At 32.1% G+C, this 72,089-nt stretch overlaps 6 protein-coding genes across 11 annotated transcripts in view; 4 read left to right on the top strand and 2 right to left on the bottom strand.

Annotated features, from left to right (window-relative positions):
* The window catches only part of LOC133693518 (auxin transporter-like protein 3), a 2,887-nt gene extending 2,323 nt beyond the window's left edge, over positions 1-564 (top strand). The window contains exon 8 of the mRNA XM_062114742.1: positions 111-564. Coding sequence (XP_061970726.1) covers positions 111-305 — 195 coding nt within the window. The 3' untranslated portion in view covers positions 306-564. The remainder of the gene's footprint in view (positions 1-110) is intronic.
* A 24,718-nt stretch (positions 565-25,282) lies between these two features.
* On the bottom strand, positions 25,283-28,163 carry LOC133695242 (glycine-rich protein 2-like). 3 transcript variants are annotated; one of them, XM_062117140.1, is made up of 2 exons: positions 27,243-28,163; positions 25,283-25,952 (listed from the first exon to the last, which is right to left on the bottom strand). In XM_062117140.1, exon 1 carries the CDS (start codon positions 27,901-27,903, stop codon positions 27,325-27,327), a length of 579 nt encoding a protein of 192 aa, XP_061973124.1. In that variant the 5' UTR covers positions 27,904-28,163; the 3' UTR covers positions 25,283-25,952; positions 27,243-27,324. The 3 variants fall into 3 exon arrangements, with proteins under 3 accessions (XP_061973124.1, XP_061973126.1, XP_061973125.1); XM_062117142.1 differs by having other exon boundaries at positions 25,283-25,620; XM_062117141.1 differs by having other exon boundaries at positions 25,283-25,620; positions 25,720-28,162.
* A 1,963-nt stretch (positions 28,164-30,126) lies between these two features.
* LOC133694201 (uncharacterized) lies at positions 30,127-32,031 on the top strand. The gene is made up of 2 exons (XM_062115664.1): positions 30,127-30,496; positions 31,565-32,031. Exons 1-2 carry the CDS (start codon positions 30,358-30,360, stop codon positions 31,822-31,824), a joined length of 399 nt encoding a protein of 132 aa, XP_061971648.1. The 5' UTR covers positions 30,127-30,357; the 3' UTR covers positions 31,825-32,031.
* Positions 32,032-37,977: 5,946 nt separating this feature from the next.
* LOC133694590 (fluoride export protein 1-like) lies at positions 37,978-43,246 on the top strand. Of its 3 annotated transcripts, XM_062116157.1 has the most exons (7): positions 37,978-39,278; positions 39,348-39,442; positions 39,629-39,712; positions 41,021-41,119; positions 41,790-41,982; positions 42,155-42,561; positions 42,840-43,246. In XM_062116157.1, exons 1-7 carry the CDS (start codon positions 39,032-39,034, stop codon positions 43,056-43,058), a joined length of 1,344 nt encoding a protein of 447 aa, XP_061972141.1. In that variant the 5' UTR covers positions 37,978-39,031; the 3' UTR covers positions 43,059-43,246. The 3 variants fall into 3 exon arrangements, with proteins under 3 accessions (XP_061972141.1, XP_061972142.1, XP_061972140.1); XM_062116156.1 differs by having other exon boundaries at positions 37,979-39,442; XM_062116158.1 differs by lacking the exon at positions 41,021-41,119 and having other exon boundaries at positions 37,978-39,442.
* A 4,030-nt stretch (positions 43,247-47,276) lies between these two features.
* LOC133693833 (uncharacterized) lies at positions 47,277-49,181 on the bottom strand. The gene is made up of 4 exons (XM_062115165.1): positions 49,034-49,181; positions 47,851-47,954; positions 47,603-47,747; positions 47,277-47,515 (listed from the first exon to the last, which is right to left on the bottom strand). The coding sequence occupies exons 1-4, from the start codon at positions 49,050-49,052 to the stop codon at positions 47,481-47,483; spliced, it is 303 nt and encodes a 100-aa protein (XP_061971149.1). The 5' UTR covers positions 49,053-49,181; the 3' UTR covers positions 47,277-47,480.
* Positions 49,182-61,053: 11,872 nt separating this feature from the next.
* Positions 61,054-66,579, top strand: LOC133693200 (DIS3-like exonuclease 2). Of its 2 annotated transcripts, XR_009842094.1 has the most exons (8): positions 61,054-61,523; positions 61,974-62,329; positions 62,433-62,486; positions 62,579-62,647; positions 62,845-65,076; positions 65,348-65,419; positions 65,503-65,958; positions 66,114-66,579. XR_009842094.1 is itself a non-coding variant. In XM_062114375.1 (7 exons), the coding sequence occupies exons 1-7, from the start codon at positions 61,424-61,426 to the stop codon at positions 65,884-65,886; spliced, it is 3,267 nt and encodes a 1,088-aa protein (XP_061970359.1). In that variant the 5' UTR covers positions 61,055-61,423; the 3' UTR covers positions 65,887-66,579. The 2 variants fall into 2 exon arrangements, 1 of the variants encoding a protein (XP_061970359.1); XM_062114375.1 differs by having other exon boundaries at positions 61,055-61,523; positions 65,503-66,579.
* Positions 66,580-72,089: the final 5,510 nt, after the last annotated feature.

Genomic DNA, 72,089 nt, shown 5'->3' with positions numbered 1-72,089 from the left:
GTTAGACATCTTAAAAATCTCTCAATTCATTCACATTAATACGCAGTGCATTTTTATTCTCATTAGAGAAATCAAGTTACTGATAATTTTTTTGTTTGGTTTTTCCACAGAATGCTGTGGAGAGACCACCGCCATTTCTTGGAGGGTGGGTGGGCTCGTATTGCGTGAACTTTTTTGTGGTGGTATGGGTTTTTGTCGTGGGATTTGGATTTGGAGGATGGGCAAGCATGCTCAACTTTATACGTCAGATTGATTCATTTGGTCTCTTCACCAAGTGCTACCAGTGTCCTCCTCACAAGGCTTGATTATTAGATTCCCCTACTTTCAGAAAAGAAAGTTGACGAAATATTAAGATACTTACGCAAGTGTGTAAAGAGAGATTGGCATTTGCAACTCCCCCCCCCCCCCCCCCCTCTCCCTTTCTTTGTAAGGGCTATATATGGTTGTTGGTTCTTGAAAAGGTGTGATGGCAATCATGGCCACCCCCCTCATACAGATGTAACTTGTGTGTTATGAATCTTTGCCTTTTTTATGAATGCAAACTCCCTTGGTTTTTGTGGGATACACACTATCTCTATTTCTATACATGTTAGTTAGTTATCATTTGAAAATTAGTTAAATCTGAGTGCATTATTACAAGAAGCAGAACTAATTTAGGTTTGAGAATATTCCAAGTAAAAAGCTACCAGATTGAGTTTTGCTGGTGACATTTTACATGTTCTGAGTTAAAACTTGAAGTTACTGATTTCCTCCTAAGGTCGAGTTAATTAACATATAACTACATATATTACTACTAGAAAGTTGTTGGCAAATTGCAACTAATCTGCATAAAATATTCCGTTGGTATTGACCAATGATAATAGCAATGTGTAATTTTTATTCTGAAATTACCAATAGAATTCCTGATGGATTTAATAATAAAATAAAAATAATAAATTAAAGAATCAATAAATATTATATCAGCAATATAACACATTACTAATTATATTCCAATGAAATGGTCGATGTAATCATTACATTGCCATTTTCCATTCAAATTTCGTTGTTAACTTTAAAAGTGTTATAATCAACAACAACCCCTCTTTTCTTTTTCTTCTTTTTTTATTTCATAGCAGAAACAACAACCCATCATCATCTTATTTTATCACAAATCTGGCTCTTATCCTCACAAATACAGCTAACCTAACACTCAATAGTGTTAACATCCCTATTTTGGTTAAATTGTTTTCTGAAGATTCGCTCCACCAAGTAAGCAAACCTACCCTTTTTTTTCATACAACCCATTTATGTTTTATGTTAATTTATTGATTTGTTTGTAGTATTTGTATTTTTTATATATATTTAAGTGTTTTACAACTTTTTCGTAGAGAATCTTGTTGTATTAATGTATGATTTGCATGTTAAGGTTTGTCTAGAATTTAGGAGAAATTGAATTTGTTTGTAATATGATGAAATTGAGTTTAATTTTGTAACTTAGGTGTCTTATAATGAAAGAAATGATGAGTTATTTAATGAATATTAATCACATTTTGTTAATTTTATTGTTAAGTTGAAAATTTAAAAAAATTTGGAGAAAAATGATTTTTTTTTGGAATTTATAATAATTAAAAGGTATTAATTTAATTATATTGAATAATTTTAAATTGAACAAATAATAGATTATTAGTTAGACCCCAATTATTTGTTGTTAATATGATTTTTTAGTTTATATTTTCATGCAACATTGATTTTGTGTAAAAATGATACATAGTTGTTGAATTGTGAATTTATTTGTAACAAAAAATTTGGTTTTGAATTGATGGTTACATTATTAATAAATATTGTCATCAATATTCTATATAGGCTTTATAAGTAATGGATTGTTTTTTGATGTATCGAGATTCACCCAAAGAGTTGTAAAAGCAAGATTATCTTCAAGGAGTTGAGGCTTTTATTAATTTTATACTTTTTAATTCGAAGAATATAGTGGAGGATAAAGTAGATGTCTATGTGTGAAGTATAAAAATCAAAAGGTTCCACCGAAAAGATATAATGATGATGCATTTTTGTTTAAAAAAATATTTGTAGAAAATACTTGTATTGGTGTGTGCATATAAAGAATCTTATGACTATGTTAAAAAGAATGGTTGGCTCGACTTTTAGTTCTTGCAACATTCATGAGTTTGTGGATAATAATAGTAATCCATATATGAGTATAGTGATGAATGCAATGAGAATAAATCAGGGTTTTTTAGGTGAAGGTTTATGTAGCATCTCTTTAGATGAAGAACGTATGTAAATACAACTAGGTTTTTTAAACTTTTAAAAGATCTTAATGAACCATTATGGGATATATGCATAACTCACAACAAATTTTTTACTATTACACAAGTGTTTACCATCAAATCAAATTATGGATCGAGTAAGGACAATTATGATAACATCATTGAATGAGAAAAAAAATATGTTATTTGAAAGAGAACTTCTATGCTATAAAATCCACAATGAGACTTTATGGTCTAAGATATCAAAAAATAAATATGTGTCTAAACTTTTGCATTTTGTACTATGGTGAATATATAAATTTTATTGAGTGTAAAACCTGTCAGCATGTTCAATAGAAATCAATACTGATAGAGGAAGGATTTTTGTCGCATATAAAAAACTGAGATACTTTTCAATCACTCCTAAACTGTAAATGTTACTTATGTCTTTAAATACTACCAATCACATGACATAACATCATTTACATGATGAGGTGGATGAAGTCATGGTGTACCTTTTCATTGGTGAAGCCTAAAAGTAGTTTGTTGGGTTGTGTACAAATGGATTCAATCCATTTGGGTCTTTTATTTCATCCTATTCTTGTTGGCCGATAATACTAACAATTTATAACTTGCCTCGGGGATGTGTATAAGGCTGGAATTCATGTTCTTATCTACGATCATACCTTATCGTTATAGTCTAGGTAGGGATATGAATGTTTATCTTCAACCGTTGATTAATGAGTTGAGTCAGTTATGATCATTTAGGGCTTTGACGTATGATGTTGGAAAGAAATACATTTTTTTAAATGAAAACAACTTTAATGTAGACTGCAAATGGAAAATTAGCTTGTCCATATTATATAAAAAATAATAAGGCATTTACCTTAATGAATAATGATAAAACTTCTTTTTTTGATTGCCACCAGAGATTCTTGTCAAGTCATTATTGATACAAAAACAACAAAAAAGACTTATTGAAAGGTAAAATTAAAAGGGATGTTGCACCGTTAGTACTATTAGGTGAAGAATTGTATGATTTAATTCATAGTATGAGGGCATTATGTTTGATTTTAGTTTTGGAAAGCATAATTTTTCTGGTTCTGGTGTGACCTATAATTGGATAAAACAAAGTATTTTTTTAGAAGCTTCCTTATTAAAATATTAATGTAGAAAAGGATATGAGATGCACTAACATAGATTAATAACTTTTTAGAGATATTTGTTCGATCAAGTTGCATACTCAACACATGGAGCAACTTAAAATGAACATCACAGAGATAATTTACAAACTTGAAATGATATTCCCTCTTTCTTTCTTCAACTCAATGGATTATCTATTTATTTATTTAACATACGTGGTAAAAACCAAAGGTCATGTGCAATACAAATATATGTATCTATTCGAGAGGTTAGAGACCACTTACGTGCTAAGTAATTGTCAATTGCCTTTTATAAAACATTTAGTTATTCATCTCTAATTATTTACATACAAATACTTGTTCAACCTTAATTTTTTTTTAAAAAAAAAAGCATGTTGAGACTTTACTTAGCATGTAAGTATTAATAAAGAGATTTCAACTTTTATATGCGAAGTTTATATTAATAAAGAGATTTCAACATTTACCTTATATTATTTTTAGCCTTATTTAAAAATAAGAATCAATTGTATTTCAAGACATGATGATGTTAGTGAACTACCTTTAAGTGAGGATTCATTAATATTTTGCCATCTTGGATGACCATTATTGAAGAATGTAGTTAGGGGATATTTGATAGACATCTAATTCAGATAAGCATTTAATTATGTGATATTTAACTACAATGAATTGAGTTCTTTTGTTCGGTAAGTCAATTTTATAATTATATAATTTTAAATCATTTTATGTTATATTCTCATATAGACTCAATTCAATAACTCTCTTATGGGCAACATCATTAATTATTGTTCTCTCAAAATCCAAATGCTAATGAAACTTAAATTTTTTGATTATAAAATGAATAATTTACCACATGATTTAAAACATGTGTAAATATTTAATAATTCATAACTCTTAAGAATATATTTACTTAGGTTTTTTCTTTTATCGTTAATAGTTGTTAACTTGAACTAGGTTTTCAACACGAGAGGCAATCTGGTAGATTCAAATTCCTATTTTTAAGTCCTGAAAGAAAGCTCTAGTATTATAATAAGTATTTCATTAATAGATTTTTCGTTAATGAATGTCTTTCATACTGAAGAGTATAGAGAGGGTAGAAAGACTTATAATAGTGAGGTCTGTGTAAAGGATTCAACTTTTAATAAGTTTGAAGTTGATTATTATAGCAAGTTATAAAATGTTATTTAATTGTGATATCAAAGTTCGTAAGATATATTGGTTTACCATTATAAGGATTTACTCTAATTTCTTTATCGGTATCATACCAATACCATTTGAAGATTAAGGTACCACACATGCTTTCTTGCCAAAAACATATAGTAATAGTGCCTTGCATGAATTAAATGATTTTGATAGATGAACACAACCTCAATCTCTTAAAACTAATCAAAATAAGATAATTATTTTCAATTTATTAAAGACATTAAAATTATTATTAGCATATGTTTTTCACATCACCAATAAAATAATATGGTATTGATCTAGTATTTGACGACTTGTTTGAATTTTATGCTTTACAAACATGTCTTTATTTAATTTTTTTAGTATTGTTAAATGGTGTAAACATGTTGTGCATGATAAATAGTTGATGATTGTGGTTTCAGTGGTATGCTTGAGGCAACATGTGATGTTGGATTGTATGAGTTGTTGCGTTTGGATTTTTGTTGCTATTTACAAGTAATTTAAAGCATGATGAAATTTTAGGTAGAGTCCCTGTGCAAGAGAAACTCTACCAAAATTTTATTACTTTAATAAAAATAAATATCTCATATGATGGATATCCATGATTTATACTCTTGTTGAATTGGTTAGTTATATTCTCAAGATGGTAGAAAAGCTTCCAAGTTTAAAAAGAGTGCTACTACTTCATCAGACATTAGTGTCAGTAAAGCTACTGTGTATTTAGGTGTCGATCATAAAGAGATTTAGGTGTCGATCATAAAGAGAAATCTATTAAGCCTGTTATCGATTAAGGCTCATCCAATACAAATCATAGAGCTAGAATCTCATCTTTCAAAGACTTTATGTATGTCAAGATTATTATTGAATGGAAGGCTGACCTCAACATGTAAGTCATTTTTTTCTTGTTATTAAAGATTGTATTAAGTTATTTAATTTTGTTCATTAATGAAAATAAAAATAAAAATATCTTTAATGAAATGATTTTCAGGTTTACAAATAGTGAAACTTATTGAATGATTAAATTGACAATGAGATATACGATGAAAGAACCATTGTTTCAATAGAGTCAACTCCATGATCATATTGAATGGATGGGTATGGTTAAGAAAATTTTAAGTTAGAAGATAAATAATTCATACTTTTAGTTAATATATAGTTTTGTAAATCTTAAAACTAATTAGTTTACAAAATTGATAATAAAGAAAAATTTTACTGGGATGCAAAAAAGGAGGGGGTGGCTAGGAAAGTGTGAAAAAATCACAGTGCGATTCGGTAAGTTGTAACTTGTCAAATTTATACTTTATTTGAATTGAAATCTTTCAATTTATCAACAACTGAGCCAAAATGTTTGTTGTAAGTAATTTTTGAAAAATTATAATAGGCTTGACCTTTTTCTTATTGGATTTTTGACTTGGATTATGGAATTTTAATTTTTTTATAAAGAAGCATATAACACTGACATACGTATGAAACATAAATAGGACACTTCAACCTATCTGAAATAAGATCCTTAGTTTTGGTTAGAGGTTGGAGCTACTGGTGAACCCGATAAGAATCCAGTTTACGATATGTTTATGATTACAACCCGAGACATGAGGGTGGATTGTAGTTTTATTTTATTTTATTTTAGGCACCCTATAATTTGGTCCCAGCCAGCCATCATCGATCGTTCAAGAGATGGTATGAGAATAAGTAAATGAATGATTGTTTGTTATGAAGGCTGATATGGAGGTAAAATAAAAAGAACAAAGTAGGAAAAAAGGGAAGCAAATATAGGCATACCTTTCAACATATTATCCTTCCACTCTTGGACCTCTCGGTTTATGATTTTTTATCCCTTTCCCCTTCTATCTCCAACTCCATTTTGTTAGGACCTTTTTTTTTATTGTAATTAAGATATTTGTATTAATTATTAAATTAATATTATAAAACTTTATTGTTCAAATTTGTTGTTGTGATTTTAGATTTTTTTTTAAAAAAATGCAATTAAGGTTATAATAAATGAACGCGAAAAAAAGTTCTTTGAAGTATCCATTGAATTACCGACAAATATAAAAGGTTTTTGAAAGTACCTTTCCATGTTTACCACCTGTTAACATATGATCTTATAACACTTTACAAAAACTAATCACTAACCAAATAAATAAAGAATGCAGAAAACTTAAATGCACAAGGTATTTGGTTATGAAGGAAAAACCTTTTGTAGAACTCTTCACAAGATTAAAAAAACCCTCCCGGGTAGATAATTTTTTCACTAGTTTAAAAGATTACGAAAGGAGTATCTTTGAACACAACCCTTTGTGTCTATACTACCTTACTTGATGAGTAGTAAATCATATTATGTCTCTTACCATAATAGCTTCGCAGTACATCTGACAATCTTTAAACCGTTATCATCCTAATTGGAACTTCCAGTTTGTAACAGTTCACACAGGAACTCTTTCTAGGAGTCTGCAAGCTCTCTAACTCTTCAAGGACCGATTCTCCTCGAGAATTTCCTACACACTCCTCGTGTGCCAAGAGTATATGTTGCGGAACTTTGTACAAACTCCTTAGCTAGTTGGAACACTTGCTTCAATATAATTAATGCTTTTAGGTTTTAAAACTCTCCTATAAAGCACGCATTTCTTTAGACTTAACATTCCTTATGTACATGTCTTATATGATAAGGATAAGGATAATCTTTAAGTTTTCTAGTCTTTCATGTTGGTAATAGACTACTCATGTGTTTTACAAAAACACTGATAAAGTTATCTTCAAATAACCTTTTTTACTCTATCTGAATTTATCTCTTAAATAATTTAAACTAATAAGATAATTACGGAGAAGATAATACTAACTAATTTAGATAAACTTCTATCCTAAATAAATTATCTTTTTACCAACCATAAAAAGATCTTCACTAATCTAAGTCAACAAAATAACATTTATAATTTTGTTGGTGAGTCTGTTAGAAATGCCCAAACTAATTTCATTAGAGAGTCACAAAATAGTTTTTTCAGTTTCTGGACTTGCTGATAGAATCCTTAATAGATATTATATTAGTAATTTCATCGGTGATGTCGTTAGTGATATTCAGCTCATGGCCGATGATATCACGGACATAATAATCTGTCAGTTTAATAATTACAGATGATTTTTTTAAAGGATATAAAAGCATGTCGTTATTTTTTGACGCGAAAAGCTCATTAGCAATCCTTTTAGTATAATAAATTACCGATAAAATTATCAATGGACATGAAATCCTCGACAAGAATTTCAATTAGTAATTTTATTGATAATTAAAATACCGATAAATGTCAAGTATAAATGCAGTTAGAATATTCTGTAGACGTTTAAGAACTTTCAAGTTGTGATTATTCTCATCGACTCAAGTGCTAACGAAAGCTATGATAGGTAGTACACTATCAATTGAGATAAATATACCCCCCACTAACTGTACCAAAATATCAAAAGAAATGGCGCGTGTGCTAATCTTCCAAGCATTTATATATCCAAGTCATTTTCAAAGGATGGTTAGGGTGAGATGTTGACAAAGATTTGGTCCACAAAGACCAAATGAAAAGTGCCATGGAGAATGGCTAGTGATGTGAAGGCGTTACTTAGCAAGATCACAAGATCACTCTTGCACAAATTGCATGCTTGGTTAGGTCGATTTCTTTTCTGCAGTAGAAGTAGCAGTCGTCTGTTTAGTGAAAAAGCTTGATGTGCTATTGGATGATCCTTGAATTGTCAAGAGCACCGTATGGTGAGGACCATTACAAGGTGTTGTGGTACAATAGACAGCTGCAAGCATCGGCCTCAAAGTCTGGAATTAATGACTATGTTCATGGACCCAACTGTGCATGGAAGGGCTTAATTTCATTACGTGCTTAATCAATTCAGTCATTCGATGTACCCTACACATTCCTACGGTGCTTTCACACAGCTAAACTTGGAAGTATGCATAATCTGATGTGGTCTGTTTGTACACTTCCTCGAGGACAAATGAAATGAACAAAACGATTTGGAAATTCATCAACCACTTAGTGATTGTTTGGAGTAGCTGAATGGAACACAAATTATTGGCAACAGCAAGAAAGCGAGGGAGACTGAAAACACAAGCAAGTAGCGCCATGTGATTGTGTGGATTTCTGGGCGATGCCGCTGCCCAAGTGAAGGCCTTGCTGTTTTGTGGGTCACATGTATCGTGAAAAGAGTTCAGGCCTGTGGACTTAGTGGGCTTACAACGACCATCAAGGCTAAAGTGACTTTGAATCTGACAAATAGAAGACGGTCACGACATGGAGAAAAAAGCTCCAAAAAGCAATCAATATTGATAACTACTCGACATCTACTAAAGCCATGCAACTCAAAAGCAAATGTCCCACTTCCCAGACCTAACCCAAAACCAATCCGTGGAAAATCAGCTACTTCTGCAAAAGTGATGGTATGGTGAGAGAAAGTGAAAGAGGGAGTGCCGCACTGCACTGCACCAATAAGAAAGCAAATAATTGGATATGGGAACTGTCATTCGATCGAAAATGCACTCAAAACTACCAGTTGGAGAGGTTAGTTCCTGACCAAAAGATATATCTGGTCAGATCATCAAGTGGCAAGTGAGGGGTGGGGTTATTATACATGATCAGTGCTTAAGGGGGGATCTTCAAATTTTATTAAGAACTTTCCAAGACAAGGACTGTCTGGTCACTGTCATGGAATGTTTGAATTATTTTTCTTCTTTTTTTCTTTCTCCAAGATCATTGAATCTGGCTATCTACAAAGAACTGCTTTTGACCAGCAACTGGGACTTTCCTAGATCAGCGGGGACCCTAATCTTCATGGGGTGGTCCCGGAGATCAGTGCTCCTTTTCTTTTTTCTTTTTCCCTTCAAAATTCAAATCAATGGGAGGCAACCGTAGCTTCTATGTACAAATCTGAAGCACTATCTTATAAAGAAACATCGCAACACGTTTTAGTTAATCTTTAATTGCTTTGCATTGATATGTTTTACTAGTAAATTCAGAAAAATATAAGATTAGGCCACTGCAATATAAATATACAAATCACGTTTTCTGTGATTTTGAAGTAAAAGAAGACAGAAGCTCTGAGAATCTGAGTTAATTCAATCCACAGGAGAAAGGATAGACGAACCTATCACTGTTATAATGATCAACAATGAAAACATATAAATCCCAACGTTGGATAAGTAGAACTTGCCAGCTTTGACAAGCTTAATGCGATGATTGTTACGTGAAGCAGAGATGAACAGAGAAAACAACATCATCTACAAAACAGCAACAATACAGCCATAGCCATAGGGACCTTAATTAATATCAAGTATATATAAATTAACCTTTTTTGTATGCATGCGTATTGTAAGGTTGCGGAACAAGAATCAAATCTCGATCAGGGCTCGTCCAAATCAAGTCTATATGTACTCTAACAGTGTAGATAAGGTGCACGTGTGTGGGTCCTCATAGTCACTTCAAACAGTCTGGCACACCTCATGTGTTGTGAATCGACTTGTATCGCCTTGGAGTTGGACTCTTTTGATTGTCACGAACACACAGCCACATTGCTACAAGTATATCACTTCGCCTCTTAAAGTGTTCCTATTTTAAAAATTAAGTGAAATCTAGAACTCAACCTAAAATTATCTAGGCAAGAACACAATATTGGATGCTACAACCGCGGAAAGCATTTTTTTCCATATCAGATCGCTGGCACAAGGATACCCAAGACACCATGAAGGGTGAACTACTTTTATGCCTGTTTTGGGGGATCTTACACAGTGATTTTTTAGCGAGGAGGCTGTAGAATCATTCATTTTGATACTTTTATGTGCCTTTGCGTTGGCATAAATCACTATCTGACCACGTATAAGGAAGTGACCTAACACACAAAATCTCTTTCAAATTCCCTGAAGACTGAAAACAGCAGATCTTCAAAGCCACCAACATGGCATTTCTGCATTCTCTCTGTTTCTCCAATGAAACTCTTGGGGTAAAAGAGATCAGAGAAAAGCTGAGCTAATGGGGTGGCGTTGCTGGTCAAAACCATTGGGGTCCATGGGATTTTCTCTTGATATTTTAAGGCCGCCCACTTCTAAAGCACGACTTGATATGCAATGGTTCTTCAGGAATTGTCCCCGTCAAAACTCTTTTTTTTTTTTCCCACAACGAAAACGGAAAAATCAGGCTTTACTTGAGTAAGTTAAGTAAACTTTTGCAAACTCATGATTTTGCATTGATTTTATAAGTTTTGATAGAGTATAAATATTACCTTAATTAACTCCCCTTTCACCCAAGTTAAACAAAAAAAAACCCTAGCCCACACCTTTCTCTCTCTGAACCAATATCTCTCTCTAATTGAGTTCTCTGAAGCTCACCGACTGATTACCAAGCTTCTTGATCCAAATCCAAGTACTTGAATCACGATACCCAAGGTCACTGACTCAACTTGGTTAGGTCAATAACTCAACTTGGTTCAATAAATCAATGTTGAAGACCATTAACTCGTGATTTTTTAGAAGAGAAAAGAAAAGAAACACTACAACATTTAACAGTTTTATCGACGGATCAAATGTAAGATTGTCACTTCGTCGGTAAATTTTTTACCAACAGAAAGCGTCTATCAGCATAGCGTTCATTGGTAATTCCATATTCTGTCGATAAAAAAAATTCTCGTTGGAAATACCGATAGAAATATTTTGTCGGTAATAATGACATATGAAGTATATATTTTTCAACTCTCGGTGAAATGTTGACGACATGTATTTGTCTGTATAAATGTCGGTGATTATGACATTTGTAGTAAATATTTTTCAACTCTCAGTAAAATACCGACAAAATGTTTCCGTCTGTGAAGACGTCGGTGATTGTGGCATTTCCAGTAAATATTTTTCAACTCTCTGTGAAATACGAACAGAAAAATTCTGTCTGGACATTCGTTGGTGATGTTTTTTTAAATTATTTAGAATAAATAATATAAAATTATATAAATTAATAGTAAAAAAACTAATTATGCAAATAAAATTGTATACAACATCAAAAATATAAAAATACAGTTGAATAATATTCATCCAAATATTCATTACAAATTTAATGTGTTTCCAAAAAAAATTAAATTAGAACAATGACGGAGCTAAAGGAGGAGGAGGAGGTGGTGGAGGCTGGTCGTTTCCGGGACCAAACGGCCAAAAAAAAGCTGCACATGTATCATCCATTTGTGATGTAATTTTCATGATTATTTGGCAGGGTTGTTCATAATTCGCCGAGAGTTGCTCGTATTTTTTGGTGAGATGGGTCGTATGTTGTTGCAAGGCCAAAAACTCCTTCGATTGGGTGCTCGATACTAATTGGGAGCTCTCAATGGTTGAGACACTACGAGCCGCTCGTAAGTTCTCGGTCGTAGGGTTGGAGAGTCCGTACACCCGATTTTTATCGGGTCCACCAGACGATCCTACCTCCATCCACAAATCCGGATCGAAATATGGATGGGTCGAGGGATCGTCATCATATCTCTCCCTCAACTGGCTATTATATGTCTCCTTAAAATGAAAAAAAAATATCATCATATTCAATTTAAGAAAAATAATAACTTACAAAATGAAATGGTTGAATGAACATATCACGAAGTGTTGAGCGCGGTTGTCAACGAACTGTTGCGGCCATATATCCCAGACATCAATATTGAACTGCAATATCCCCAAACTGTGAGCGTCATGTGAACCGCTCAGACATCACGTGCTCAATATATTGTGGCCATATATCCCCCGAGATGTATGGTGGCTTGAAATCCCTCCAAACTGCCACGTCTTTCCAGCCTTGTAGACTGTTATCTCTCGTGTATTTTTTTTGGCTTTTTTGTGCTTCATACCAAAAATCACGCAACCTACTTCCATAGTAACAAATTAGATTTTAAAACATAATTTTTTTAAAAAAAAAATATCGTATTATTTTCGATGTTACCTAGTTGCCGCGTGATTTTCCCACTCGAATTTGTGTTGTGCATAAATAATTTATTCAAAATAATAATTATAATTTATTTATAATAATAATTATAATTTATTAAAAATAAGCTAGAAATTAGAAATTAAAACCAACCTGAAATCTTCGAAACCATGCATCGATATAAGGTCTCCATTCAGGATGTCTGAAAACCTGACTCCATTGAAATAATAGAATATCCATCGATGATTTGAACGCCGATGATATTACTCGGGCAGCCTCAATGTTTGTGAACCTGAAAATAAATTAAATTAATGAAATATTGATTAGTTGTTCATAAATTATGTTATAATTAAAAAAACTAAAACCAAACCGAAACAAACTTTCATTGAAAGGTTGTCCTTTCAATGTGCCTTGTACTTGCGGGTGAATTGATTTCGTTGTGAAGGCACACTGCCTCTACGCTGTGAAACCGCGTTGAAAGAGGTAGCATCTTAAGTCGACACAAGTGTCTCTTCTTGATCGACACCTAAGGACATGTTATCCTCACTGCTAGAAGAACTAGTTGCGACCATATGTGAGCGACGAGCTGTTGATTTCGTTCTACGCATCTATATAATTTTATATAAATAATTACATAATTAAATTTGATTATTAAAAAAAAATCAGCAGCACCTCCCATATACTGGAGACTACCCAAAATTTTTCAAACCTACAAATATTGACAATAGCCACAACCAATTGACCCCATTCAAAAATCTTATATATAACCTAACATCTATACAAAAAACAATTAAAATCAATGGAAATAATTAAACAAATATCATGCAATAATAGAGTAAAATTGAGATAAAATAAATAAATTTATTCATATATATTCAATTACTAATTACAGGGTAAATTCAACAATAAGAATTAAAATTCAACAAAGTATTCAATTATTATGGCAATACAAACAATAAAATATATTGAACAAATTAAAAAAAAAACTACAGACTTTAGGAATGAAAAATGCTTACCTTAATAATGTGTTTATTTCAAGACTTTATCTACATTAAAAAAATACACCAAAACAAAAAACACAACAAAAATAACAATAACTAAAACAAAGAAAAAATATAAAAAATAAAATCATTAAGCAAGTTAAATGGAAATACATACTGTTTAATTTGCTGAAGATTGAACTAGAGATTAAAAGCAAGAAAACAAAAGTTGTGAAGCAAATGAGAGGAAAAAACGAAAACAAGAGAACTCTCAAACGAAGCAAAGGAAAAATGAACTGAATGGGTGATAGGTGGGATTTATATCGCAGTTTTACCGACGAACTATTTAAATAATATTATTTTTAATTATTCCGTCGGTAAATTTTCAAAAGTCCATCAGTAAATTTTGAATTTCGCACTAAAATTTTTAAATGACCCTTCAGGTTTTTCGCAGTCCATTGGTAAGTCTGTCGACCATTACACGCAGTCATAGATGCATTAATACCCGCCCTTTGGAATTCGCACAATTCATCGGTGAGTCTGTCGGTAATTGTGAACTGCAAAGACAAATACCGACAGACTGTCTTTGTCGATATAAATGTCGATGATTATGACATTTGCAATAAATATTTTGCAACTCTCAGTAAAATTCCGACGAACTGTATCCATCTATAGAGACATCGGTGATTGTGGCATTTTCAATAAATATTTTTCAACTTTTTGTAAAATGCCGACGGATACAGTAACTATCGGTATAGATGTCGGTGATTGTGGCATTTCCAGTAAATATTTTGCAACTCTCGATAAAATATCGACGGGCAGTTTCTGTCTGTAGAGACGTCAATGATCATGCATTGTACATGAAAGATTATGTTTGTATTGCCTAGTTATCTTCCTGCAAACACTTAAATTACAAACTGCCCGCACAAAACAATAAAAACAGTTAATAATTATAAAATAAGTATTTCATGTTACAAAACATCATCCATAATATTACATTACAAAAAAATGCTTTACACTTTCCTTAATTCTGATAGTTAGTCAGGATTTTCTTCTTATTCATCGTCAATTGAATCATCATCAGTTCCATCGCAATCTTCAATATGGATATCATCATCATCTTCATCAATATTTGCTTGTCCGTTAAAGCTCAGAACAACATTCAACTCCTCTGGGTCAACATCAACAAGTCAATCAAAGGAGTAACTCGATATGGTTCAACCAACTCTTTAACTTAAAAGACTTCATCTCGCATACATGTGTCTTCGTTCTCATCATGAACAACCTTGACATGACCTTTGGGTTTTCTTTTAAAACGAATAACCAATCAACTCTTGATTGGTCCTTTTTAAATGAAGGGGTGTATATATAATAAACTTGTTGACATTGCTTTGCAAAAATAAAGACATTGTTTACGTTGCAGAGTCTAGCTTTTGAGTTGATTTCGACTAGACCATAGTGAGGATCTACTCTGATTTCTTTGTCAGTGGTGTCATACCAATAGCATTTGAATAAAAACACTATGTTTTTGTTACTGTTTGTGTTAGTATTTGAAATTAAAGTTGGAATTGAAAGTAATAAGACAATACTATTTCAATTACTTTTTGTTGTGTCATCAATCTATCTATGTTTTGAACTATTTGGTGTATTGTTTTGGGGTTGGTCATGTTGTTCTAGGATTAAGGCAACACAAACACCTAAAAGGAGGTGAATTAGGTATGCAAGATAAAACTATAAATTAAAAACTTTTTACCTCATAACATTCAATTCTAAACATTCAACCACATATGGAAGCAATAAACAATATAAATATGATAATTAAATAGTGAGAGTTTGGAGAGATTGCACCAAGATTTATATAAGTTTGGTAAACTGCCACTTCTCTTCTTGAACTTCCATTCAAGAGTTTCACTATCACACACTAGTCTTCTTAATGAGCGAGACCAAACCATTACATGATCTTTTGTGGGTGCAATATCAAACCCAATCCTTTTACGGGTTAGGATCGAACTATTATCCCTAATATTTTTACAGGTTAAAAACTAGAAAACCTTTCACCAATACTTGTTGAAGAATAAGTATTAAACCACTCATAATTTTGACTCAAGAAGACTTTACCAAGTATTTAGAGTGTCACTCACACTTTGCATAATATACTCTTTTAGTAGAGTTAATTGAAATAACAATTCAACTCTTTAGGGGGATTTTATCAATTCACACCTAACCTTGTTTTTAGATGATTACAAGTGAAACAAAGGTATTATATATTGTTTTTGAGAGGGAATATGATTAGATTTTTTTTTCTTAGGAGTTCCACACTTGTTTTTGGCAAGTAAAAGGCTATTTATAAGCTTGTAAAAGAAACTAGCCGTTAGACGCAGTTTTCTGCCCATTGAAAAAATCGGTTAGACTGTTATGAAGAACCTCAAGATTTTTTGGAAGTTTTTCAAAAATGTACTAGCCATTTTGAGAAATGGCTAGACCAATTTAAGAAACAGTTTAATCATTTTGGCTACTACCTTACCGTTTCCAAAACAGTGAGACCGTTTTGGCTATTATCTAGATTTTATTCCATTTTTTATGTTTTGGTCTTTTCTTGATTTTCTTTGGTTTTTATGGGTTTTTTAGGTTGTATGAGTATTATAAGGTGTCGTAAACAAGTCTAGTGTCATTTGGCAAAATCTTGTTACAAATGTTTTATTAGTAAAGTCGATATCGTAATTTCTATATGATTTTTGATCTGGACCTTCGCAAATCCTTTCCTTGCTTGTTTGATGATTTATTGAATGTTGTAAACATGTCTATATCACTGCAAGGGTGTGTGCAACATGTATATATATATACATGGAATATTAACATATCCTTATTTAAATCATTTAAACATGGAATACATTATGATATTAATAATGTGATATGCATATATCAAAACTATATCAAAACAATGTTTTATTATATTCAATGTTTATATTATCATCAAAACATATAATTAATCATTATCATAGCCATAAGGCTAACAAGTCACAAATCAAAACGATTTGTGATTCATTCACCAAAAACTTTAAAGTTGGTAAGAACTTTATATAACTTTTCTTGTTTGTATAAATATACAGTTGGGCGACTCTTCTTTTTTTATTAACTTTTATGTCTCTTTTTTTCCTTTTGACACCCAAAAAAATAAATGACTTGGTGTTTGTAATGTAAAATATGAAAAATTGGTATTTGAACTATATATTTTAAGGTGTTTGAATTTTTATATTGCTTATTTCACTTTTGTCTTAATTGTGTTATACCGTTATTTTCTTGGCTAAAATTGTTTATATATTTAGTTAAAGAATTTCACATATGATTTTATGAGTTTATGATCATATTTTATGATTTAAGTTTACATTGCATGTTCTGTTTCATGTAAAAAAAATGTTTTTGACAACCTTGGTATTACTTATTGGCTGTTAGTCTACAACACCAATTAACCAATGAATCAACCCCCAGGGTTGTGAAACCTTGAGGGAAATAGTACTATGAGAAATAGAAACCCTAATGCCTTACAAGTGTCAAAACCACCATGATAATAAAGGTAAACAAAAAATACAGCAGAGATAAGGAGCAAGGAAAAGAAAAAAAAAGATGTTTAAAAAAAATCTAAAAAATCAACATATTTTTAGAACTAGTAATGTGTTGAGATAATGTAAATAAGCTATTGTACTTGGTGATAGCTAGCTAGAAATCACAAGCACATTTAAAACAAGTCTCATATTAGGTATTGAAGACTCTCTAATGCTTAAGTTAGAAAGACTGTAGGATAAATGAAGCCTTAAAAGTTGTTTAGGTGTTGTAGAAAATGTTGAACAAAACCACACCAACTTGTTAGGAGATAAGGATAGAAAAGGAAAAAATATTATGATACTTGATTTAACATCAATCATTTCGGTTTATAGAGTCTAATTATTGATGGTGCATTGTTGAGAAGAAAAGACTTTGTCATGTTAGTTATTTATTGGGATAAGTATGTCTAGTTATGATAAAAAAAATATAAGCATTAAATGATGAGTACCAATTATATAAAAGGTAGTAAATATTCTTTAGGTTGGGCATATTCCATTCAACCTTGGGTGTTCTTAGGATTAGTGTACTTGGATGCATGACCTTATTAGCTTGGAGGAGTCTCAAACCTATTATGGAGTTTAATGGTTTATAGGCTGGTTGGGTTAATTAGGCTTCTTAAAAGTTGTGCCTTCTTAACTAGGCTCATTGAAAGTCATGTTACCCCACCTAGATCTAATAAAGCTCTTATCTATGCAGTGTAATCGAGCCAAAATATGGTATATGGACTTGGATCTACACCTTAACATATTATCTTTTAGGTTTAGACCATACCTCATGCTTTATTTTCTAGGTATAAACAATGTCTTATGCTCTGTATCTTAGCCTAGTGTTTTAGGCATATATCATGGATCCATCGGTTGCCCTTGAAATCTTTATAGTGTAACCATATAAAGACTTTGTTCATTATTTTTCACATCTAGGTTTATGCGTGATTAGGCTTGTATGTCCAAGATATGATGTTTGTTTCTTTAATTGAGTTGTCATTTTGTTGTTTAAGTGTATTTATAAGTTCATTTATGACCGCGTTTGTGAGGAGTTCAAAAGTCAACATATGAGTGTGTGAAGATGAGCTTAAAGGTTTGGTGATCCTTAGAACTCACGTTGTTAGTTCTAATGTTACCATCTGTCTATGTAATAGGGCACATGAATAATATCTATATATTAATTCAGAGCAATTTTAAAAATTAACTCAACCAAGTCCTTAACATAATATGTATTAGTCTTTTATAGCTCTGATAAATATTCAATATTTAAGAGAGCATCAACTAGAGATATTTTAGAAACAATGCTTTGATGCAATAAGAATCTCATAATTATAACAACTTTATAATTTTCTTTGTAAAGTATTTTTGTCTCGTGAATTTTATCTTTACTATAGATTCATAAATCAAATATTAGATTCATTAATATTATATTATATGATTATTAAAGATACATTAAATCTTTATTAATAATAAATATGTATTTACATGAATATAATAATGTCACGTGTAATCATTGATTGACTACATGGCATATTAAACTAACAATTGCATGATCTCCCTAAGAAGAAACATGTTCAAAAAAGCCAACCCATTAGATCAAGGAACTATAGCCAGCATTTGCCATAAGGAAAATGGCAATATTTATTATTAATGACTGTCATTCAATTGCAACAAACAATCCATTATGAACTTATTAATCTATCATATTGATGATGACTAAGAGGGTGATCATGAAGGTTATGCTTTTAGAATGGATGGAGGATGTAAAAGAAAGAAAAAATGTATAGAAATTTGTTAGTTATAAAGTAGTTATTAATATTTGGTTTATGCTCAAAACTTTTATTAAAAGTTGATATCAAAAAATGAATTTATCAAGATTTATGTAGAATGATGGATGCATTGTTCAAGAAGAAAGTGTATTATGGAAGGATGGAAGGATAATAGAGGTGATTGTGAATATATAGTTAAGCAAAAGAAATGATATGATGTAAAGAAGATTTGTTAGTAATACATCAATCAATATGTGTGTATACGTTTTGTTTTTACAGGCTTTATTTTAAAAATTATGTTTCTAATGTGTTTTTCCAAAATATCAATTATGAAATATAAGTTAATCAAGATTTTTTCACTAATCAAAATGAAACATTTTATATTCAAATGACGTGTCATAAGATAAAAACTAGTTCATTGTCTTGTGCTTTACCGCAGGCCGGGCTAACTTTTTTTAAACCTAAAAAGGAATATTAAGAGTGTGGGGAATTATTTAGAAACATCATTAAACCCATGCAAGCAGGTAACTATTGAAACTTCTCAACTTGGCTCCTTGCCTAACATGAGTTTTCAATTAAACTACATCAGAGTTACCTGATATGAATAAGTTGATTTCATGGGTTCAAAGGTAACCTAATGAATGGTAAAAGTATGACTACGCTTATAAAAAAACTTCAAGATGAAAATATTTTTTAAGTATTGAGACAACGACATATTGAATAACCTCAGTCACGCCGCAACTCAATTCATGAACTCATTTGAGTTTAATAACATGGTTTTTAAAAAAATATTTAATTATATGATAAAAAATAAATGCTCACAATTTGAAGAATCAATCTTAAAATAGATGTTTGTTTGAGACTGTGATAACCCTATACGAAGCTAGAAAAAAAATCACTAGTGAAGTCTACTTCCCAGCCAATCCAACATTGAAAAATGAAATAATAATATAGTTTTTTTAATTATTATTGATATTAATTAAAAGACCAAATTCCCTATAAGATTATGAATAAGCCATTGAAGTCAAGCTTTAAGAGTGGAATTAAAAAAAAAAAAAAACTAGACCTAAGTTAAGTGTTGTTTCGCTTTTAAGGGTATTCTAGTAATTTAACTATGTAAAAAAAATATAAAAACAATAGTAGTAACCTCGATCAACTACGTAATCCCTGGCTTAAAATTGATAAACCAGTGCTAAATATGGTAATTTTCAATCGTGAAATGATAATTAAAAAGAAAAAACTATTACAAATATGCTAAATAAATCCATAAAGATGATCAAAGTGTCAAGCTAAGTGGAAGAATGAGATAAGGAATCTATATATATGTAGGTAAAAAACAATTTGGATTAATGAATCCAATCATAAAATTATGTTAGATAATGAAAATTAGGTAAAAATAATGGATAGATGACATTGATTATGTTTTAGTAAGAGACATGACTATTGAAAGAAAAAAAATCAATAAAATTACCATTGAGAATTAGACTAGCAATATCAAAGTATTTAGGCATAAAACAGTAGAAACAAGTATTGATGGCTAGGTAAATTACATCCAAACAACAAAAAAGAAAGTGAGTAATGGCATTATGGTAAATAAACTAAAACCTCATTCATTTCTTTCTCTTAAGGCCGACAACCAGCATAATAAAGAGAGAGGTTCTTCACATGTTAATTTCTTCTCCAAAACCATATTCATGTCCTTTCAAATGGTGAGATTGAGGGAAAAAATTTTGTGTAATCAATGAAGAAGAAGAAAACACAAAGGAATATAGAGACGATGAGGGATGGTTTTAAGAGTAGAGAGGAAGAGAGAGAAGCTAGAAGTGTGAAGGAAAAAGAAGGAGAAGAATAAGAGTTTGCTAATAAAACCACAAATTGAACTCAAACTTGCTTGTTAAGATGTCCTCTACTATTTATTTCATAGTTCTAATAGTTTTATAAGGAATAAATGAAAAGCCCTCAGATATGTTGATTCTAGGATTCTTGAGAAATGATGGAAAAAAATTGGTGTTTTTAAGTAAATGGGTTAAGTTAGCTTAGGAGAGATGTAAACTAGACATGATTATAAAATAACAAAAAAAAAAAGGAACTTTAGCATTTAAAGCTGGCCAAATTTAGGGGAAGAGGAGGAGTAGAAATTGGTTTAAACTTGTGAAGTTATGTCATGTGTATTAATGAAAAATTATGATATAATGAGTTTTTAGTTAAATGAGTTGGGTATTTGTAACATATGATGGAAGATGATAATTATAAAAGTTAGAAAGAACCTTGCTATATAATTATATTAACAACCAAATAGACATATGGGTTTGATTTTGGAAAAATGAATGAGATATAAAAAAATGAAACAGAATGAAGGAAGAAAATAGAAATTTTGCTAAGGTTAAGGCCGACCACATTTAGGGAGAAAAGGTTCTTTATTGTATATGATTTGACTAATTAAGTTTGTATGTTGTATTATCATTCATGATTAGGAATAATAGTTAAAATAAATTATGAATGTTGGTTGAATGAACAAAAAAAAAAGAGAAGAAAATTTAGTTAGTGTTGCTATTTTTTTGTAATTAGAGAAGTTTGGGAAAAAATTAATGTAAAAAGGCTTGGTATAAAGAAAAATCAATAAATGTGTGGTACCTTATATAAGAACAAGATAATGGCATGGTAAGGATTGTGAAAAATAACTAAAATGAAGTGGCAAAAAAAATGTTAGGTGGGTAAGGTTAATGAGAAAAATTGGTAATTATAAGATGTTAAGAACCAATGAAATTTTAAAGACATGAAATACGGAGTTATATATATATATATATATATATATATATATATATATATATATATATATATATATATATATATATATATTCTTTTATAGAAGCACATTTGTCAAGAGGACTAGATAAGTGCTCGACACCTTGTCCTTTTAAATTTAGTGCAACTTTATTTATAATTTTGAGATTTTTATATCATGTTATAGTCATGAAATGGAATGAGAATGATTGGATTGTGTTTCTGGAATGAAAGAATGAATTATGCCTTCAGGATAAGGAATGATATCAAATGAATTATGCCTTTATGACGGGATATTAGAATTCCAAGAATGGATTGTCTCCGGGGCAGGATAATAGAATTTCAAGAAAGGATTGCTTTTGGAGCAGGATAATATAATTTCAAAAATAAATTTCTTTCAAGGCGGGATAATAGGTGAAATATGAGAATTGTTGTAAGGGTCGCTCTCTTTTTTTTTTTTAATTAATTGATTGTTCGTGTAATGAATGTGAAGAAAATTATATCCATTATGTACAAACTGTTCATAACAAGAAAATACATTATATGAATATCGCATATAGGGCAGGAAAATATTATTAAGTGAAAACTTGCCATCGAGAAGGGAAAATAATATGAAAGGAATATGTTTTTATGACAAGAATATTAATGTGTGAGATTTGAATAGACAATAATGGCAAATTCAATAAGTAAGATTTGAATTAACTGTAACGGAAAAATTAATAAATGAAATTCAAATTGACCGCAACAACGCAACGACAGGATTAATGTATGGAAATTAAATCAACCGTGAAGATGGGATATCTGTGTAAAACTTTATATTGGTTGCAACAACAGGCCTAATATGCAAAATTTTAAATGGATCATAATGGCATGGTTATTATGCTTTGCACTCTGAATTATAAGTATATTAAATTAAGGGAGGAATATGAATGGTGCAAAATAAAAACTATGAATTGTCGAGATGAGTCGATTAGTGTATGAATAATGAATAGTATAAGTTATAAATATGGGGTTAATTAATGAAGGTTGATTAATACAAATTAAGGCCCCAAATATTGAAATGGATCGTTGAATATGGCTGACTTAAATTATGAGTTATGGATATGGAATTTTCGAGGGATATATATTAATTAAATGAGCACTTAAGACTGTTGAAATAGAATCATAAGATGTCAAGATGAAAAAGAGTAAATAAACATAATTGTCGTAAAGCATGTACTATGAGTACCAAAATATATTGATGAATATATATGATGTAGAATATGAGTTTTGAATATGGAAATAAATCAAATGAACTCAAGAATATGACTAAAATATGAGATAAATAAATAATGAGTTTAATGAGTCCAGAAATATAACTAAAGCACAAGTCATAAGCATCTATTTGGATTAATAAATCCAAACTCATTAATAAGTTAAAATACATAGATTGGGTAGTGATATTGATCAATTTTAGTATAAAGTGTGATCATTGGATGAAATAAATTAACATGGTAGTGTATGCTTTGAAAAGTAAGATAAATATTATGAATAAATATGAGAAATTTTTTATTTTAAGTTTCTTAGAATGAAGAATGGTAAGGATATATTATATTTGTAATCTAAACGAGTTAATGTTGATGCAAGTATCAACAAGACTAACATGATGGGATAAGATTTAGGGGTTCCACCAGAGGATATAATGGCAGGAAAAGAAAAAGAAAATTTTATGTAAACAAAGAATAGCGTAAATACACTCATAAAAGGTTGTCCATATTTGAGATTGTCATTATAGTCATAGTTATATTTTGGTAACAATTTTGTACATGTATAGTTTTATATTGATGTGTTTGTTTATACAACTAAGAAAAAGTTATTGAAATAAATAAATGCAAATATACTTCTTGTGTGTGCTATTTATTATGGAATTTTGTAGGTACATTCTTTTTTACACTTTAATAATGATACCAAATGTTTACTTGCTTAGTTTTTTTTGTATTAAATGAACCTTTGTATTAGTTGATGATGTGATGTGGATACAAATTGATTATACCAAAGTATTGCAAAAATCTTTTGGAAGATGGATATTATGTAATTTTAGGGTTGCATCATAAATAAAAAATAATAATAATTTTTGGATAAAGATAAAAAAAATTATCACATTCTTTATGTTCAAGATATTATCAAAATAATAATTGTATAAAAGGTTCGAATGTCACAAACTAAAAAATAGTTAATTCATAGTAATTGAAGAAGGATGCGTGTAAAAGTTTTTGTATGACAAAATAGTAAACTATTTCAATCCATATTAATTGATCCAGACGAATCCTTTAAACCTGAGTTAATATTTCATATTCGCAACCCATGAAATCACAAACTTGGATTCAATTAAGAAATTTAATTCTCAACCAATTTAATGTTAAATAATGAAATTAAAAAAAAATCGCATTTTGAAAAACTAAAGCAAAACAAAAAAAAAGTAATAAAAAGAATAAGCATCAAATATAAAAAAGGAAAAAAAATGGAGGGTTAAATTGAGAAAAAAAATATTAAAAAACTATCTTAAATTAAAAAAAAAACAAAAATCAAAAGAGTAAGGACCAAATTTGACAGATTAATAAATTAAAAGATGATGAAATTAAAAACAAAATCAAATTTTAGAAATTAATTAAAAAACAAATTGGAATAAAAAAAAAGAAGGGATAAAATTAAAAAAAAAAAACAAACAAACAAACTTGAAGGGCTAATCTGCAAATTTAGAGAGCTAGGCATGAGTTTATAGGAGGAAAGAGAAAAGAAGAAAAAAAAAAAAAAGATCGTCAGCACTGCATCAAAGATCCGTTGACCACACGCACCACACAACGAGGAAATGAAAGTTGAGACAATTGAATAACACGGTAAAAGAATGGTTTGGACCACCATCGACAGTTGAACATGCCATTTGAAGGTAGTGAAGCAACTCACGCCTGCAACGCACACATTAATAATTATTTTTATTTTTTATGAATGAAAATACCACATTACCTCTAGTACAAAAAACAATTATTAAAAAAACACCATTGTGAATCAAAAAATAAACCTCTTTAGTCAAGCTTTTAAAATTTTGACATAATGAGTAAGGGGATCATTACACTATAAAAACAAAATTGCGATACCAAAAAGCTCTAAGACCATAATTAAATGTTGTTTTTCTTCCAAGAGAAGTAAAGCGATTTTACTGTAAAAATATGAAAAGATTAAGATGCCCAAGCAATTCTAGAATAAAAAATGAACAAAGCGAAAAAGATATTGTATCCTTAAAGATGGTTCTTCGTGTTATTCTTAGACGTAAAATTACAAATTCATTATTAAATCAAGGCATACATAACATAGGTTTTTTGTTTTTATAACTAGCAAGCCTCCCATACGTATTTCATTTTGTTTTGGATGGATGATATGAAGCTCATAGTCAAAAAAACGATTATACCTACTATCTGATAAACGACTTTCCATTCGTTCTATCGCAATGAATAAGGAATTCTGGCGTGAATTAGCTGTTCGTTGGCATGGTTCTAGTTTTTTGCCTCTTGGTAACTGTTCGTTATTTATTTTTCCATTTATGCCTCAGTTACCTCAATTGCAATTTCTCTATGTATTTACACAGATTAATAAAGAGGCTAAAAAAAGTACCAATTCCTTTTCTTTTCGCATATCAATGCTCTATGGCTACGCGATCCTCCTCAAACATTCTAAAGTTAACTTTGACGTATCCGCTCATTTACATGTAAATTGCATGCTGGATAAGTACATGTGAATCTACAAAGCTCAAATTACTCAAACTAGAGCAAAACAAGTGAAGATAAAAGTATGTAAAACCTTAGCATCTTGAAGACCTTGATATGAGGGAATTCTCTGAATATATGATCTCCAGGTTTTCTATGACAATAGAAAATCAAGTTGCCCCTGGTTAGACATGTAGAAGAACTGAACTGGCAACATGACGTGGCATAACCAGAAAGATTTCTGAAAAATCAACTCAGGACAGGAAGATCAGATACATATCCGTGAGAGCTAGAAGATTCATCACAGAGTAACTTAATCAATGAAAAGCAAGAACCATACAATTATAGCCAACGATCAACAAAAATACCCAGTGAGCCCAAAAGAGCCAAGGAGTTCTTTAATGGAGTGGAGATGACATGCTAGGCATGCTACTAACTTGGGGATTTCTTCAAAGATAACCAACCAGGACAGGCCTGCATGCTAAGTTGCTAACCATTAACCAAGGTTCCTCCCAAGAAAAATTATGGGGAGTGGAAGAAGAGAAATTAGGATCCGCCATACCCGTTACAGATCTATAAAACAACATCAAAACTTTGGAACATGCTGCTCATATGTCAATCCTTGCATGAATCGTCATTTAAAGAAACATCATCCTAGTGTTTCATACAAAGCATAATGCACATTTCATCCAAAGTCCAAACACTCAGATATCATAGAACTTGATATTTGTATATCAATAACACAACAAATCACCAAAAACAAAAAAGAAGGCAAAGAAACATAAGATTAGTAGCATTTTTTTTTTATTTGTCTTGGAGAAGATTTCATTAATAAGACACCAAGTGGCTATATAACTTATAATATAGATCTAACAAGATCATGCTCAATAGAAGAGCTTTCTAAATAATCGCCCAAAATAAAAGAGAAATGGCTTTCACAAATTGGCAGGACTGTTAAGTCCTGCCTTCTTAGAAACCAGCTGCCACTTAGAGAATTTAAAGGAAGTAAACTTTAGAACTTGCATGCAACATTAAATAGCAAGCCATCCTTCGCTGTTTGAGTTATTACTGTTGCAAGATGTTACAGCTCAGAAAGAATACATAAACCCCTTATCATTATGCATTTCTTTTGTAATAATTGCATCAGATCATTCTTTCTTTTTGTTTTCAATAATCAGTCATACAATTTTGTGAAAAGATAAAGACCACAGACAACAAAACTGTGGATATATATCATGGAGCCAAAACAGGAGATGGATAAGGCCACGCACAAGACCCTTCAAGGAGTGGCCGGTCTGGCCCCAAAGGATTCCAATCTTAACAAATACAATTTCAACCTTTCATAGGCTAACAAACTTCAGATAAGATTACAAGAATTCTAGCCATAGATTAAAGGGAATATATATATACACACCCATTCATATGAAATTCTTGGTATTAAGATAAATATTGCTATCTTATCCACATATAAAACTGAATGAAACCGAAAAATGCAAAAAAGCATGCCATCACTTTCAAATAGTGGCTAGCACATTCATGACCCAATCTTGATAATATCTATTCAGCTTTGAAATTAAAGTTTACTTAGACCTGAGCAACATTACCAAATTTACTAATATCATAACAATTTAAGTAAGTGTAGAAAAAATAATTAATCTCATATAAAACAGGTAAAATGTAATCAGTTTCATGTTAAACAATAACCGATGAAAAAGAAAAGGAAGTATATCTTATGCAAACAATCGCCAACAATAACAAATTATAATAAAAAATAAAAAACAATTAGAACAGAAAGCGATTCTGCTCCATCTTCTATGCTGGTTTGCATCCTTAAAAAAAAAAGGAGAGAAGCAATCACCAAACCTTGAAAATGCAACAATCCACAAAAGAATTATTAACAACCACCGCGCTCGTGTCATCATTAACTGAAACCACTCACATTCTCTCACTTGTTATCAGTATTAGGACAGTCTCTCGCAAAATGCCCTTCCTCTCCACAATTGTAGCATCCTCCACCTCTACCTCCACCACCACCACCACCAGCAGAATATCCTCTGCCTCCACCGCCAACATATATCCCACCACCACCGCTACCCTGATAACAATCCCTCGCTAAATGACCGGACCGTCCGCAATTAAAACAAGCACCACCGCCACCACCCCCTCCAGCGCCATATCCTCCGCCTCCATATCCTCCCCCACTTGAACGGCCGCCTCTTCCAAAACCGCCGCCGTCTCGTCCTCTTCCGCCGTAGTACCCCCTCCCGCCACCGCGGCCTCCACGAGGAGGACGGCGAGATCTGGACACGCCTACGACATCAACGGCCTTGCTGCGGCCGTCTTCACTTGAATCAACGGAGAACTCCACAGGCTGTCCGTCGGAGAGGGTACGGAAGCCGTCGGACTGGATCGAGGTCTGGTGGACAAACAGATCCTCGCCGCCGTCATCGGGAGCTATGAAGCCAAAACCTTTCTGTGCACTGAACCACTTGACGGTGCCAGTGGATCTCTTGGTCTCAGCCATTGAAATGAGCTTCTAGAAGAACCTAGAAGGTTCTGGAGTTGGTTTCAGTTTGTCAATGGCTTAACGCAGTGTTTGCGTGAGTGTGGTCTGGCGTGTGTGCCTGGTGTTAATGAGTGTCAGAGTTCAGGGAGGTTTTGAGTTTGTTAGGCGGGGGACCAGTGGATGAGAGATCGGATGGTGTGGAGTGGATTAGATTGGTATCGTACGGTTGTTAAGGATTTAGCGGTTTATCCCATTTATGTTTGACTACTCATATCAGGGTCATTTATTTCTATCCGTTTGTGCCTGTTTCTGTTTGCGTGTAGTGAAACATCAAAAATAGCCCCCAATTATATACAGAGAGTCGATTTTGATTCAAGTATCAATTTTTTTTAATTAAATGTATTGTTTTCCTATGTCTTCTTGTTGTTTTGAAACTAATAGAATTATTTGAAAGTAACATTTGGTATATACATAATTTCACTTTCAAATTCTAAAATATATCATGCAAATGCTTTGTTTAAACCCTCACATAAGCCTTTAAAGGTAGAATGCAACTTATCTCTCTTTTTTTACCCAAACAAGCCTTTAAAAAAGATAAATCTTGCTTAAAATAAGCTCAAATAAAATCAAATAATTCGATGATAAATAGCATGCACTGGATCCTTGGCACATGCTAAACCACGAGCCAGATTATTTTTTTTAAATGTAAGAAAAAAATATGAGGTCATCAAAGACATGTTTTCTAAAACTAAAGCAAAAGAGTAATGAATACAAAACCCGATGTATTTAAATGAAACATTTTTTAGCTATTAAGTTAGTGACATATTAGACGATATATTTTTTAAAAAAATATTAAGATGGCGATATATTATATTGATTTAAACCAACCTCGGCTAACCTGCAAAACTTGCAACTTGAATAATGAGATAATGATAGCCTTATGAAAAGCAAATCGAGGCAAACTATAAAGCCCTTGTTATCGCAAAGAAATATTATTTGGTTGATGTTGCATATCTAAATAGGTATAAATATTTAAATCTATATAAATGTGAAAGATATCACTAGCAATGTTTTCAGCATTGAGAGTAATTAAGAAGTTAGGAAGAAGTATTTAATTGTGCAAACTCATCACTATACAATGTGATAGAACTGAAGTGTGGAAAAGTAGATGGAGATTTTTACAAAATACACTTGTGTATTTGTACAAAATGCAAGTTCAGATTGTAATCACATCAATGACACTACATCACTACATTAGAAAAGAAGTGCAAATAGTATTTGTAGAATTTGATCGTCATCTTAATTTTATTCTCGATGATTTTTTAGCCGGTGTCGTTCCATTATCAAATATCCATGGATACCAAAGACCTTCTCGAATAAATTATATACATAATAGAATTGTAAATAGTTTAATAGGCCAATAAAAATATGAATTTAATAAAGGATTGTTCTTTTTATAATGTATTAATAATTCAATGCAAAATAATATAATTTAAAACTATAAACTTACTTGATATTATTAGTTGTCATTTTATTATCAAAATCACTTTTAAAAACAGTTTTAACTAAATACCTTTGAATTACTTTTTATTCAACAATAATTTCAACTATAGTTTTAACCAGAAATGTATTCTATCCAACTAACTACAACTAATAATGACTTTTCTAAATTTTTTTTTAAAACCATAACAATAAAAACTATCATAATATTAAAATTTAAATATATATTTTCACGTTACAAAAATTCATGCCACAAGTGAATAATTCAATAATGGTTAAAGAGAAAACTATGTTTTTCCCTAAATTTATATATCAATATTTTAAAATATTTTTAGTTTTCAAAAAGTTCGCTAATACTAAGATCGTCTTTTTAGCTATTCCTTTTTAGGTTCTTCATTATTCTTTGGAGATGTCACCACACAATGTAGGAATTGATGTGATAAAATGAGTTTTTTAAATTAAAAAAAAAAAAAGAAGGAAAAAAGAGCTTTGCAAGCTATTTAAATGATTGGGGGAACACATCGGAACCTCTTAAAACCAACCACATAGATTAGAGTATAGAAGTTCAGACTACAAGGATGGAGTTGGAACATTCTTGAATCTACAAGGTTAAAAAGGAAATTTTACCCGTGACTAAACCTTCTCAACGGGAAAGGCGCCAAATCATTGTTTTGGGCCGTGGAGCTAAAAACGACATGTCGTTAGATGGTTCCCTCTAATCTAATGCATCCACTTGGCAAAAACAGAGATGTTCTAGAGACTTCGACTTCTGTCCAGAACCTACCACTCTTTCTAATACCCCTCTCCCACGCCATGTGAATTCCTCATCCAATCTCCATCCCTGAAAAATCGAATCATGTTCTTCTCCCCCTGTCTTGTCTAACATTGTTGTTTGATTTTGTATTTCGGCAAAGAAATAATTAAAAAGAAATCTAGAATCATAGCTGGTGGTGAATCCTGATCGGTGGAGTGATGTCTGCGTACGAGAACGTGATAGGGGGGAGGCTGAAGCTGAAGGGTAAAGCACTGGACGTGAAAGCAGGTGGCATTATCAAGAAGAAGAAGAATCTCCGTTACAAGAAGCATCATTATCAAGATCAATCTGCAGCAGGTTTTTGTTTCATGTCTTCTTCTTCTTTACATTGATATTTGTTGGTAACTATGATGTTTTTCTTTTTTATTGGATACTCTCATGTAGACTATGCACGACGAATGATGAGTTAAATTAGGTGGTCTTTCTAGCAATTGGTAATGTTGGAATTGCGCCGCTATCTCCTAGTTATGAAGGCATTTCTGATTGGTAAAAGGCTTGAAGAAGGGCATTTGTTTTAAGGTGGAATTCGCTGAACTTTTGACTTGAGAAATGCAAGTTTGATTTTCAAAAGTTTAAAGAATAGCGAGTTGAAACAAGAGGATATATTCAAGAGTTGAAGGTGATGTGGGATGACTATTGCTCGATTTCATTGGGCAGCGGGGATTAGTATTCAGAACAACACTGTAGGATTTGAATGTAATGTGGCATGGTGGGAGCACTGATTATTTGACATTTATCTTCTAAACTCTCATGGATAAGATTTTTGGGTGTAAGAACACAGAGGGTTGAGTTCATGTTTGAGATGGACTGAGCCAGCTCCAAAATTGACAGGAGTCGAGGGAATAGCCTTTCGAGACATTCCCCGGTTTGGAGTTGCAGTATTATCTGAGTAATTGCTGGGAAATAATTATAAAAAATCTTTGCTGATCGGAAAATGGTTCAGTCCCGACTACATCTCCAATGTAATTTACAGACTAATTCCTTAGGGCTCATTTAATCTTCATGTGAGTAGATAATGAGATATATGTTTTCCATATTGATGCCCCACTTGCTGATCCATCCAGAGTTCACAATTGGATTTGCTGCCTGGTCTTCATAAAAAATCAGTGATGATAGAGCGAGGATGGAGAAAGAAAGCTAATTGCTTCCATTGCGAGTGCGTGGGAGCTGAGAGAAAGGGAAGCGAAGAGGGAGAGAGAATGGAAGGGGGGGTGTTACTATAGTTTTATGCAGTGACTGTCTATGATGTCATAATGCTTTCTACAGTTTCTTCATTAAATCATTCATTGTTTTCAGTTAATATTTCCTTGATTCATGAATTATTGGTTTTAACTAACAAAATGTCTTCATTTTAGAGGTTGTCAGATGGAAATACAGCATTAGCAACAGATCATGCTGGGGATATGAACGAGACAGACAAATGTGATGAACAAGGGCAGACTGCAAAGTATGATGATCATCTTACACCAGCTGAGAAGCGATATCTCCAGCAGTGGGAGAGAATCGATACCCAAAGGATGGTTAAGATGGCCAGCAAATCTCACCGTGATCGGATTCAGGAGTTCAATCAATATCTGGCTAACCTAAGCGAGCATTATGACATTCCTAAGGTGGGGCCTGGTTAGTTTGTTTCTCCAATTTGTCAGTCAGTTTTATACACTAGTTCAAAGGATTGAGAACAATGAGTTTTAAACGTTTAAAGCCATGCATATTGATTGAAAGCATGACATGTCTAGATTTGTATGTTTTAAGTTCATTGACAGTTTGGTCTCTGTGTATTTAAATTATGAATTCTGCAACTAAGTTTAATGGACAGATTTGATGTCTTACCAGTTGGATCTTTGCCTCTGTAGAACTCCCAAAAATTCTAGTAAACTGTGGATAATATTCCAACTAGTAAAAATAATTGAATGGTTTCCAAATTTCTTATCTATGGTGATTATACATGTAAGGTGTGTCTGGAATGAGACAAGTGATCTGCAGCGGTGATTGGGAATTCAGGCTTTCCGATATTCACTTAACAGGATCTAAGAGGATGTTCTAGTTCATCTAGCATTAGGAATTCTCCTTTTCAGTTATGTATTAATTATGTTTGTGGCTTAGACTTAGAGTATAGTCCCTTTAATGAATTTATCGATATATTTTTACTTCATGGTATGAAGAGATTTTTGCTTCATTTTTGCCCGTGGTACGAGCTTCTAGTCGAACGGCTCGAACCATGTAAATCAGGCTTGGAGTGGAATCACTTCTCTTCCGGTAGCAAACAAAGCCGTCAGCTGCCCAAACAAAGATATTAGATTATAACCGATCCGAGGCTAGAAAGCCCAGTAACATCATTGGAAAGAAGTGGTCTCCTTAACGGCTTTCGACCCCTACCTAGCTTTCCTTGGATCCGATTACCTAAAAATCATTAATTCATAAATTTAGAGAAAAAACTATAAAAAAAAACATTAATTTTTTTTAAAATAAAAAAAAGAGCAAAGGCTAGGTGTTGTTAGGTTTGGTAAGTCAAGCCAGCCTGCATGGTTTATTTTGTCAGGACTCATGCAATTGGATCTTTATTTATTTATTTTTTATCGTTTGCCATAAAGTTTTTTGAAAAAAAATTAAACGACATGTCATCTGATTTATCTAGATATCGGTCATTATGGTTGTCAGAAAATTAAGGTTTAAGTTTTTTTATTTAAAACCTTTTTTCAATCCATTTTTGACCAAAAACTCATATAAAATATCATACAAATCATGATAAACCTATCTATAGCCTTAAAAAAAATCCAAAAAACCACCTCAAAAATCAAAATCAACTCTAATCCAAAAATAATCACAAATTTGTTTTTTCACGAGCTTTAAAGGTAAAAAAAACACTTAATATGAACTCCCTTGTCAATTGAACAATTTGACACAAATATCTTTTGTTTTTGTTGTCTAAATTAGTGTTAGTAATACTTTTTTCTCTCTACTCGGAATTTAGTGATTTCTCTCTCTCCCCCCTCTCTCAACCAATGACCAAAAATAACAAAAATAAATTTTTTATACTAAAATTGAATTGAGAAAATATTAAGGTACTGAAATTATATAATTTACATGATTTTTAAAGTTCAAGGATTAAAGTGTATTTTTTTTGCGAAACTTATGGTATGTCATCTATGTTTAACATCTTTTTCATTTAGATCTCTTATTTCAATCCTATCTTTTCATAAAAAATCAAAATCAAGTGGTCTTTAATTAGAACTAAATCGCAAAAGAAATATTTAAGGATCGAATTGAAAAAACATAAAATTTTATACAGTCCATCCACTGTAATGTGTGAGAGAATAAACAGTGAAGTCTTACACAGTAAAAAACCACAACCACCACCACCACCACCATTATTATTATTATAACAAACATTACTACTACTATTATTTTTATCATCATCATCATTAAATTTTTTTGTATTATAATTATCATCATAAATAATAATATTATTTTCATTACTTTTTTTATTTTCATTACCATTATTACTATTACTATTATTATTTTTATATTACTATCACTATCATAATCCTCATCATCATTATTACTGTCATTATTATTATTATTGAAAAAATAAAAATCATGAACTTGATTTGAAGGGCATAGTTAAAAAATATCAAAACTTTAACAAAAAGACCAAGAAAAACAATAAAAAATCAAAAAAAGATAGACTATATTGAAATCACTATTATTATCATTGAAAAAACCAAAATCATGAACTTAATTTGAAAGCCATGAAAATTTTGTTAAAAGAGCAAAAGGACAAAAAACAAAAATAAAAGCAGAAGGACCGAATTGAAAATCATTATATATACAAATTTGGGTTAAATTGAAAACACATAAAACTTTAACAAAATGAAAAACGATAAAATTTTAAAAATAAAACTAATAGGACTGAATCTGAAATACCAATAACATAATGACCATAATGTATTTATTTAAAGGTAAAAAAAGGGTCACGGTCAATAAACTAGGAATACTTGGACTACATGCGCCACCAAGAATGAAAAAGGAGATGGCGGGAAATCAAACTATACGACAAAATCTTATTTTTTATCATTGAAAGACATCGCACACATCACTCAAAAGACATGACATCTCCCACTCACCGTGCACTCGTCAATAGCATTTCTAATTAAAAATATTATTTTAATAATAAATTACAACACTACCTCATGCAAACCAACAATTAAAAAAAAAACCAAAACACTCTAATACCCCCGACCCCAGTGTATTAAATATCTTGGATTTAATGGTACATTTGTAATTTAACTATATATAAGAAACTAAAAAAATACCTTTATACCCCTATTCAAAAAAATTGATTTTTTTTACTCTTGGAGGTACTTTTATATTTTACTATTCATAAAAAATATTGTATAGACAAAGGTATTCTCACACAAATCAATAATGATGAATGACCCGAATGAAAATACCATAATATCCCTTAATCAAAGACAAGCATATTTTTTTGCCAAGGTCATCGACGTGGAGTACTATTGTAGTGAATAATGAAGTGAGTTTATACCCACAATGATTTTTTAATGCATTTTAATATATTTTTTATACTTACCTAAACGTCCCCAATTTTCCAGAAAAAAAGAAAGACATATCATTCCATGAATTACCTAGGGATTTTTTTCCAAGAATTTCAAGGCAATTAATTAATTCAAACTATAATAATAATATTCAAACATTTAGTTTACCACAAATTCCAAACATTAATAAGTATAGCACTTAACCAGCTTACTTAATTTATACATTTAATATGTTCCAATTCACTCCTAGTTCAAAAGATAATTACATCATCCACACGACATCTCAAAATTTCATTTTCTTGATTGAATAAATTTAGATCATAGGACTCTCAATTTCTTTTTAATTTTTTTTTGTAATTTTCATTGCGTATAAATGTTTTAGAAAACCAATATTATGCAAATGTATAAGATTGTTTGTTGTGTAAAATTGTTTGATCCAGCATCTCTCTTTTACCCTCAGTTATATCCTGATTTTGCAGGGCATGGGGATATTAATATTAGTCTGGGTTGAGAAAACCTTCAAATTTGAAAAACTGAAGATTCTTTTTTTTTAATATATATATATATATATATATATATATATATATATATATATATATATATATATAATACTTTCTCTGTATTACTTACTGCACGCAATAATTCGAGGCCAATTCCAAGGTTTGATTCTCGGGCTGAATTTGAGTGAATTCAGCTCACTGCTTACCATGGGCAAAAGCCATGCTAGAGCCCATCTTGTGCATAGCTGGGGCCTGAACCGAGCCACTTTGTGAAAAAATGATGCATTCAGCTCAACGCAGCGTGCAGATCATCAACATGTTTTTATCAAAATGTGGCTTGACGAGCAAGGTTGTTTGCAAGCGCCACGCTGCAGCCAGTGGTGCCTCTTTCTCTTGCCTGAACTCCGTTCAGAGAATCGTAGGATCAGCTTGGGATTGAGATAAGGACCCAAGAGATGCCATGCCAAGGAAGTTCAATTTTCACTGGCTTAGGTTGCTTGTGGGTCGCTAACCATGCAAGTAGCCATCGACTTTGTTAGTTCACGTCACATGTCTTTTTGATCACGACATGAGGGGTGGAGGTTTTTTTCTTTCTTTTTTTTTTTTTTTTCCGTGTTGGTCCGCTTGGAATATAATTTTAAAGAAGCTAAAGGCGAGTTCGCAAAGAGAGGCAAAATATCACTATATCTACGGTCTGTATTTGTGTTGATCTGTGATGGCTAAAAAATTGTCTACGGATGTTTAACAATATAATTACGCACATCACGTTGATATTCCGGGGATTACAGGCTTTGTGGAATCTCTGGTTTATTTTTGTATTTTAAAAATATTTTTTAAAAAAATTAATTTTTTTATATTTTATATTTTAAATTAATTTATATTTAATTTTTTTATATTTTAATATATTGATATCAAAAATAACTTTTTTAAAAATAAAAAATATGTTATTTTAATATATTTCTAAATAAAAAATACTTTAAAAAATAATGCTACTACACTTTCAAACACTTACTAAAAAAACTGATATAAGCATTTTTTTTCTTTTCAAGGTAATAAATTAAGAATTCTTTTTATCATAGCTACAAAATAATTATTTAAGTTTTGATGTAAGGAGATAACTTTTTACTGTAGTTTTCTGTTTTTAAGCAAGTAAATGCTTTTAAGAGTCCATAATTTGCGAACACAAAAATATAGGAAGAATCTCAAAATTATGAGCATATAATTGCATCATTTCCCCCCTACAGAATGCATTATTAATAATAATAAAAAAGAAATGGAGTTTTTACTGTAATCATCTCACATAATACTATTTATTAAATAATATTTTTTTATTTTTAATTCAATCATTTAACATTAAATTTATTAAAAATTATACTTTATAATTTTTTCAATTTCTTATTTAAGAGGTTATCTTAAATTTATAACCTAAAATGCAGGTTTAATAAGAATTCAGTTATTTTTTCTAATTAACTTTTTTTTTTCAATTTCATCATTTGACTTTTAGTTCATTTGGCATTAGTATTCAATATTTTTTTTTTCTGTTTAGTATGAGGTTATTCACATTTCATAATTGGGATCACAAGTTTGGCGGTTAATCCTAGTTGACTTAAGTCGTTTTTTTTTAATTTTATCTATCAACACTAAGCTGATTGAAAATTGAGCTTTAAAATTTATTTTAATTTACTTTTTATTAGGTTATTATAGTTTCATGATCTAAGTTACAGATTTGATAGGTTAACCGGTTTGACTAGGGTTATCTTTTTTAGTTTTTTTTTTAATTTTTTTTTTCATGTTATATCCTTCAACATTGCATTTATTGGAAATTAATTTTTATAATTTGTTTTGATTTTTTTTCTATTGAGTTATTATGATCTTTAGATTAGGTTAGCTCAAATTAATTGAAATCGATCCAATATGTTATCGTTTTAATGTTTACTAAAAAAATCTTATTTTAAATATTTATTTTGAGTTAAATTATATTTTTAGTGACTATCAAAATTATATTTTGATCTATCAAAGTAATTGAGTCATTTTAAATTAATTCTTACACTATTTAAATTTTTTTATTAAAAAAATATTAGCAATATTTAGTTATTTTTTTATGTTAAAAAAAACTAATCCTACCGAATGATCTAGTATTTCTAAAAAAAGAGAGGAGTAACTTCATTTAATAAATCGGCTCGGAATTCACGTGTCGTATCCTAGAACAATGAGCTCTTGAAAATGTCACTGTTACCATTGCATCAAGAACAACCCGGAAAATAAATAATGAATTGCATGGTGAAAAGAAGGGGGAAAAAACAGGAAGAAAAGTCAGAGATAGTGTGCCCCAAGGCAAGGGACCATTTTCCGAGCCCGTGTTAGCAAGTAATGTAAAAGAGTCGCCGCAGAGGCCTTAAATAAACGAAGGGCTCCAGTTGTTGCACCGCCTAAACCGCCATAGCTATCGTTTTTCTCCTTCTCTTTCGCTATCTTATCTCATCTCATCTCATCTCATTGCCGCAGAGGCCTTAAATAAACGAAGGGCTGATAGTTTGTTTCAACGGCCATCAATGAATTCGCTTTTGATCCAACTCTTACGTGCGTGTTTGAATTAATTCATAGACTTGGTAAAACCAAGAAAGCCCGAAGGACACTTTTACCCTCGTCCCTCCTGAAGCAGCAGCGTTCCCTTTTCTCAGCTCTCACCCGTCTCTGTCTCCACAAGGTGACACTTCTCAACTTTCCCTGTGTTTCTTTTTTGCCTTTTGCTGTTCCATTTGGATTGAAATGAATGGTCTAATAAAGTTAGCTTTCTCTCGTGATTTGATTTCACAATTGCTTTTCTTGGCTGGCTATGCTTAGGTATGGTCGGAGGGCAAGCAGTCATAACTAATCTCTAGTTTACTTTAATGTCAAAAAGGCCCTTGAAAGAAAGCAAGCTGTTCTTTTTGGGGATAAATTATTTGCAAAAACTCATTTACTGTTTAGAACTTAAGCTGAGTCCAATCAGATTGAACAAAGTGGTGGTTAGGTATATATATATATATGTTGATGCTAACAGAAGAACAGCCCACTTAAATTATTGAAGCCCGTGTGGCTGATACTCAAAAAGTCGCAATCCCCTCTCTCTTCTCTTTTGGGATTTGGAAAGTAGCTATAACATTGATAGAAAATAAATTTAGTTTTTTATTTTATTTTATTATTATTATTATGCCGCCATTTGAATATGCCGTAGCTGCGCTTCAAGTTCGTATTTTTTTCTTATAAAAAAGTTCAAGTCAAAGAAGTAACTTGTAAAAAGTTATTTATTTTGCAGCAAAACCAGTGCTTTGCTTCTTCTTTTTTTATGCTTACACGGAACAATTGACTGGATTAATAATGGATCCTGAAAAAATTGTTTAGCCTCTATGGACAATTCAGTCACGGTTCTGTTTTACGGCCGACCTTACTATTTGGACGGAACATGGAAAGCGGTGACCACTTGATGCTAATTTGGATGGTCCACGGTGTGTTCTGAGAAATCACCGAAACTGCTGGCTGCTGGTCGGTCTTGAGATTAGCTTTGCCCCGTTACTAAAACGCAGTATTTCTTATTCTTGTTAATGAACTCCTTTCATCCTCTCTCATTTTCATTTATCTGGAGTTGTTCCAATCATTGCATTTGTTTTTGGATTGACTTGGGAGTTGGATATCAATATATGAAATGAAGAGTTCTATATAATTCACAAGTATAAGGGCTGTGGTTGATTGACTTTTGCTGATTTAATTTATTGAGTACTGTTGTCTGAGTCTGAGTTATGGATCGTGGATCTAATGAGTCTAAACCCAATCTGAGTGAATCATTTCGTCAGACTAGCAACGTAGGCTGTTCAGTGAGAAGACGTTCTTTAAGTTTATCACGCAGCAGATCCTTCCAGGTAGATGATGATATTGAGAGTGAAAACGTGTCAGAGGCAGGTGATATTGGTGACAGGGCTCTTCATAGCAAGAGGCATAATGAAAGAGGTAGCAGCAGCTTATCCATTGACAGCGAGTTAGAAAATGGTACGGTGTTTCCCCTTTCAAATGATAACTTCCTACGATCATATGGGTTGTGGGCTCATGATTCCACAGCTTTGAATACAAGATCTCCAGTGTTACCTTCGCCAGAAGAAATCGTGTCTCCTATCTCAACTGATGCAGTGGTCTGCTCCAGGGAAAAACAAGAAGTGAGAATTCAGTTGATCATTATTATCTATTTCATTATCGCTGATAGTATTTGTTTGGTTTATTGCCTCATGGATAGGGGTTCGTGTCTTTAATGGCTGTTTGTCATATGATATAAGATCAAACTGCTGCGACTTGTCTAAGGCTGTTAATCTGATAATTCATTTGTTTCTTGCTGTTATATCCAGGACAAGGAGAAAGCATTTGTGTTGCCACCAGCACTCGAGTATATCTCATGTCTTGTGTATCTAGCAGTTTTTGGAATTCTTGGGGTAATATGCACAACCTTTTCTTTTTACTTTCTGAATATTTAAAATGGCATTAGTAAATGGTAACCTAACTTCAACGGCTTCTTATTTTTTATTTTCTTCTGTTAAGTTGGATTCTGGTGCTTCTTTTCCATTTATCTTATTCGTCAACTTTGTTGGCTTTGTTGAAGTGGTTTTGTTATGAATACTTAATTTTGCATTACCTGCTAGCATTCTGATGCTGCAGACACCGACCCCATAAAATTTTAAAAGGCAGATAATATTTTTATGGAAGCTAATGAAATGAATTTAATAAATCCATTATTACCATTACTTATAGTTTTCAAGTGCTCAGCATGACCACTTGAAGAGAATAGAATTTGAAATTGAAACCACTTAGCCTCGTGGAAACATTTGTACAGTAAGCTAGATCAAGAAATATGCTCTTCGCTTGACATAAGCCTTGTTGGAAACTGGTGCTCTTTAGTTACCACAACTAGGAGTGGGTGTCTTTCTAGGAGGATGTTTAATCCTAGGAAGTGTTGTCAAAATCTTGCTTTTTAGAAAATAATAAACCCAGACACTGACACAAGATACTAGCTGGATGAAATTCTTCATGCGTCTAAGTACATAGGTCTTGTTAGCAAAAAAATGAAAGAAAGAAAAAGGAACGTGATGAAATGATTTATAAATTACTAGCGAGAAAACTTTACGATACCTTATTATGCTTTTGCTAATTTTCATCCACTCCAAACAATACATTAAGGTCAGATGAAGACTAGTTGAGGCGAGTGATTTGTACATCTTCTGGACATTATTGCTAATCTAACAACAAAGCGTAATCTATTTCTTAAAAAAGGCATCCAGTAGTCCTCTTTTTCCATTGGTTACTAATACAATTGAAAGCAAGGATCCCAGTTCTCTGCTAACATTGAAGGAATTTTAAAATAGAGTCAAAGCTCTACTCTGTTAGTGGAGGTTGCAGAGGAGGTATAAACTGATTTTGGTTGTCCCATACATAATAATGTATTCCTATTTTCAACTTTTAATACACAATGCCATCATCCTGAAATGGGTTTATTAAAGAAACGTTGCACCAGCAGCATAATCTATACGGCAATGTTGGATTAAGTTTTCGTTTCAAATTGATTATCATGTTGATTTTTTTTTATTTGCCCTGTTTTTTTGGTGATTGATGCGTGCATTAAACATTGTGCTTGATAGGAGTGCAAAACCAAAGAGAGCATTTAGACATGGTTGGGAGAGGGGGCACTTTCCGGCGTGCGGGTTAATATGAAAAACTACTAATGTTTGGCACGGCATGATTTGCAGGTCTTAACAAGATATTTATTACAAAAACTCTTTGGCCCTGGTGTTGCTGGTGTGACAAGTGACAACTATCCGCTATATCTTGACCTACCTTCCAACATGGTCTCTCCCCCCCGCTGTCTCACTTACAGATACACACAAATACACAAAGATATTGCATCTCCATTATTTTTATGTTTAAAGTAGAGATCATTCCTAATCCTAAGCCATCTAGCTTGTTTTGCAGTAAGGCGTACGTTCGTTTCATTAAAATTTATGAGGTTTTGATGTGGTTGGATGAAGTAACATAAATATGTCTTGTTAACTTTGTTATGGTATGCAATTCATTAGTCATTACTCATCATGGAACTTGATCAGGATATTGTTATTCTAAATATGACTCTTATGGTATTCCCATATTACAAGATTAATTGAACCAAAAAGATTCTCGATATTGATTGGAAAAGTAGAATTGTTTATGAAGTTATTAATGTTTGGTAGATTCAATTGCCATGTAAGTTGAACCTTGGGGTTTTTGTGGTGAAACTCCACTGTGTTAGAATGATCCAGAATTAGAGGTTCTGCTTGTGGTAACGGGTACTCTGTCTGTACCCTTCCTTTCAATAAACTGAAAATATAGTGCAAGAATACCATAACTTGTCTCTGTCACCTTCAAGATGCATAAATTAATAAATTATAATGTTTCGACAACACTTGGACTCTGTGTTTTCAACTTTGGAATACAAATAAAGCTCATTAACTTATTCCTTATTTGTAATATGTGCTCTTCTAGGTCGGTTCGTTCTTGATGGGATGGTGGGGTGTTGTTTTCAAAGAAGACATATCCAAAGTGTCTGGTCATTTGGCCATTGGATTAACTACTGGTTACTTGGGAAGTCTCACAACATTCAGTGGTTGGAATCAGAAAATGCTTGATCTCAGTGTTAATGGCCATTGGGTGTTTTCTTTTGTTGGCTTTCTCATAGGTAAGTGGCACTTGCAAATTATTGTAATATGTAGTTGTAGCTTAAGGGGGACATGGAAACTTAACTATTGCTCTTGGGCATGTGCCTGTTCAAAATTTTAATGAGAGACGAGCCTTGACAATGCCAGACCATTAAAACGTAAACGAGTAACTTCTCATTGTGTGTCTTTCAGGGTTATTCCTTGCAGCCTACTCCATAAAATTGGGTGTTGGTACGGCGAAATGTTTTAAGTCATTTTTCCAAATGTCAAACAGAAGTGCAGATTTAGCCAGCTGGAGGGTGGACAGCCCCTATCATCATTTCGCAGTTATGGTGGTATTGGTGGTAGTGCTAGGCCTTTTATGGGCTCTGAGTGGAGCACTGCTAAAGAAGGAGTATAACCACGACAGTAGTGGGGCTCAGCTATGGCTGGGTTGCATAGTTGCACCCCTAGGGGTGTGGATTAGGTGGTTCTTAGCAAGGCTCAATGGGCGTGGTTTAGGTAAGGCTGGTTCTCTGAAATGGATTCCATTTGGAACTCTTATTGCAAATGTTTCTGCAGCATGTATCATGGCCGCACTGTCTACTGTGAAGAAAGCGGTATGGTTTCATCTCTCTCCCAACCGAACTCTTTCTCCTCCTTCTGTCTGCATGTGCTATACCTTCCAAGTCAAATTTGTTGATTATAGATCTGGCTAATTCTATTTCTGTGTTAGTTAGGTTAATTCTGAATCACATATTGTTTATTGTGTCCTAAATTCTTGCTTTTCCCTCATTGTTTTAACCCCCGTGGTGCTACCATCCTTATTTAGCTTGAGTGAGTTTTGGGAAGAATACCTCACTATAAATTTTGATGATATGAGATCTGGGTGATGCAGGTGCATACCAAAACCTGTGATACCATTTCAACTGGCATACAGTTTGGATTCTTGGGTTGTCTGAGTACTGTTTCCACTTTCATTGCTGAGTACAATGCAATGGAAGAAAGTCAGAAAAGCTGGAGAGCTTATGTATATGCCCTAATAACGATAGTTGTCTCATTTGGCTTGGGGACCTTGATATACTCTGTACCTGTTTGGAGCAGGGGATACAAGTAGCATGTCAACAGTCAACATATTCATAAATCTCTCTTTTGGTTTCTGGCTTACCGCATGTCAACTAGGCACAAGAGAAGTGCCCTTCCAAAAACATGCTAAAAAGCCTGCTGGTCAGCGAAGTTCTACACAATATTGAATACATGAATATATTTTGGAAATGTTTATATTTCCTGTAATTTCTTGATCAACATGTGCATTTTATTTTTTAAATTTTTTTTAAGAAATACAAAGTTGATATGGGATAAAAGAGAGTTGAAATTGAATTAATAAGCTAAGAAAAGAGAAAAGAAAAGGTTGAGGAAAAAAAAGAAGCTGAAGAAGAGAAGAAGGGGTTGGAAAAGTATAAAACTTTGTAATTTTTATTTAATTCATAAAAAAGGTGGTGGTATTAGAATTTTATGTGGTATATTGTAAATATCTTAGTTATATAAGTGAGAAGCAATAAGTTTTAAAGATAAATAATTCATCTTTGACAACAACAAAAATCTCATTACCTTAAAATGCTTTAATAAGTAAACACTCTTTTTTGTTTTAATTTAAGCGCGCGCACGCATACATGTATGTATATATGTATGTATGTATGTATGCATGCATGTATAATATTAGTATGCATGCTAAGAATTTGAATTAATATTAATTATAAGTTTCAATATATATTTAGTATTCATGCTAGTATTATATTTGTATTGAAAATAAGTTTGTTATTGTAACTAGTTAAGTTACTGTGATCACTTAATATTGATTTTAGTTAGTTAACTTGTTAAAAGAAAGTAATTAAAGATAGATTAAAAGGTGATTAAGATGAACAAATATAAGGTCGAGATGTGTTGGTAATGTTATAAAGATGAATGCGAGAAAAAAAATAAAGGTTGACAAGAAAAGAAGTGATAAGTTTCAACAATCTTTTTTATTTCCCATGTTCATGCTATTCTGTAGAAAATTACAGACTTGATTTAAAAAAAAAGAGCATTTTTATGTTGTTTTGACCACACACAAGTTAATAACTTAGCCAGGAGTAGTGGTATCAGAGTAAAGTTTGAAGGAAGACGAGTTTGGAGGTGAAATCAGATAGAAAAAAAAGTTGATTTAAAAGAGATGGCTAAGGTAAACAACTTGAATTGAAGTTCTGTCCAGCCTCCTATGTTTACAAGATTAAATTATGAATTTTGAAGCATAAAGATGAAGATTTTGCTCACTTCACTTGATTTGTGGGAGATGATAAAGACTGTATTTGAGGAATTTTAGTCAATAGATAACATAGTCATAACACAAGTTAGAGATTTGAAGGATACAAGGAGTAAAAATATTGAAGTTCTTGTATTAATTCAAAGAGTACTTCTTGGTTCAGGTGTGTTTGCTTGGTGTTTAAAGAAGCAACAAGCAGTGTCTCAATCGTATATGCTAAAGCTGAATATGTTGCAATTGGTTTAGCTATTTAGCAAGCTATTTGGTTTAGAAGAACTATGAACGATGCAAAAGAAGAACAAGAAGAGCCAACAACATTGTTTTGTGACAATAAATGAGCTATAACAATGGCAAGAAATCCAGGTTTTCACAGCAGAACCAAGAACATTGCACTTAAACATGATTTCATTCATGAAGCAATTAAAGAAAGAGAGGTTGATATTGAGTATTGCAAATCAGAGGAGCAAGTGAATGATACATCTACAAAAGCATTGTCAAATGACAAATTTTAAAAGTTGAGAAATGCACTAGGTGTTTAAGTTCAACATATGAAAGGGAAGAATGTTAAGGTTAATATGTTGTAACTAGTTACTAGGATATCTATTTAACCTTAAATTTAGTTAGTTAACTTGTGTTAAGAGAAATAATTAGAGTTGGATTAAAAGGTGATTAAGATGAAACTAAGATGTGTTTTTTTTTTGTATATATATATATTTGAATGTGAGAAAAAAGAAAGAAAAGAAAAAAGAAAAAAGAAAAAGAAAAAGAGTTGTAAGTTTCTGCAATGTTTTTATCTCTTATTCATGCTTTTTCCCCCCTTAAAGATGCATTTTTATGTTGTTTTGACCACACGTAAGCTAATAACTTAGCCAACAGCTATTTGCTCCAAGAAGATGGGAAAAACTGAACCAAAAGCAAGATCTCTGTCCAGTGACTCAAGGCCTGTCAACATGCCTAAACGATGTTTTTGTAAGAAATAGTTCATGATTGGTTCTCTCATAAATCATTACCATTAAATTTACTGCTCAAGGTCTTTAAAGGGGGTTATCCTCCTTCCAACAACGAGCTTGGAAGGAGGCCCTACAGCGAGGTCAGGTGGGGGCTCCAAGAACACAGGCGATGACGTTCTTGTCTAGTCTTTGGTCACTGTGCTTTTGAGGAGCACACTTTCATGCTTCCTGCTGCTCAAAATCAGTTGAAAGACAAGGATTTGTTAGCAGATAGTAATTAGCAAGATTACTTTGATTAAGAGCATTTAATTTGTTAGAGAGAGACCTCAATCTGGTCTCCAATGCAGATGGCTAGGGCATTATGTATGTACTTGATACCATACTACTGTCCATCTCTACAGGATTGGAGGCCCTGAACTGAACATCATTGGAAACAAGAATTGTTATGGAGGAGATGTCAGTGTGAGCTACCACCCAGAGAGCTAGATCAAGACATGAGCAGGTGGATAATAATTTATTTTGACAAGGTATATTTCTCATCTCCGCCCACAGCTTCATCGAGTTCATGCTCTTCAAGGCTCAAGCCCCAACGCTAACGACAGGCTCTTGAAGAGTTTGTCTACTACTCCGTGCAGATACTTCACTTATTCCTCGTTGGCTTCCGTGCAACGAAAACATATACCGTAACAAACTAACATTGCCGTGTACAGAAATTTCATTACATAGCATATCACATGTATACATCACTCCCTCCTCCTTACATTCAAGCAAAAAGTGCTGTAGATCATGAATATAATCCTAAGATTTTACTTAAAATCTGCGCGTGATACAGAGAAAGATGTCGTCATGTCAATATGCCAAAGCAAAAACTTCTCAAGACCAGAGAAAACTAGTGCGACAATTTTGAACACATTGAGACAACCGTTGGTTAAATTAAAATTCTTGCAATTCAAGACAAAAATTAAAGGATTATCTTTGCAGAGACGATTTTAAAAATAATAATAATAATCCCATTTCAATAGTTAGACTTTATAATGGGAGGTCGCTTGCTCATTTTTTAAACCCTTTCGGTTTTGGATGCGCTACATTCGTTATAATCTGGTGATCTTTTCGTATAATTTCAAGTACTTTTATTAGTTTTAAATTAGAAACAACAATTAATACACCATAAATTTTTAAAATGCTAGTCAGAACTTAGAAATGGATTTCAATAAAAAAAATATTTTTTTCTTAAAAAACAGACTCCTAAATTACAACAATTATACGACAGGACAGCATAAATTGCAGGGGTGGGGATCAAGGAGGCTATAGCTTTTCCTTAATTTTACTAGTTAAGGTATTTTCTTGCTAGCTTTTGCATATAAAAATCAGTTTTTGTTTCGGCCAACTATGAACATCACGAAGTCAAGTAACATCAAATTCGAACGAGCATTATTGTGAAGCAAAATGAAATGCGGATCTACAAAGGATCCAAGGCAGATATATTCTAAGTGCTGTGGAAAGACATCACAGAATTTCTGGACATGAAAATTATCCTCCAGGCGAGTTGTATGAATCCTGAGCAACTAAAATGGTGGAACGAAGACGTAACCAGGACATGTTGGGCCTACCCTCGTAAAGTAAAATGCATTTCCATGGTATAGTAAGATTTTTCTTCTCCCGTAGTTCTGAATTGATTGCTTTTATGTATATGAAAAGTCGCCATAAACAAATGCTAATCTGCATGTTGAACTCAAATTGAAAACCGCCCAGACCCGATTTTACCATGCAGTTTCAGCTATTGTCCCTCCTTATTTGCTGTATAGACTTGCCGATATTGCGAGAACTAGGCGTCGTCAAGTGGGAGTCAAACATTTGTGCACTGTTGCACGGCAATTAGGCATTCTCGTGCCCTGTGTCTGAAGCAGGGCGAAATGATCTCGCATTCATTTGGTTTTGCTCCAGGCAGTTGTTGCATAGCTCGATGCATGAACCGTAGGGGGCAAACCATTCATGACAATTGACCAATCCCCTAGAAGAAGATTTGGTTGACAACGGAAACCACCATCTACACAAAATGGTAAGTAATCATGCTGAAGGATGATTGCCTCCAAAGCACACAATTATTGCTTCATATTTAGAAACTCTGAAATATCTCATCAGTTTGTTACAAATTGTTTACATAAAGCTGCAGCAAGAACGATAACATTTAAGAACTATTAACAAGGCAAAGATCTTAGAATTTCTATTGACACAAATCACGTTTCATTTCCAACTGCAAATGAGCTAGAGATACCTCCTCAACACATTAGCCACAGCATGAGCCACAGGCAGGCAAGGAACCTGGAAGTAAAGGATATCAAAATTGTGTTTAACAAAAAGTTGAAAAGCAAACACTTAAATATCCAAAAATCAATAAAATAAACTTACTATGGTCAATCCCTCTAACATTGTCCAGCCCCCGGGGTGGGCCACGTGGGCCACCACCATACGGTCCACTCCCAGGACCTCCTGGGCCACCATCCCATTTCTTGCTAGAACCAGATCCTTTTCTGTACGCATCTGTCTTTTCCATCTAAGACATGGAAGGAATAAAGAAGATCACTCTCTAGAGCTAGAAGACAAGCGCCAAAACAGGCATATTATGACAAAGCAACAAGGTAAAATCATTATATTACCGAGAACATAGTAGAAAAGAACACGCCTATGATATTCACAATAGCCCAGAAGAAGTCCGTGATTGTTCTTAGTCGCCATATTGATCGCTGGGATTTCACAACACCTGACAACAAAAACAACAACAACAACAACAACAACAAGGACGCAAACATATTGTTGTTAATCATTCATGACAACAATAATCAAAGAGAAGGAAAAGCTCCCAATCGATTTTCAATGCTCATCATGTTTGTTTCCCCTTTAAAATTCACACCAAGAAAAGAAATGTTCATGTTGCCCCGATCAACCATGCAGTTAGTCAGCCACAGTTTTAGCTTGTTATCACTATTTCATTCAATGTTGCCACCCAATTGAATTACAAGCCACAGGGTTATAGAGCATTTTACAGGCAATTAATTTCATCACCCAATTTTCACAAATGATAAAGTACCACATAATATTTAAGCCAAACAACACCATAAAGAGACATGAGGACTGGATTAAGAAAAAGCACAGCACATCATCAACTTTCACACAAGACAATATGTTGTAAAAGAAGAACATCGACATCAAAACTAATAACGGAAAGGCAGGAAAATGTTGATTGTATAAAGTTTCCAGCATAAGAGAAAATTAGAAACAGTCTCCAGAAGAATTAATTATCTAAATGTGTAGAGACCAAGAATTAATAATGTCAGCACACAGGTTGCATGTGCAAGAGAAAACACTAACGGGTAAATTTAATGTCCCATCAATTTCATCGAAACATGTACTATCTTCCACCTTAAAATGGTTTGTGATCCTCTTGAAAAACCATAAGTTGTTCGATTAGAAGCTCAAAATATCAGATTATGGCATGATCTTCTAACTAACAGTGATCAAGCTCCTGCGTCATTAACATCGACATAACAGATAATCTAATTAAAGAAACTCGAAGCATAATTTATGTTCATTTTTTTATGCATGAATTCATCTTAGGCACAATTAGTTCTTCACCCAGTCAATCTAAGCGTGACTTGAAAAGGTCAATTCAAACGAAAAACCTAATTCCTAAATTGAAAAAATGGAACAAAAAATCACAAACCATATAGATAGATTCGCAATGGAGAAAAGGGCTAGATAAAATTCACATAATCAAACCCTAACATTTGAGACATTAAAAATGACGAAGAAAACGTAGAGAGGAGAAAGAGAGTGCCTAACCTCGTTCGACGTAAGCCATGGGTGAGAGCGACAGCGACAGAGAGAGGGAGAGCTAATTTCAAGGTTTCTTCGATCAATTTTGAGATTAATTCTATCGAGGGAGCTTGGGTGTTGTTATTTTTACGCTTATATATATTGATGGCGTCTTTGGCACGGTGACATAATTATTACACCATCGGTTGATTTTGATTGGCTAGAGCCCTGTCTAGGTGCACGTGGTGGGGTATTAGTAGTTATGATGAAATCATTGAAGAGCAGGTACAAATACGGTGCAGATGACTCTATAGTTACAGTTAATAATATTTTTTATTTAAAAATATATTAAAATAATATTTTTTTAATTTTTAAAAATTATTTTTAATATTAACACATTAAAATAACCTAAAAACATAAAAAAAATTAATTTAAAATAAAATAAATAAAAAATTTAAAATTTTTTTAAAATATTTTTAAAACGTAAAAATAAATAATAGAAACAGTAATAGAAAAATAAACATGGCAGCTTTAAAATCTTCATCTAACTGGATGGGCTTTAAGCACCGTTTGAGAACGCAGTGTAAATCATGTTTTATAAAAATTTAATTTTTTATTTTTATTAAAAATTAATTTTTTATATGTTTTAGATCGTTTTAATGCACTGATTTTAAAAATAATTTTTTAAAAATATAAAAAAATATTATTTTAATATATTTCAATATAAAAAATACTTTAAAAAATAATTATACTCCCAACATAGGCACTAAAATTTAAACCTGTAATTTTATTTTTATTTTTTTGATCCTACGACAATGTTGCCATGACCCAGCTCTGTCATAGCTTCCTATTTACCAAAAATATACAGGAGTGGGAAATTCACGTAAAAGACTAAGTTCAGGATAAAACAGTCTTTTTCAAAAAAATCTATTTGTTATTTTCACCTTGATTGGGTGTATAAAAGTATTTACAGCTTCTTTTTTTTACAATGGAATACCCTCACTGCACTCAAAAGAAAACAATCAAATACTTGGTTGCCAGGGTTTTTTTTTCAGATTTCATATTATTTTATACGATAAAATTATTAGCTTATCCTTTATCTCGGAATTAATTAAGTCTTGCTTTGGGAATTTTTTTATAATTTCCATATTCTTAGCACAATAAAATCACAAAATTACACTTTATCTCACAATACATTTAGAGTATGTTTAGCAGTGTAGTAGCGGTTGTTTTTCAAATAACTTTTCGTGCCGAAATGCATGCCAATGATGTTTTTTCATTTTTTAAAAGTTATTTTTGACATCAGTACATCAAAACAATCCAAAACATACAAATCATATTAAATTTTAACAAAAAAAATAAATTTTTTAGAAACGTGATTTGCATCGCGTTCCCAAACGGTTTCTTAGACTTGCTTTAGAGGCATTTTTGTATTTTCAATTGAGTTTTATTGTTAGAGTGGTAAAATGCTCTTCACAGTAATTAAATTTTTTTTGTTAAACACATGTGAGAATCCACGACGTTTCAATGACATGCACGACATTAAACAATAGTAAAAAAGTTACTTTTGCCATATCATTGGATTTATTATGTCATCCTCTTCCACACCAGGCACCTTAGGTTTTGATGGATAGATTGTTGTTGGAGTCTTTTGTTTTTTCCATTTCTTTTCTCTCCTCCATCACATGGCTTTTAAAATTTCAGAGTACTCCCTTGGCTTTTCTCTCCTCTCGTCGCGTATTAGTCATTATTCTTTTTATTGTTTTACTTTTGTCCTTGACCATCTTGTAAGTTTTTTTTGTTTTTTTTTCAATTATGTCCTTTAATCTAGATTTTTTATTTTTCAATCTTTCAAATTTGGTCTTGATTTTTTTCCTTCATTTTTGATTGCTTCTTTTGTAAACTTTCAATTGTTTCAATTTCATCTTTTAATAAAAAGTTTTAATTTGTTGATTTTTTTTATTTGGTCCTCATTCTTTTGGTGGTTTCTTCTTTTGATTATTTTGTTAAATTGATTTTTCTTTTCAACTTAGCCCTTCAATCTAAAATTATACACCCTCTTTTTTTTTTCAAATTTGATCCTTATTCTTTTAATTGTTATTTTTTCTTTTGAATTATTTTTTGTGATTGATTTTTTTTCAATTTTATCTTTTCACATTTGATTTTTATTTTATTTTGGGCTTTATGATTTTTTCAGTTTTAGTGCTTCCAATCAAATGGCTTGGGTCATCGGTTTTATAAGCTGATATGGTTCCCTATTTTTTAAAACTTATTTTCTTTTTCGATCTCATTACTTGACGTTGGTTTTTAAAAAAAACAAATAGGCCTTACGGTTTTCTTCGTTTCCCTTTTTTATTTGGTTTTCTCGATCTCATAACTTGACCCACGGGTTTGGCAAGTTAATCCAAGTGGGTTATTAATTTTTTATTTGCCCTTTTTTTTCCTTTTAGTTAATATTTTTTTACTTTTGAATCCTTTTGTATTATTTTTTTTATCCTTCAATATTTAATTTGTTGAGAATTGAATTTCGTTGTTTTTTCATATTTGGTGCTTTTGATCAAATGGCCTAGAGTACGGGGGTTTTTTTTTCCAGCTAATAAGAGTTAGCATCATTTTTTTTTACTTATTTTTTTTCATCTCATAATTCGACATTGGTTTTTTTTAAAATTGAGTTTCATGATTTTCTCTGTTTTCCTTTCTCTGTAAGGTTATCATAATTTCATGACCTAACCTATAGGTTTAGCGGGTTAACTCGGGCGAACTCAAGCCTTTTTTCTAGCATATACTTGCTATTTTTTAATCATTTTCATCCCATGATTCAACATTGTTTTTTTTTTAATTGGGTTTCGTGATTTTCTTCGTTGTACTTGTTTCAGGTTATCCCAATCTCATAACCCGACTCGTAGGTTTGGTGATTTGGCCTGAGCGGGCTCAGGTCTTTTTTTTTTACTTATAATTGTTTTTTTTATTCTTTTGTATGTTTGAATTTTTTTTTCAATTTAGTCTTTCAATATTTGGTTAGTTGAAATATGAGCTTCAAAGTCTCTCTAAATTTGTTGTTTTTAGTTAAATGATTTGAGCCACAAACTTAATGGGTTAACACATGTTGACATTGATTTTTTTTTCTTTTTCATCATTCAATATTAAATTTTTCTCTTCTTTAAAATGCGCTTGCATTGGATAAACATTAATTTTTTCCTTAAATTTGTTTTATCTAATCTACGGCAAAATGCAAGTTACATAGCTAGTTTTTATTATATAATGAAAGAAGGAAAATCCTATACATATAGAACTTTTATGTGCCACTGGAGGTGAGCATTTTCAGTTTTGTTTGATTTGGTATTTGGTTAAAAAATTAATCAAATCAAAATTTATATTTTTTTAAATTATGAATTGAACGAGCCTACCAATTCAAATCAACCAGTTCGACTTGTTTCTTTCCTTTCAATACCAGCTTGACCTATGTCAATTTAATTGGGATTTTTTGTAAAACCCCGATCTAAAATTGATAAGTATGGGTTAAATAGGGTAATTATTAATTGAAAAATTATAAATCAAGAAGAAAATTCTCATGAATTAGGATGAACATTCTCAGGAGATTAATTGAAAGTAATAAATTGGTACACGAAATATTAACTAGCAACAAGTCGTGTAAGTTTCCTGATTGGGTAAAATAATAATTTGAGGGCAAGAATTTTGTAAATTTAGGAGATATTATTTATAAAATAGTAGGAAGTTTCAAATAGATTAATGCATGACCATTTACATGAGAAACATTGAGTTTTGATATAAACATGGTGCACAATTGCGTTAGTTGAACCAAAAATGATAAAAAAGAATATGAGAAAAGTTTTATGATAATTATGAATAGGAATCTCTAATAAATTATTCTAAAACCCACGAAGATTTAATAAATTATATGGTATGTGAAATTTGGATTTTTGGTAAAAAAGTATTGATTTTTCAATTTTATGATATTAAGTGTATCTTTCAATCTGATTGTTGGATTGAGTTGAAATTTCACAAAGTATCTTATGATATATTTTCTTATCTCAAGTTAAATTTTAAGGACAATCGAAGCTTGGAAGGATCTTAAAAATAAAAAAGCAGCGACAAATTAGTACAACAAACTAGAATTAGAAAAGCATTAATAAGGGTAAAATGATAATTGACTTAAATTTTAAACCTTATCTGCTATGAAGCTACTGTTCACATAAAACAATAGCATGGAAGAGAGAGGGACCTTGTTCTTATTCTCTCCAAAATAAACCATCATATTGCATGTCCTTCCATAGAGAATTTTGAAAGAGATTGTGTGTGCATATGAACAAAAAAAAAGCATAAAAAGTTTTAGAGAGAGAAGGATAGTTTAAAGAGTGGAAGAATAGTGAGAGGGGGGCTGAAATTTGGAAAGAAAAAGATGGGATTTTGGAAAGTTTGCAAGAACACACTCAATAGAGCTAAACTAGTAAAGGTGAAGTACTTGCCCTGGAAAGGTGAAGTACTTGCCCTGGAAAGGGGGAAGGAAATCCATAAATTTTGATTTTTAAGGTTCTTGAGTAAATTTCATAGGAAATTTGAGATTATGTAATTATTAAAAAGAGGTTTAAATGCATAATTAAGGTGTATTATTGAAGAAATTGAAAACCAATCGGAAAAAAATGAAGCTTATGGTGGCTGATTATTGAAGGGAAATTTGAGGAACTTTAAAATTTATTTGTATAAATAATGATGGAAATACTTGTGAAATTATTACGTTGTGTTTGAACCATGTTTGGTGTGTTAGGAAGTTTTAGACATAGTTAAATTTCATGAAAAATGATGATTGTTTTGAATAGCCATTAAGTGTTTGATAGGATATGTATAAATATTGCAAATGAATGTTTATGGGTGTGTTGTAAGATGTTAGCAAAATTAGAGACCAAGTAGTAATGGAATTTGGTTAACTTTTAGTAGCGTGTTGTAAGGATTAAATAAGTGTATGAGGATGTTATGACAACCATGTATGGTTGAAAAAGACTATTGTGATAGCCTAAATAAGGGTGAAGGAGGGTTATTATAATAGTGAAAAAGTGTTTGAAATTGAGTAATTATAAAAACCTAATTATAAGTAAATTGAAGGCTGATACGTTATATAAGTTTGGGTAGCATTATGTATATAAATGAGGGTTGTCTTAATAACCCATATACATGGGAAAAAATGGTTCTAATGATAGATAAAAAAATATGTAAATGTGAGTTGTCTTGACAGCTCATATACGTGGAAAAAAAAGGTTATAATGATAACTCAAAATCATGAAAATATAGGTTGTCATGACAGCTCATATGCATAGGCTATTATTATGACAACCCACTTGTATGAAAAAAAAATGGTTGTTTGGGCAACCCAAAACATGTACAAAATGGGCTGCTAAGGAAGCCATATCTATAGAAACTGTTATGACAACCCTTGTATGCGTCAATGTGGGTTGCTATGACAACCATGAATGCCTGTATATGTAAATGATGATGACAATTGTGAATATATATGAATATGGGTTGTTATGATTAAAAGAATACAAGTGTGCATTATAGATGTTAAATCAATATGGTTGTGTATTGGATGATTTTATAAATGAAAATGGTGCTGGAAATTATGTAGACATATACTATAAAGATGAATAGATCTTGAGATTTAGACTAAAATCATGATAGAATTAATTTATAATACATAAATGTTTGCCAATGTGATCGAGGATAAATATGTGAAATATCTATGAAATAGATGGGTTGGATTAGTATTTATTATATTGTTTGAGGAAATGCTAAACATTGAAAATTAGTAACCAAAAGGTTAGGATATTAAATTTGATTCTAAAGTGAATAAGTAATATATACAACCATGACAAGCCATAAATGGTGTAATATTTGTTGAAATTAAAAAGTGATATTGTTGAGCTATAAATGGCAGAATGAGTATTGGTATGAACTAACAAAACTAGTTGGTCGAATATGACATAATAAATACTGGATATGAATGAATATAATTAAAAAAACAAAATAGTATATTCATGAAAGTTTACTTCAATCATTGATGATAATGTTAGTGATTATATGAGAATCATTGGAATTCAGGAGGGATTTTGAGGTAGAAACTTGAAGTGAGAAGATCATGTCTCTACGTAAATACCAAGTAGGTGCTTAGCACCTCATCTTTATTTAATTTTAATATAATTTATTTATGAAATCCAAAATTGCTATGTTATAATGTAATTATGAAATGAATTGGATATGATGGGATTGTGTACTATTAAAATTGCAAAATTGATTTGGATATGATGGAATTATGTATTAATAAATTTGTAATTTTGAATTGAAGACGATTGGATAATGTATATAAATGAAATGGGCATGGTAAATGATTGGAATGGAATGAGATGGTGTGTCAAAAATATTATGAAATAGTTAAATTAAATATGTGAGAGGTATGAAACGATACTTAGAGGTCGAAGTGTTGGTAATTAAGGATATAACATGAAGCGATACTTAGTGATTAAAATATCGGTAATTAAGGATATAACATGGAGCAATACTTAGTGACCAAAATATCGGTAATGAAGGATATAATGTGGATCGATACTTAGTGACTGTAGTGTCGACAACTAAAGATTTGGTATGGATTAATATTTAGTGGTTGAAGTGTTGATGACTAAAGATATGACATAAAATGATATTTAGCGATTGTAACATCTATAACTATGGATATGGCATAAACTGATACTTAGTAACCAAAAAGATGGTAACTAAGGAAAAAGAATGATTTGACACTAGTAGTAAGAAAGACAAGGATTAAGGTAATGAATTATAAAATTTAATGATTAAAAAGGTAGATAACCAAGAAATTAAAGTATTGTTTGGTTAGTTTTAAGATATTGATGTGAGTGGCAAATAGAAATTTAGACATCCTAAGAATAATGTTTTTTTTTATGAAGGGTAGTAATGTAATAAGAATGACCACGATACATTGGAAGTTAGACATGCATGGATGAAATGAATTGATTGTGTCAAGTAGTGATGAGACCATTTAATAATGTTAGATTAATTGAGTGTAATGCCTTAAAAAATCTTATTACTTAATAGTTGAAAGAATGAGAACTAAGGATTGGATGTGATTGATATATAGTAGCTGGAAGATTAATAACCAAGAAAGTGATATTTAATAGGGGGAATGGAAATAAAATATGCTGAATATATAATTTAGATAAAAGTTACCAAAAATATATTGATAACGTGAAGTTCATTCATGATGCTTTCAAGAAAATATTAGTCTGGTTAATTCTAAAATTGTTGAGTTAATAAAATTAAGAATTATATATGTTTGTTGGTATTACATATTCGTTGCCGCATTTTCAAAAATCATGAATCCTATTTTCTTTTATCGTACTTAGGTATAAATTGAAAATTTATTGTATAATTTTACAAGTAGATTTAATGTATGTAATTACACCAAATGAGGTGTGAATTGTATATGATAAAAAGAATAATTCATGTAAGGATGTGAAATTAGTTGAATATTATAAAAGTCTTGAAATTCCAAATAAATTATTAGGCGTAATGGCTTATATGACATACCAAAATTAAGTTACTTATGACTTTAAGGTGGTGGGTTGTGATGTCTGGATTATGAATGTTGTTATTGTGTTATAAGATGGAATTGAATTTTGGGTAAAGTTCATATTTAAGAGAAACTCTGTGAAACTTTTATTAAGAAAAACAAAGACATGAATGATTACATAATGCATATTAAGATTAGAAATGAAAAGAAAAGAAGGAATTTTTCATAGAATGGAAAATTATGCATGTGGAATGTATATTATATTTGATAATGGAGTTGATTTAGAATGTTTAAAATTTCTTCAAAAAAAATAATTCATCCTATTTTACATACACGTAAATTCCGGGAAAATATTTTCCAAACTTTTTTGTGTTTGTTTACCATTAGAAAAGTTGGTCAACGAAAAACACTTTCCAGTTAATGGAAAATTTGGCTTGGTTTCCAGGAAAGTGTTTTCCTGAAAAATTTGGACGGAAAACACTTTCCGGAAGTTGTGAAAAAATTAGAAATGTCATATTATTTGCTGATTATATCAAATTTGGTCCTCAAACTTTTGATTGTTATATATATTTTGTTTTGAATATTTATTTTTCAATTTCATCTCTTAAAATTTAATTTTTATATTAACTTTGATCCTCATTTTTATAATTGTTATTTGCTTTTCCCTTATCATTATTTTATTGAAATTTTTTATGTATCAAATTTGGTCCTCATTCTTTTGATTGTTACTTATTTTATTTGAAATAATTTATGAAATGTTAATTATTATTATTATTTTAATTTCTTCATCTTTTATTTTTTTTATTTTTTAGATTTGATCTCTATTATTTTGATTATTATTTATTTTATTTGAGATCATTTATGAAATTATATTTTTTTTTCAATTTCATTCTCATTCAACTTTTTAATTTGTAAGATTTGTTCCTCATTATTTTAATAAATTTGAGAAAAGTAAAATATTAATAAGTTATTTTCCAGCTTATTTTCCATGACATAACCAAACACTGGAAAATATTTTTTCAACTTATTTTTCATTATACTATCAAACATCAGAAAATAATTTATTTTCCTGGAATTCACTTTCCAAAAAAAAAACTATTTTCCAGCAAACAAACATGATCTTAAGTTATATTGGAAGTTCTGAGTCGTTATATTGTTACATTTTTAATTGGACTTGGGCTTTTCTTAACTTGTTTTTTTGGTTTTTTTAACAATGTTCTTAAGGTGTTTTAATTAGGACCAAACTGTGGCTCATGCATATGGCAAATGACTTCAATTTAATCCTTATAAATGATGCAAAGCCATTACAAAAGCTTATATCTTTGTGTGTGGAAAGTACTTTGATTGTTCTTCTTTTCTCCCCTTTTGTTCTCTAGAGAAACATCTTTTGTGATCACGGCTATTACCATACATTAAAAGCAAACAACTTGATTATACAAAGCTTGAAACATTTCCCATGCTATGATGCAATGTGATTGTTATATTTTTCATTCAGATATTAGAGGAATTTTTTAACAGTTTCTAATATTTTAGTTAGATATTTGAGTCGCGCCATGTCAAAGATTATTTTTTTTTTCGAAGCAATAAATCTAAGTTATGATCAATTAAATTATGCATGCATGTAATGAATTAACTTCAGAGTTGTGCGTGCTAATAAATGAAAAAAAAACATTAATAATAACTAAAAATAAAAAATAAAAAATTAACAATAAGCGTTGATCAAGATTTTAATCAACTACTGTGCTGCGACATTAGTTTTCTTTATTCACTTTCATTTATTTTTGCTGTCTTCCTTTTATAGATAAAAAATTGTCCATTTACTTTTTGCCTTCTCCTCTCTTTCCAGGAGATGCAAACTTGACTAGCACATGCAGCTGCTTTCCTATGGTATTTTAAGTCAAGGATACTTGAGCTTTTGTCATATAAGCATTAGTGAGTTTCCTGGTTTTTTCAAAGGTTTTTCACACATTTTTTTTCTTTACTTGCTAACATTCTAGGCTCCATTTCATTAATGGTTCTTTTATTTAGCTATGGTGAAATACCTGTTAAAATCCACAAACTCTCTCCATCCATACATGCTAGCTGTCATATCTTTGAAAGATCAAATCAACGAGAACTAAAGAACAATCGAAGAAATTCTTTGCATGGATCAATATGAGCATAAAGTTTCTCCTTTGTTTTCTTATGCTTTCTTTATTATTGGCTCATCAACACAATTGCTATATTGTTTCATGAGTTTTAAAATAATTACAACTAATCGTTTGATTTTTTCCCTCTGTAAATACAGAACATATGCTTCACATGCAAAGTTTCCATAACTGAATATGATCTTAACAAGGGCTGGTGGTATGAGAGCTGGCCAAATTGCAGTAAAACACTCTCTAGAACCAGTGACAACCTAGCTCAAATGTATTGATTGAACATGGCTTGCCAAGCTCCACACCTATACAATGATTACACCATAACGCATACCACTTTTCGTTTTTTCCTCTAAAAAATTTTAATTTACATTATCCTTTGTTTAATATCGTATTCTCGAACACTCATTAACTTATGGTTTTTGAACTTCATGTTTAGAATTAATTGCATCGTGACTGATGAGAAAGATGTCAAAAACTTCCTATTATCTGGCAAGCCTGCTGAAAATTTTTTAGAGGTCTTGACTCATCACTTTGTCTATAACAAGAATTTCACGAATCCTTATGTTGTTCCACCCTAAATGCTTGAGGTCCTTAACAAACCCAAGATTTTTCAGCTGCGTTTCAGGGCCTATAAATATGCTCTCAACAAATGTGACATTTATGTTGGGAATGTCTTTGATGATTTCTCAGAAGAGACACCCATCAAATTGATTGGGTAGGCTGAGGCAGGGCCCTTAAATACTTCAACACCTATAAGGACAACATATACAACTTTTATGACCCCTCCAACACATGTCGCAACAACTCCATTGAATGTTAACCTGCCTCAGATTACCTCAAATTCTTCCTCCCAACATCAAGTCAGGTCAACTAATTCAAGAAATCTTTCCCCCTCGAACAAGAAGGGCTTTGGTGTAACCCTCAGACATACCTCAACTAATTACGTTACAGGTTTGTTTTTTAATGGTTATGAATTCAAGTCCTTTTCGGACCATTGTAGGCTTACATGGTTGTTAACTTCAAGTCTGTGAGATTAGTCGAGGTGCGCACTTCAAACCCGTGGGATTAGTCGAGGTGCGTGCAAGCTGGCTCGGATACCCACGTTTATCTAAAAAAAAGAAGGCTTTTGGAGTTCATTGATCCACCCACACAGGATATGTATGAATGATTTTCTTACTTAACCTATAGTCAATCATCAACCAAAATGTTTATGCATGCTTTCTAAGTTTCTAAGCCTTGACAAAAATATATTTAGCACTGCTTGTTCTTACTCGCTCTCAATCCCTTCAATTCTAAACAATAGTACTCGACACATCTCATGAGTCATGACTTTCTTGATGGAACTCCAGTCATCTTTCGTTGTTTACATTCATGATTTTGAATTATCCATCTTTAATATTTAGAAAACATTTCGAATGTCTTATTTTAAACTGGTCTCATGAACTTTTGCTTATCATAATTGCCTGTTAACATAAGGATTTGAAACTCCCCTGCAACTAATTAAATTTTTCTATGTAGTCTTTCACATCTACAAAGCTGATGACCATATTTTGTTATTTAAATACGCAACACACTTCCACATACACAGCGTTACAGAAGATGAAGACATTTCAGAAAAGAATGGCTCCACACAAGATAACACTCCAGCAGAAGCGATTTCTACGAAACAACGACTCACTTCTTCTACATCTACTGAGGTAATGCTCTTGATTTTGTCTGCACGTTCTTATGTTTATGACCAACTATCTCATCCATTTTGTTGCTTTTACCCTTCATGTATATCGGTAGTCATATGATACTTACTGGATTGTCTTCTTCTTTTATGATGTACCGAACACAATTTTCAATAATCTCTTGCATCAGCCTGATCAATTTAAGCCACCACGGCCCTTTTTTTTTTAAGGAGTGTTTTACCCATTTTCAAGCTCTCCTTCACTCAAACTGTTTATAGATATATGACCACTTACATTCATGTACATAAATGACTTTATTTTTGTTGCAGGGCGGTGAGAGCTCAAGAAAACAACGTTTTGTGTCTTAGTTAATTCTCAAATTAAAAAATGCTTTATAATATGAATATTGTTGTGAGCTGCTTTGTTTACATGGACTTGCCGCTTTATATGAAGAAAATTTAAATATTTAGTTTATTTTTATGCTATATACATTTGCTGAGAATAATTCTTCATGCCCGCAGAGCAAGGGCAACAAAGCTAGTAAATAGTACTATACTGGGGCCATCCATACATATATAATATTTTTCTTGCATGCACGATATCCCGTGGTAAAAAGAGACAGGGAAGCGAAGAGAAAGGAAAAGAAAAGGAAAAGAACAGAAAGAAAGTGAAGGGGCTGGCGGGGTTAGGGGCTTAAGGGGAGTAGACTAAGGAATCGATGGTCGGCGCCATTTGTCTCAGCCGACCAATAATCACGTCCCCCTTTTCCTTTTTAACTTCCCACACTGACCTCTTACCCTATCATCTCTTTCCCCTTTCTTTCGTTCTTTATTTTCTTTTTAATTTTATGTCCCATTATCATCGGTTCTTCTGTGATATTTTTTAACAATCGGAAGGTGCCTTGGTTTCAGGGTTTTCCTTATCTGTCACCTCATTGTTTTTTGATTAATTGTTTAGTCTTTTAATTATAAAGTGAGGAATTGTGAGAAGTTTGAGTGAGTATTCGGCAATGATGGTGGTTGAGGGGGGTGAGGATAGTGTTGATAAGGAAAAGAAGAAGAATAGGCGCCGATCTAATCGCCGATCCAAACGGAACCCTCCCAATCCAGGTAATCCTATCTTATAACTACTATCGTGTTTGTCTTTTGTGGTTGTTGAGGAAAGTACAATGGATTAGCTGTTGTAAGATTTGAGCTATAACTGTAAAAAAGAACAGCAAAAAAGAGAGCAAGATAGATTAGTGATTTTGGAATTTTTGTTATCATTGCTTTTGTATTCTTGTTTTTGTCAGTTTTTCCGCTAAGGGTATTTGTATTCCCTTTCAGTGACAGCTAAGAATTTTGTGAACAGAACAGTGTTCAATTAATTATTTTTTTAATTTTTAAATGAATCAATCATCTTCCTCTTCTACTCGATTGATGCTGTGATGAAAAGTAAATAAATCCTCTGGAGTACACTAGCATGGTTTACTGTCTGTGCCTAGACTGTATAATAATTCTGGTATTCTTTCAGAACAATTCTGATGATATGGTTTCTGTTTTTAATTGTCACGAGAGCAGCTTTTAGTCAACCAAATGAACCACGTGGGGAATCATCACTGTCTGTTGGAAATGGTGGCAAAACAAAATGTTCGAGGCAGCTGGAATTAGATGCAAATCCCATCAGGGAGCATGGACCAACCACAGCATTGGGTATTGTATATAGTTCTATGCCAACTATGCATGCAAACGAACAACTAGAAGACCTGGTGCCATCTGATCGTGGTGAATCAATGCTGGCTAAGCCATGTCCAGAATCAATTGTTGGTGGAGGTCTCAATGGAAAATCGCTTCCTTTTCACCAGTTTGAGGGTCAAGCTCAGAGTAAAATTTTTGCTCCATACTGGTCCATGGAGACTGTTAATGAGGCGTTGGAGGTTTGTTTGATATTTAATGCAATAATATTGTTGTCTACACTAACATAGCTTTTCCTTAATTTTTGTTTGCTCACTTGTGTTTGCTATCTCAAATTCTTGGCAGAAAGGTGATGTATTTAAAGTGTTATTTCGTGTAAATGCTCACAATCGACTTGAGGTTTGTTTTATGCCTATTTGCAAGTGTTCTTTCAATTTTCCCTAATAACTTTTTATTCTTAGCCATTTTCATATGCTGTTTTCTATTGGTAGGCATACTGCAAAATTGAGGGAGTTCCTACAGATCTTCTTATCAGTGGAATTGCTGCACAGAACAGGGCTGTAAGTTTGAGCTTCTCCATTTTTTTTTCATATTATTTGTTGGTTGGTAAATTCTCACCGAGTAGTTAGAAAATGACCAAGATTCATTTCAAACAAGATGCCTGATCTACTTATCTAAATAGCTAAAAGAATCTTTGACAACATATGGGAGCTAGATTTCACTCTTTTGGTATTGAGTGAAACTTTTTCATGTACAGGTGGAAGGTGATGTTGTGGTCATCGAGGTTGATCCTTTGTCATTCTGGACCAAGATGAAAGGGTCAAATGAGCCATCAAACAATCTTTCCACAGCAGAGGATAGCAATTTACTTCTCGAAGCCAATGGAAAAGCTGGTGGTAGTCGCCAAGGTAAAAGTAAACTGAACATGGACTGTAAGTATGCTGATTTTGGAAATTCCTTGGTTCCTCATAAGGGGTTTTATTATGGGTATAGTTCATGTGCTGGTGAAGATGTTCATGATGAACTGAATGGGCCAGTGGGTTATAATTATGCTAATGGTTATCACCAGTCTCCTTCAGATTCTTCACATGTTGCTCATTCTATGGGGCAGAGTGAAGTTTTGAATGGTGTGGGGAGGTTGTGTTCTATGCTTAGTTCATACCCGTCGAAACGACCAACATGTAGAGTTGTTGCTATAATTGTAAAATCTCCTCGTCGAGATGCTATTATTGGCTTTCTCAATGTTAAGCAGTGGTTTTACTACAGGGAAGGTTGTAAAAAAGATGCAAAAAAGAACAAGAGCTTGCTATCAATTTCAAACTGCGAATACATTGAGATTATGCCTGCTGACCCAAGATTCCCAAAACTGATGGTCCTTGTGAGCAGTTTACCTAACTGCATCAAGAAAAGATTGGAGGACGAAGATGAAACAGTTGAAATGGAATTGGTAGCTGCACAGATTGATAAATGGAGTGATGAAAGTCCCTTTCCAGAAGTCCATGTCTCATATATTTTTGGACGGGGTGGTAAAATGGAGTCGCAAATCAATGCTATTTTACATGAAAAAGCAGTTTGTTGTTCTGAATTTTCTCCTGAATCACTTTCCTGTCTTCCAAGCAATACATGGGAGGTGCCAAAAGAAGAATTCCAAAACAGAAGAGATCTTAGGAATTTGTGCATATTTACCATCGACCCTTCTATTGCTACTGATTTAGATGATGCTCTCTCAGTTCAAAGGTTACCCAATGGCCTTGTCAGAGTGGGTGTCCACATTACTGATGTGTCATATTTTGTTTTACCTGACACAGCCTTAGACAAAGAAGCTCAGATTCGATCAACCTGTGTTTATATGTCGCAGTGCAAAATACCAATGTTGCCTCCATTGCTTTCTAAGGACGTAGGTTCTCTTAACCCTGGTGTTGATAGGCTCGCATTTTCTATCTTCTGGAACTTGAACAGTTCTGGGAATGTTGTAGATCGCTGGATTGGTCGCACTGTGATACGATCTTGTTGCAAGCTTTCATATGAACACGCTCAGGAGATTTTTGATGGGATGATTGATGCAGAGACTCACAACAACTTCAGGGACCTTCCCCAGTTGCACGGTCATTTTGAATGGGCAGATGTAATTGGATCTATTAAGTGTCTTCATGAAATTTCAAAGACTTTAAGGGAAAAGAGGTTTGATGATGGGGCTCTACAGCTTGAAAGTTGTAAAATTGTCTTTTCGTTTGATAAACATGGAGTTCCATATGATAACACACTTTGTGGGCGAAAAGACTCAAAATTTCTCGTTGAGGAGTTTATGCTTTTGGCAAACAGGACCGCTGCTGAAATCATATCTCGAGCTTTTCCAGATAATGCATTGCTGCGGAGGCACCCTGAACCTAATATACAGAAACTTAAAGAGTTTGAAGCTTTTTGTTGCAAGCATGGTTTAGAATTGGACACTTCTTCTGGTAACTTCCGCCAGTCATTAGAGCACATCAAAGAAAAGCTCAAGGATGACTCTGTGCTATTTAATATTCTTATCAACTATGCTTCAAGGCCAATGCAGTTGGCGACCTACTTTTGTAGTGGTGATTTGAAAGATAATATGAATGATTGGGGTCATTATGCACTGGCTGTTCCTCTCTACACGCATTTTACTTCACCACTGCGCCGATATCCTGATATTGTTGTCCATCGAACACTGGCTGCAGCAATAGAAGCTGAACAATTGTATATGATGAATAGAAGAATGTCTCATAAAGTGAGGCCGGGTGAAGAAGTGACAAGATGCTTCACTGGTATTTGTTTTCTTAAAGATGCTGCAGGATCCTCAGAAGGCAGGGAAGCATTATCAGCTGCAGCATTAAAGCATAGAATTCCCTGCACAAAATTACTCTCAGATGTTGCAGCTTATAGCAATGAGAGAAAGCTGGCTAGCAGGCATGTCAAGGATGCCTGTGATAAGCTCTACATGTGGGTTTCAGTGAAGAGAAAGGAGGTAAGTTTTCTCCCTTTATTTGGACCTGAATGTTCAGTTCTCTCATCCTATAATATGCTTTTGCATCCTGTTTCTTTAAGTTATAAAATTTGTTGAACTTACATAACACAGAATAGGATGATAAATTTGATGAAACAAATTTTTAGATGAGGTAGTTTTTGTTAGTGATTGGCCATTAAATGGTTAATATGCTCTGGATTCTATTCAATTATCATGTGTTTGTTTACATATATGGCCAGGAATCCATTTCCTTCCTTCTTATGTCCTGCAGGTTTTATTGTCTGATGCCAGAGTTTTGGGTCTTGGTCCAAGGTTTATGTCCATTTATATCCACAAACTAGCTGTGAGCATATCTACCTATATATTATCCACAGTTTTGACTAGATTGCATAATGGTCTCTTATTTTCAACCACACATGCTTTCAGTTTGAAAGACGTATATATTATGATGAAGTTGAAGGCCTCACAGTGGAATGGCTTGAAGCTACATCGACACTGGTGCTAAGTATACATGCCTCCAAATGCTCTGCCAGGAGAGCAGGCCCTGGGTATTACAGGGCACTCGATGAGGTTGCATGGGTCATAAATCCTTGTGATCATAACATGGAACCTGACATGGAGAGTACCCAGGGATGTCATGCAGCCCAGCATTCTGATCCCATTTTGAAATCTGAAATTGATCCTTCTGTTTTCCCTCTCACAGTGCGTCTCCTCTCAACAATCCCTGTTGCACTTCATGCCACTGGTGGGGATGATGATGGGCCCCGTAATATTGGGGCACGGCTATTCATGAGCTCATATTTTACCTAGACTCTGTTTCACGAGCTGGTATTTGAGTGGCGGATGAAGTTTTTCAACTCAATGAATCCTACAGAAATGAAGGTGACAGAGCTTTACAAGGGATCACAAGGGATCTCTTGTAGATAAGAACTTTAGTGTATAGTTTTAGATTAAAAAAGAAGCAAAATCCGTGGTTTTTTCAGAATCACTGATTTTTAATGGGTGTTTTTTTCTTCTTCAACCTTCTGATTGTAAAGCATCCAGTGGAAGGTGCAGATGATAGCGGGTTCCTTGCTGTGGGAGTTCTAGCTAAGGTGGCTGTTTTTATCAAAGCTGCTTGATAGTGGAATCGAACCTTGTTTTTGGAGTTCAGTTCCATCCGACATAATGTGGTGGCTCATATCTGGTGATTTGGAGCCAATTTCTTGCTTTAGTAGTTAGGTCAAAAAAAAAATCGGGAGCAGAAACCAAGCATGTTTGGGTCCTGCCGAGTTAGGTCTCAAGCATATTTGAGTCATGTTGCGGCCAGGATACAAGGTTATTTTAGATCCTTTCAAGTTTAACCTTGAGTTAGCCTTGGGTCAAGCTATGCAGAACCCAAGGTTATTTAAGTCGCAAGACCAAAGTTTGTTTTTGAATCCTACAATGAATAATTTGTTTGTAATTTGTAAATGAAAATAAATATAAAATTAAGTGTAATTTGATAAAATTATTATTACAATACATTTGGTAAAATTAGTAAATGATGTAATATTTTCTTTCAATTCATCAATTATTTTATTAATAATATTAATTACAATAAAATATACTCTTATAAATTTTACTGAAAATAATAATATTTGTAACACAAATCATAATATTTTTAGTATTAATTATTATAAAAATAATATTATTTATAACTCCAAAAATAATAATATTTTCGAGATTAATACTATTAATTATACTAAAAACAATATTAAGAAAAAATATAATAATAATTTTAATATTAATTATACCAAAAAATAATATTAAGAGAACAAATAATAATAGTTTTGAGATCAACACTATTAATTAGACTTTAAAAAAAATATTTTTAACACCAATAGTATCAATTATACCAAAAAAAATATTAAAAAAAAATATAATAATTATTTTAATATTAATTATACTAAAAAAATAAAATCAACAAAACAAATAATAATATTTTTACTATTAATACTCAAAAATTAATTATACCAAAAAAAGAATATTAAGAAAACTAATAATAAGATTTTTAATATTAATACTAGTAATTATACTAAAAGTGTAGACAGTCCAAGCACCACTTGACGCTTTGTTTGCTGCGGTTAGCACGCAATGCTATTTTGGGTCCTGCCCTGCCAGGTTCAAGGCTAGCCTTAGGCTATGCCTGGCAGTGCCCAAGCCAAAGTGCCACCTGTCGCTTGGACTGCAGTGTAGAGGAAGCAGGCCAAGCGCCATGTGGTGCTTGGGCTGTCCGCCCTCAAGAGGGAATTCAAGTGCCACGTGTCTCAATGTGGTTTTTTTCATAGTAATAGCAGTTTTTTAAAATTTATTAATGATAATAATAATACTTATACTCTTATAAATTTTAATGAAAATAATAATATTTATAACACCAAATATAATAATATTTTAGAGACTAATAATATTAATTATACTAAAAAATAATATTAATAGAACAAATAATAATAGTTTTGAGATCAATACTATTAATTAGACTAAAATAATAATAATATTTTTAATACCAACACTATCAATTATACTAAAAAATATATTAAGAAATAATATAATAATTCTTTTAATATTAATTACACAAAAAAAAATATCAACAAAACAAACAATAATATTTTTACCATTAATACTCTAAACATTAATTATACTAAAAAATATATATTTTTCATGCAATTATACTAAAAGTATAGGCAGCCCAAGTGCCACGTGGCGCATGGAGTGCACCCAAGAGAAAAAAAGCAAGTGCCACACGGTGCTTGGGCGGCCTGCTTGTGAGCATAGTAGCAAGCGCCGCGTGCGCTTTTGGTCTATCCCAGTGCCCAAGGCCAGGCAGACCAAGCACCAGGTGGCAACGTGCCTGGCGCCTTGGCTTGCCCCCATCCCCAAGGCCCGACAGAACGAGAATCAAGGGGCTTGCCTCCAGGCTAGCGCCCCTGCCTTCCAGCTCAACCACACCCCTGTCAAAATAATGCGGTCCACAGTAAAAGCTTTCATAATCTATAGTGAAAGCACTCACAATGCATCTATAATAATATAATTCACAGTAAATTCACTCATAATAAACAGTATTCCGTGTTACATCAGTTTTAATTATAGATAATTTTCAAATTTATATTGTGTTCCAATGCAGCCCATAGCCTTTTATTTTGGGTTAGCAGGTTCTTAGCTTTTTAGTACAGTGTTCAATAATAAATGTACGAGTATGGACTGGGAGAAGATAATACTATACTTTTTCACATTTGAATAAAATGGCTTTTTTCTTTTAGTGAGATGTGTGTGTGAGAGAGAGAGCTATTTCTGTCGTTTCACTTGTTCTTTGCGAAAGTTTAGATGAAATGAATCAATTACGGGATACAGTCTACTCTTGGTTTTCTTGTTATAATTGTGCAATTTTTCTTTAAGTTATTACTAGATTTTTAGCTATTGCTATGCTATGAATGTAAAAAACATAAAATTAAGCATTGCTAATATTTTTTTTAGTAAAAATAAAATTTAAATCATATAAGGATTGACTGAATATAATTTGATTGACTTAATAAGTTTAAAGATAATCTGAATGACCAATAAAAACATAATTTAACTCAAAATAAATATTTAATATGAGATTTTTTTATAACATCGAGATGAAAACATAGCGTGTCACAATTTAAAAACATAAACATGCCACCCATCACTTGAACCTATGACCTCATGCTTATCATGTGTGTTAACGGTTAAAACAGCGACTTAGATTTGTCAAAAAAATAATTAAAATAATATATTATTGTGTTTTACTACTTATATGAACAGTAAAACACCACAAAAAATCCCAATTCTTTTATTGTTATAGGTTAATCTTGTGTGTGAGGTTGGTCTCCCTCGTATTTGTCCCAAAATTAGTGTTTGTGTAATTGATTTGCACTTCGTTGTGAGATGTATCAAAATTAAAATATGTAAATGTTGTTGATGTATTTTCTATTTATAAGTAAATTCTTGATTATAAAATCAAAATTTAATGTAAAAGAAATAACTTCTTTTTTAAATATTGAGATGATCATATCTTTGATTGTCCCGTGTCAATTTAAGTTAATTTTCCAAACCGTATATGACTTGGGTTATGAACGTGACTAGATTTAATAACAATATTTTTTAAAAATAATTTTTATTTAATTATATGACAATAAAAATATATGCTATCAAGAAAACAATAATGTAAAATTTTTAAAAAGTAATGGTGGTTGCAAAAGAGAAAAATTGCTAATATTATAAAAAGACTAAAAAATAAAGTAAAATTAAATGATATTCGATAAAAAATATATATTCTCATTTAGTAATTTAATACATTTATAGTATTCTAAATTAACTAATTTTAAAAAGTTAAATTTAAATTAAAAAAAATAGTTAGGCACATCGGCATAGCTTGAATTAAAAAACTTAGATGTGAATAGGCTTGGAAGCACATATTTCATTTGATTTTTTTTTCTTTTTTTGTTATTTTCTTTTTCTTTCTTGTTTTTTTTTAAAAAATTAGTTGATATATTGCCTAAAGTTGTAGATGACTTGTTGCCTATTAGGCTGTTGTATAGAATCTGGTTGCCACCGTGGTTGTCGGAAAATGAAAAGGGTTTGGCCTAAAATATTATTTCCATCTATTTTTATCTAAAAACACATTAAAAGCATCATAAAAACCTCACTCACCAATCTTAAAACATCTCAAAATCACTGGAACAAACAAAAAGCAACCGAATAAAAAAAATCTAAATGGACTTCAATATAATTTCTCCAGGCATGCTTATAGGAAGTAATTATAACAATTAAACTATTCTTGTTAAATAGAACTTTTTAATACAAAATTGATCATTTTTGTTGTCAGTATGTAATCAATCGACAACCTTCTCTCCTCTATTTTTTTTTCCATGACTTTTTCTATTTTCTCTCAAATTCAAAGATTAAAAAAGAAATAAAATGAAATTTTAACCCCAAATAAAAATTATAAAAACTTAAGATTAATCCTGTATTTTTTTTTTTGTGTGTTTATATCATAGTTTTGAAACCCGACCCGGTCATTGACTCGGTCAAGTGATCGGGTCACGGGTCACATGGGTTAACCCGGGTTGACCCGGGTCAACCCAAAAAAACCTATAAAAAAAAACACATAACAATCATAGTTTCCCTCTGGCATTGCACTACTTGTTCTATCAACAATCAATGAAGTTTACACATCGATTCCAGTCTACCAGCATGAATAGAAGTCCCCTACTATCAGTTACAATTGAGCTGCTGGTTTTTTAGAATTTTTTTTGAAGTTCTACTTCAGAATTTTTCATTGTTTTAGATTTTTATCATCGATTCCCTTCTTTACATTCTTACATAAGAGATCAGTTCCTCCCACCTCAATATCTAGAAAAGCCAGTCTTAATCCACGATAGTACTGTCGAAAATGAACTAAAAGAACCAGCAAATAACAAAGGATCATAATACGGTGGGAAGAACATGTATTCTCGATGGGCCAATCAAACAGAAAAATAAAAGAGCAGAGATACATATCTGTGGGAAGAACCAATGGGTCAATCGATGGGAAGAACTGATGAGTCAACAGAGGGAACAGAGGGAAGAACCGATGGGTCAACAGACTGAACAGAGGGAAGAATCGATGCCACTGTTATACTCTCCTGCAATTTCAAGAGAGGGAAGAAGATGAAATAGAGGATAGCGAAAGGCGAAAGAAGAAAGAAACAATTAAAAACTCATCTAACCTTATGCTCAGAATTGAAACGGCGATCAAGGATTCAAGATTCTTCTGCTCATCTGCTCTTCTTCGCGACTAAGAGTGAAATGGGTTTGACAAATTCTTGAAATTAATTAGGTCTTCTTCTCACTTCTCTGCTCTGCAATGCATTCGTGATTCGTCTCTCTACTCTTGTCGTTTTGGCCTTTTAATTGTAAAAGGTCAAAACGACGTCGTTTCGAGCATGAGAATAAAAAAAAATAAACCCGGGTCTCAGTCGGGTTTGGCCGGGCCGGCCGGGTCCCGGGTCGACCCTCCGGGTCGACCGGGTCTGGCCGGGCCAATTCCCAACCTGTTTTTTGCTTAGACCCGGCCCGGCCACATGCCCGGGTCGGCCGGGTCCCGGGTCGACCCGCCGGGCCGGGCCGGGTCTTAAAACACTGGTTTATATTATGGTCCTCTCACTTTTAGTTTTGTTTTTCTGCTATAATTTTAAATTTTATATTAGGGCATAAAATGATTAAATAAATAAAAAAGTCTAAGAACAAAATTAAATTAAAAAAATATTTTTTTTTAAAAGAGGGAAGGTGTGAATAGTGTAACATTTGAGAGAGAGAAAAAATCTCGTGCGAGTAACAACTAAGAGGGACAACATGCAACTAAATGTAATCAGCCTTTCACTATGGATGATATTGTGAAAATTCACAATGAGATGGATGCCTTTTTGTTTTTGGTTTTTTTTTAATTAATTTTTTTTAATATAGTTAGTTAATATTAAATTTTTTTCTATTTAGTTATTACACTCTTATGAAACGGATCCCAGGTTTGATGGGTTAACTTAGTTGATTCATATTTTTTTTCTTTTTCTTAATTTGTTTTTTCTTCCAATTTTACATTTTAATATCGATTTGATTGAGAATTAAACTTCATGATTTATTTTGTACTTTTCATTAGATTATCATGATCTTATATGAAGGGATTTTACTATATCTCTCCTTGCAAAGCACTATTCATTAGAATAGTGCTTGGATTTGTTTTTTTATTTTTATTTTTTTCTTTTCAATTAATTTTTTTTTTGTTTAAATTTATTTTTTAATATTAAATTTTTTTCTATTTAGTTATCATATGACCTTACAGCCAGATCTACATCCAAGACTCTTAGGTCTGGTGTTGCAGCCAGACTTGAAGCTTTTGGGCCTGATGTTGCAGCCAGACTCACTTAAACTGGGGTCATGTAAGTTTAATATTATTATTAGTATTAAAAATATTATTATTTGTATTATAAATATTATTA

Source organism: Populus nigra, chromosome 5 (assembly GCF_951802175.1).
Source record: "Populus nigra chromosome 5, ddPopNigr1.1, whole genome shotgun sequence".
Taxonomy (NCBI): Eukaryota; Viridiplantae; Streptophyta; class Magnoliopsida; order Malpighiales; family Salicaceae; genus Populus; species Populus nigra.
This window is presented reverse-complemented; position numbering and strand designations above follow the sequence as displayed.

Coding starts and splice junctions, on each gene's coding strand:
- LOC133695242 (XM_062117140.1), bottom strand. CDS start 27,903: ATGGCTGAGACCAAGAGATCCACTGGCACCGTCAAGTGGTTCAGTGCA.
- LOC133694201 (XM_062115664.1), top strand. CDS start 30,358: ATGTCTGCGTACGAGAACGTGATAGGGGGGAGGCTGAAGCTGAAGGGT. Junction 30,497..31,564: donor TCAAGATCAATCTGCAGCAG/GTTTTTGTTTCA, acceptor AGAGGTTGTCAG/ATGGAAATACAGCATTAGCA.
- LOC133694590 (XM_062116156.1), top strand. CDS start 39,032: ATGGATCGTGGATCTAATGAGTCTAAACCCAATCTGAGTGAATCATTT. Junction 39,443..39,628: donor GCTCCAGGGAAAAACAAGAA/GTGAGAATTCAG, acceptor TGTTATATCCAG/GACAAGGAGAAAGCATTTGT. Junction 42,562..42,839: donor TGTCTACTGTGAAGAAAGCG/GTATGGTTTCAT, acceptor TGGGTGATGCAG/GTGCATACCAAAACCTGTGA.
- LOC133693833 (XM_062115165.1), bottom strand. Junction 47,748..47,850: donor TCTTTTCTACTATGTTCTCG/GTAATATAATGA, acceptor TCCATGTCTTAG/ATGGAAAAGACAGATGCGTA. Junction 47,516..47,602: donor TGTTAGAGGGATTGACCATA/GTAAGTTTATTT, acceptor CTTTACTTCCAG/GTTCCTTGCCTGCCTGTGGC.
- LOC133693200 (XM_062114375.1), top strand. CDS start 61,424: ATGATGGTGGTTGAGGGGGGTGAGGATAGTGTTGATAAGGAAAAGAAG. Junction 61,524..61,973: donor ACGGAACCCTCCCAATCCAG/GTAATCCTATCT, acceptor TCACGAGAGCAG/CTTTTAGTCAACCAAATGAA. Junction 62,487..62,578: donor ATGCTCACAATCGACTTGAG/GTTTGTTTTATG, acceptor TTCTATTGGTAG/GCATACTGCAAAATTGAGGG.